The following is a 72089-nucleotide window of genomic DNA, read 5'->3' on the forward strand; positions in this document are numbered from 1 at the left end:
TGAGAACTAATTTATGATTTTTCAAATTATTATGTAATTAATTAACTAAATAATTGAAGTTTAAAAATATATTTAAATTAATTGGTCATTCTGAATCCGTTGAATATAGAAAAATTAAATATATTTTCTCATAGATTCTTTTACGGTAAAGTTTTCATAATTTTAATGGAATTAGAATTGGGTTGAGAAAAGTATTTAATTGGGAAAGCAGATAATATTTAATTTGGATGTATAAATTGTGTAAGGTAAGTATTTCCTCTTAATAATGTAATGTGTAGTGATTGGTTGAGTGGTGTTAAACTAGTATTATCAGCGTGAGTAAGGCCAGTTCATATTTCAATGTAAACACCCTCCTTGTTGTACGAGCCTAGTACCATCTATATGTGAACTGCTATATGTGACGGATGAGAAGGGGATATGTTTGTGATGCCTTCGGTAGGGCAAGTATATTACAAACCAGATTGATAGATCATGAGAAAACATGCTCAATAGAACATAACTGATATGATGGGTTAATGAGGTTTATGTATATGAATAAGTTTGGTTGATATGACTCTGATTTTGAATTCTAGGTCTAAGGCTGGCACAAGGATGGGTTGTGTACAAATTGTACTTGTTGTAAAAGTAATGGTTAAGTTGGAGAATAGTGGCTAACAGTGTGTCAAGTTAAATTGGCATGTTGAGTCTATCTGAGTTAAGTGAATGACATTGGACGTATTGTGTATAGAACTACTGAACCTCTCTGAAAGGTTGAATATCATCATGAGTATTAATGCTTGTCTACCAGGGTATCTCTTTATATTGTTTGTGTTTTCGTTATTTATGGAACTCACTAAGTTCATATGGACTTACTCTGTTATCCTTTTCCTTCTCAAGCGTGTTGAATTAAGAAAGAAATTCTATTGAAGGGGACTACACTAGAGTTGTTGATAATGAGCCACTTGTCTATTTTTTGTATCATGCATGATCTTTGTGTAACATCTCGAGATTGGGCCTGGAATTTTTGGCCCTGCAAAGTGAGGGTTCATTGGTGCTTCAATAATTTAGGGGTTCACCAAGATTTAGGTGAGTTGGGGTTCACAAAAAAAGAGTATCAGGAAGAAGTTTGCCAAGAGTTTCGGTAAAGCAACATATGCCAAAAAATGTGGTAAGGGGTTGTTTGACAAACTGGCATTCGCTAAGTAAGTTGTGAAATAGGGTTTAGCAAGTCTGTTTGGTGAATTAGTGTTCGCCAGTTAAATTGCGAACTGGGTGTTTGCCAGTCAAAGATAGAGTCAGAATCAAATTAGGAAATAAAGATATAGTATATTTAGGAATACTTTATGTGCAAGTAATGTCTTTTCTAAGTCAAGTAGGATATCCTAAGATTTCTAGGACACTAAGGTCTATAAATACAACCCTTATTTCATGAGGAGTCTTTCACTGAAATTTTTTTGTCAAGTCTTTATTCTGAGTCAAGTTTGTAGCACCCAGGGTAAGCCTCTATCCTATTAAGGCTAATTTCCCATGTTCGCTTGCATGTGTGAATTATGTAAGTTTTGTTTATTTAAGTAGTTTGTATGTTTATGTATATGCGAACCAGCCAGACTATCTACCAATAAGGATAAAGGCAAAGTCAAGCTTGTTTAATTATTAGTTTTCTGTGAGTGAAGTGGGTCGTCATAAGTATGTTCACTATTATGATTTTCAGTATGAACATTTAAGGTTCGTATCTTGTATGTGAACATGATGGTTTTCAAGAACTTTGTTTTTAAACTAAGTTTCAAAAGTAAGTTTTCGATAAAACTCAGCTTTCAAGTTTTAGGACTATTTTCAAATCATGTTTTTAAGATGTGTTTTAAAGACTTGTTTTATGCGAGCTCTTAAGCAAGCCTATGTTTTTAAAAACATTTTTAGGAACAATTTTATGAATTGTGTTTTTATGATTTTTTGTGTGAGCTCTTTACAAGTGTTTTCAAGCAAGCTCCCTATGCGAGCTCTATGTGGTAAGATTTTGTGCAATCTCCCTTGCGAGCCTAACTCCCTATGTGAGCTCTCTATGATATGTCTTTGTGCGTGCTCTTTTGCGAGCCATGTTGGATATGCTGGTATACCAAATGATTATGAGTAATCACCTTTTTGTTTCTATGATTTGGGCATTGAGGCGCTGGGACATGTGGAGAGATAAGTGAATGTCGAGCTGTGCTCCATTCACTAGGACATGCTGGTGTACAAGAGAGTGTATTACTTCGCTCTGCACTTATGGGACATGTTATAAGGACTCTTTGAGATCCACATATCCAACGAGACAAATTTCTGATAAGTGTGGGCGAGAACATATTCATGTTCGTCTACCATTTTGATAAGTATGGGTGAGAGCGTATCTTATGTTCATCAGCCCTTCTGATAAGACAAGTTTGTGAACGTGTTTCACATTACATAAGATTTATTTTTTGAACAAGCACAAGCTAAGTTTTTAAGATTTATTTTCAGTAACACATGTGAAAATGTTTTACAAACTTATGTTTTTTTACAAGATCTGTGAACTGGGTCTCGCAACCACACCCGCAAACCTAGCACGCGAAATGATTTTTAAGACTTAAGTTTTTTTTTTCTGATTTAAGCTTTGTTTACAAGCATACCTTGTTGATTCCTAATTATTAATTGAGTTCGCAATGAACTCAGCCACTCCTTTCTTACTTCACAAGTAAGTAGGTCGCGGATAGCAGTGGGGAGGTATATGACTTGGCAAGGTTCACTCCTGACTAGATATAGGCGACCTTGGGAAAATAGGTGATGGGGTTTATTTTATGAGGGTTTTAGACTTATTATGCTTTGATTATGTTATTAAAATAGTTACTTTAAATTTTTAATTATATTATTTTGCGAACCATAACTTAAAATATTTTTTTATCTTTTGTTATGATTAAAATTGATATTTTTCATGCACGAGCGTTACATTGATTTACTATTAAAATATGTGAGTCAGATTTATTGCTAGGTACTATTTTCGGTGACCCCTGTATGTTTGTGATTCTGAAAATGACATACGTACCCTTGTTAGCGATAATCTTATTACTTTGCGATCCTAGGTGAATTGTGCAAACCCATATATGAATGTGAACCCATGTATGCATGCGAACCCTATTAAAGTACAAAAACTCATGCATGTATTATACCTCTTGTTGCATAATATGTTTGTTTGTGAAACTATACTGCATGTTACGAACTTAGGTACTATGCGAACTAATAATATTTGCAAACCTGTGCTTTATTTTACTATGCCAACTCTCATGTTATCTTGATAGGCGAACCCCTGTCATTTTATGTGTGCATATCTAAAGTTGTGTTTGCGAAATCTTAAAGACTTTTTTTTCTATCAATGAATATAAAAAAATTATGGTGTACATACTCACAAAATCAACATTCATTTCATAATTTACTTAACATAAAAATACTTAAAATAAATAAAAGATCATACTTGAATTTGAACTAACATACCATAAAAAATTGATATTGAACATCTTTTCTATTTATCAGCCTTCCTACATGAATTAATCTTCTACAAAAATTGAGGCAAAAATTGAAAAAATTTAAGGCACCCTCAAAACTTAAGCGAAACAATGTTATTGTTCAAAACATTCATTAGAGAAGAAATAAGAGAAACACTTGAAAAGTAATTGCAACTAGAATTTATTTTGCCAAAATTAAAATAACAATAAAAATAATTTTTTTTCTAAAAATAAAAAGAAAGAAAACTAACTAAAAAGAAAGGTATTTAAATAAAAAAAACCCTCATGTATTTATTAACCCATCATTGTCTGTGTTTGTCTCCTCCTCCGTGTTAATATCTTGCCTAGTGAGTTGGGTTCCATGGCTTGAATATTGAATCTAGAAACTCAGGAAGAGCATCAAAAGATTTTAATAAGCTCTGAAAAGTAATTTAACTTGACTTATCTCGAACTTTGGCATACTTCTAATATACTTGTTGCTGCTTATTCATATGATGTAATAAATCCATAATTTTTACCTATGTTATCAAATTGGCAAGAGGCTGAGTAGACATAAATGTAGGTTCGAGATCATAAGGTGGGTTTGTGCTGCTTGAATCGGCTTTTGGTTCCATCTCATCCTCATCAATTTGAATTATCTGTATTTTTTTTGGTGAAGTCGCCTAATGCCCTAGAGATATCATAGGTAGTGATCATACCTTTGTTGTAAGGATCTTCAATGTTTCGCATCGGTATGTTTATTCGGTGACACATCAGGATGATGAGTGATGAAAAATAGCAATAACCTGTCTTTCCTACTGCACACTCTCGAATTTTGTTAAGTATTATTCTCCCCATACTAATTGACTTTCTAGTCAATATACAATTAGGGGAATCATTTGAATTATCGACACATTGCAATAGAAAAAGGCAGGAATAATACTTGTTCGAATGAAGTAAAACCATACATTTGCCTTTCGGGTTAGATATTCCTTACGGTAATAACGAGTACCTTATCTCGAAATTGTCTATTTGGCTCCATGAATCATGACAATTTTCAGAATATCTTGAATCATCTTTTCATTGGCTTTGGCTACCATGGCAGAATAGCCATCATTATAAATATTAGGTAAATCGAATATGGCATTGATTAATTTTGATGATAGAGATAATTCCTTTCTTCACACTTGGAGCATTGTCAGTGTTGGCGAATTCAAGTGAGCATAAAATTCTTTAACGGTGTCTTCATCAGGAGAAAACTGGATATCGCACAAAAACTTTCATCTTTGTTTCTCAATTATTTCTCCAATGAGTGTTGGTACATCATACTAATTATCAAGTTGAAAACCCTTTTTTAGAAACATGGGTTTTTTTCTTGAATATTCTGATGTATCTTGCTTTTATTCTTGAGGTTCGAAACCAAGGCTGAAATTCATCATCTTGAATCTTTGAGACAAAAACCACTTAGTAGAAAAAAATAAATCCCAAAAATACCTCAAAGATGGGCTAGGAGTGGCAAGTAGCGATTGCTAAAGGTTGAGGGGTCAGTCACAAATCGCCAATGGGATTTGCCGAAGAACACTGCTACTATTGCGTGGTGCAGAAGTGCTACTGGGCACAAGGTTCTGTTGCACACGGGGTACGACTGAAGCTATTGGGTAGCAGATCATTCAATTGCCAAGGGATCGACAAGGCGCGAGTGGTGTAATGATGCACAGGGCAGCGAGGATTGATGGCCAACAATGGCCTAGACGGTGGCAGTAGTGAGGATGGTGCCAACTGAAAAAATAAACAAGAGAAAAAAAAACAGGGAAGAGAGAAAATAATAATAATAAGTTAACCCTCATTTAATTTAGATTAAAAATTAAACCAAATTTTTAGAGTTTTATTAGTATTATTATTTCATTTTATTTATTTACAAGTTTTATTTATTTATATGCTAATTGTTTACAACCTATTAAAATAAAATCAAAATCAAAATCAAAATCAAAATCAAAATCAAAATCAAAATCAAAATCAAAATCAAAATCAAAATTAAAATAAGGATGAAAAATAAAAAATAACAAAAAAATAAAATTAATTTGTTTACAAAGATAACAATCTTCCAATAGAAAAAAAATTTCATGGATTGGTTAAAATGAGGGAGGTGTTTTTCCGCTCAACTTTATTGTTTCGGTAATGTTTTGATCGTTGACCATTAACCTTAAATGTACCTTATTTATTATCTTGGAGTTCAACTACTCCGTATGGGAAAATTTGATTAATTGTAAAGGGTCCTAACCATCAGGATTTTAGTTTACCTGGGAATAACTTCAATCTCGAATTGAACAGAAGGACCTGTTGGCCAACTTCGAACACACAGTGATGGATTTGCTTATCATGCCATCTTTTTTTTTCTTTAAAAATTTTGGCATTCTCGTAAGAGAAAAATCTTATCTCTTCCAACTTATTGAGTTGTAACATCCGTTTGTCTCGGGCAAATTACAAGTCTAGATTGAGCAGTTTAAGAGCCCAATAGGCCTTATATTCAAGTTTCAAGGGTAAATGACAAGCTTTTTCATACACTAATTTGTAAGGAGACATCCCTAAAAGAGTCTTAAATACAGTACGATAGTCCCTTGGCCATTCGTCCGGGGATGGTAAGTTGTCGCAACTTTATGTTTTACATTATATTTATCCAACAATCACTTTAGCCATTTATTCACGAAATGGGAACCTTCATCGTTAATTATAGCTCTGAGAGTCTCAAATCTTGTGAATATATGTTTTTGAAAGAAACGCATCACCACCTTGGCATCATTATTCAAATATGCCTCGACTTCCACCCATTTGGAAACATAATCAATAGCTACCAAGATGTACCTATTAACATAATAAGGAAAAGGACCTAGACAGTCAATACCCCAAACATCAAATAACTCTACCTCGAGAATGTTAGTAAGTGGCATCCATTTCTTCTAGGCAAATTTTTAACTCTTTAGCACCAATCACAATTCTTCACTTAGGCATATGCATCTTTAAACAGTTTTGGCCAAAAGAAACTGGCTTGCAATACTTTGGCTGTAGTTTGTGACCCTCCAAAATGTCCCCTACTCGGGGATGAATGGCAATGGTACAAAATATCAACTACTTTGCTCTCGATTACACACCTTCAAATCATCTAGTCTGTACATTTTTTAAACAAATAGGGTTCCTCCCAAAAATAATATCTAACATCATGAAGAAATTTTCTCCTTTGTTCATATGTCAATTCGAGTGACATTAAACCACTGGCTAAAAAATTAGCATAATTAGCAAACTGCAGAGTATTATGGAAATGGCTTACCTCAAATATGTGTTCATCTGGAAAGTATTCGTTAATAGGAACTCAGGAATGGGTATCGTCTTATTGTTCCAATCTGGATAGATGGTCTGCCACTTGATTCTCTGCTTCTTTTTCTATCCTGTATAACCAAATCAAACTCTTGGAGTAATAAAACCCAACGAATCAATCGTGGTTTTATATCTCTCTTGTGTCGCACATCAAATCAAATGGTGAACTCTAATCTGGGGTAATGATGATTGGTGCTAAGATTAATATTTTCTTTAACTCCTCAAAAGTTGTTAAACAATCATCGTTAAAAATAATTATTAAATCTTTCTCCAACAGTTTACAAAGTGGTTTGGAGATTTTGAAGAAATCTTTAATGAATCTCTTCTAAAACACAGCATGTCCTAGAAAACTTCCAAAGCCTTTTACAGACATTGGAGGTGGGAGTTTCTTGATAACATTTATCTTTGCCGTATTAACTTCTATTCCTTATATCATGATTCTGTGTCCCAAAACAATACCTTCTCTCACCATGAAATGACATTTCTCCCAATTGAGAACGAGGCTCATCTCTTCGCATCATTTGAGAACTTTGGCCAAATTATCTAAACAATTGTTATAAGAGTCTCCAAACACAAAAAAAATCATTCATAAACACTTTCCAGAATTTTTCAACCATGTTAGTGAATATAGAAATCATACACCGCTGAAAACTAGTAGGTGCATTACACAAACCAAAAGGCATATGCTTGAAAGCAAACGTACCGTATGGATATGTAAAAGTTATCTTATGCTGATCTTCTGAAGCTACAAGGATCCGATTGTATAGGTAATCAATACAAATTCTCCAACCTATAACCATACTGGTTGGAATCAACTCATTATTTTCATTTTTTACAACTGTGATGGCACCATTCTTTGGCACACATTGGACTAGACTCACCCAAGAGCTATTTGAGATGGGGTAAATGATTCCCGCATCTAACCACTTGATGATATCATTTTTTAACTACCTCTTTCATGATTAGGTTTAAAATTCTTTGGCCATCCATAAGATTTTGTGTATGCAAAAAGATGGGCTTATACCTCAAATTTCAGCTATCGTCTAACCGATTGCTTTTTTGAATTTCTTTAAGACATTAATCAGCTTCCCTTCTTGATTCTCGGTAAATGCAACTGAAATAATCATAAGTAGAGCAGAAGAGTTACCCAGAAAAAAATATTTAAAATACAAAGGAAGTAACTTTAATTCTAGCTTGGGTGGTTCTTCAGTTGAAGCTTTCAACTGCTTATACTCACGGGATTCCAACTCCAAAGAGTCGAGATAGGGTTGCAAAATGAATCCCTTCAATTCGGCTTCTAATTCAGTTCAATTTTCATCTTCATCATTGTAATTTAGCATCTCCGATGCTAAGAGTAATTTTAAAAAATCATCCGTAGGAACTGATGATTATGTCTCATCCATACCAGAACATTCTTCTCCTACATCGGGGTATCTCATAGCTTTGAAAACATTAAAGTTTACCTTATTGTCTTGGACTCACATAGTGAGTTCTCTCTTCTGAACATCAATTAATGATCTTCCGGTTGCTAAGAAAGGTCTTCCCAAAATGACAGGGACTTCTTTATCTGTTTCAAAATCTAAAATAAGAAAATTAGTAGGGAAAATAAATTTATCAACAGGTACCAGAATAAGTTTTATCTTTCCTTTAGGACATGTTATCGATCAGTCTTCTAGTTGTAATGTCACTATTGTTGGTCTAACTTCACCAATTCTCAATTGTCTAAACACAGGCATGGGCATCAAATTTATGCTCACCCCCAAATCACATAGAGCCATACCACAATATTAATTACCGATGTTACATGGTATGGTAAAACTTCTCGGATCTTTCATCTTTAGTGGTAACTTATTTTGCAGGAATGCACTGCACTCCTTAGTTAAAGCCACTGTCTCAAACTCTCCCAACCGTCTCTTTTTACAGATGATATCTTTTATGAATTTCACATAATTCAGCATATGTTCCAGAGCCTCTACCAACAGAATGTTGATATGTAACTATTTATGTACATCTAAGAATTTTTGAAATTGTACCACTTGATGTTTCTTCTGGAATGTCTGAGGGTAAGGAGGTGGTGGAATTTTTACCTTAACTGGACAACTTTTCGGAGGTAGTGTTGGTTCTGCATCTACCGTAGATGTTGATTTTTTAGGACTACTCTACTATGGTTGATAGGGGGTTGCGCGCGGACTAAGATCAAGTTGTCAAGTCATGGGAAAATTCTTACGAGGCTTTAGACGATCGGATCTGAAAACAAAACAGAAAACTAAGATTAGATTCAATTAGATCTGAATAGATAGTATCCAAAACAATAAAGAAAGCCAAGAAACAACGCCCTTAAGAATAGCAAATCTTGGATGTCAAGAACACGGATTGGTAATCGAATTAAACCCCAATCTGCTGAATCTGAAAAGAACAATCACAAACAGTAAGTTAATTTTAAAAGTCCAGCAAATTGATGGAATAAAAGATAGGGTATGGAGGGCAAGAACAAAAGAAATATTTAAGAATCGAAAACGGTTCTTGGAGCCCAAGGAGATGTCGATTTGCCCAAATTGAAACAGCAAATTAATTTTCCCCAAAATTCCAGCAACCGAATTCAACCAGATTTGAAAAGGAGAAATCGGCAAGAACAATGGAATTTAGGGATCTTGAACGATCTTTGCTGCCAAGAACAAAGGGGGCCGATCCGATTTTGAATGATGAAGAGATCTTGGAGTTTTGGAAAGGCTGAAACGCAACAAGAACAGTAAACAAGTTAGTTAATAAAAATCGACACAAGCAGAATTTAAAAGATAGGATGAACAGCAAGAAATAAAGATAAAGTCCTAAGAAGCCTTGAAATCCCGAAATATTTCACAACTCCCTTCAAATGGCTCTAATATCCCCTCCAATGAAGATCAATGGCAAGAAGATGGCTGAAGATGGCTCCCACAATCAAAAATATTGTTAAAATAACTTCTAAAGAAAACTCAAGAGAAAATTCTTGGAGAACTCAAAGAGAATTTTCACTCAAAACAAATTTGAAATTTTCAAAGTGTTTCTAATGTATGTAACAAGGGTGGCCGACCATGCCATAAATAGGCCTTATAACTATTTCCTGATCTCATTAGGAAAACTTAAAAAAAACCTAATTAACAAATTTAAGAGGGAAATTCGGCCAAGGCAATATAATGGGCTGCTTGGGCCAAATTTTTACATATAATACTCCTAAAGTCTAAAAATTAAATTAAACAATTAAAATTTTTACAAATTGGGCCACTTTAACAATTTGACCTGATTTTCAACTAAGTATGGTTTGGCTTCTTGGTTGGGCTTGGAATCCTCTTCTTGGGCCTTGCCTTCAAGAACTTGGGCTTGTAGTCCATCTCCTACCGAAATTGGCTCGTTGATGCTCATAACGGAGATCCAATGCGCTTTGGCTGTAGGATTCGGTTTCTTGGACCAAGATTTCCAAGATTTGAAATCTTGATTTTCTTGATTCTTGAAATCGCTCCAAATAGAAAAATTGGGCCAAGATTCAGTTTCTTGATTTTCTTGAAAACAAGAAAGTGAATCTTAATTTTATCTTTCTTTCGTGTACGCATCTAAGGCCTTTGTGACTCGTATCAATGGTTGTGCCTTAGTGGGGTCATAGGAACAAGATTCTTCTCTGTGGAAGATTCAACTTCTTTTTGATTTTGGACAACAACAAGCTCATATTTGGATTCAACAACTGTTGGTTCCAACACCTTTCCACTCTTCAAAGTAACAGTTTAACACTATTCTTTACTTGTGCTTCAGGATTCTTCGTATCACTTTGCAAAGCACCCTAAAGTTTGTTTCTTAGCTCATTAGCTAACTGTCCCATATGGTTCTCCAGATTCCTTAGAGGAGCATCGTTTTTAGCCATATATGCTTCTAGAAGGTTTTTCAAGCTATTTGAAAATTCAGTTGGTTGAGGTTTTTTCATCTGTGAATAACTTGACAAATGATTTGAACAATGATGCACATAGGAATTACTTGGACCAATCCCTTGATTACTCTAGGAGAAATTGGGATGATTTTTCCATGAATGATTATAGTGATTTGATTGTGGACTTGGGCCATTCCTATTTTGATGTTGGTTTCCCATATAATAAATAGATTCTAGGTTTGATTGGTATTCTTCAAATGTGTGACCATCACCACAGTAAATACACGCAGTGTTCTTGAACTGACTTGGTTGTTGACCTTTCATGTTAATGTTGCAACCACTCACAAAAATATTCTTAAGCATGGAAGTCGTAGTTGATACCTAAGCCGCTAAAGATGTAAGAGTGTCGACTTCATGAACTCCTACTACTCTTATTTCTATAGCTACACGATGGGTCGGCCATTGGTATTTATTACTTGAAATTCTTTCAAGGATCTTATATGCTTCATTGTATGACTTTGAAAGAAAGTTCCGTTAGCTAAAACATCTACCACCATTCTTGTGTGAGCATTGAGACCATTACGGAAGGTTTTCAGTTGAATGCAATAAGGAATACCATGATGAGGGCATTTTTGTAATAACTCTTTAAACCATTCCCATGCCTCATACAAGGACTCATCATCAGATTGCTAAAACGTAGTAATTTCATATCTAAGCTTAGCATTCTTACTTTGTGGAAAATACTTCATTAGAAAATGTTCTGTCAGTTCTTGCCATGTGGAAACAAAATCGAGCGGTAAGGAATGCAACCATGCTTGTGCATGATCTCGCAACGAATATGGGAAAAGCTTCAATCTTAAGGCATCTTCAGATACTCCTTGTAACTTGAAAGAGTCATTTACTTCCACAAATAAGCGGAGATACAAATAAGGGTCTTCAATAGGCATCCCACTGAACTGTTCCACTGTTTGCAACTTCTAGAATATCACCGGCTTTAACTTAAACTGAAGGACATCAATCTCAGGTCTTACAATCCCTAGATTGAGTTCACTAAATAAAGGCACAGTATACTACCTAATCAATCGATCTCTGCCATCAGCAACAAGGATCGGATCCTGATTATTACAAGTTGTGTCTTTTCTTGGGTTTTGATTCATTTCTTCAACTTGTCTTTGGGCTAACCATTCCCTTCTTCTTTGCCTAAAAGTACGTTCACTTTCTGGGTCAATTGGCAATAAATTGATAATTCGGTCTATGTTCACAAACCTAGAAAAATCACGAAAATAACAAAGTTAAAATTGAAAAAACAAAAATGCAATTAATCCAAATTGAAAAAGAATTATCTTCACAAATAGCAATAAAATATAGTCCCCGACAATGGTGCCAAAAACTTTTGTTGCATGACTACGTGCAAGCGTATACGGTCGTACAAGTAATAAGTATTAAGTAAATAGTATTGTCTCCATAGGGACTGTTGTGTGAATTATTTGTAAAGTCAATTTTCATCAATTTTGTTAAACAAAATAAAAAGAAGATATAATTGTTGAAAATCAATTTTTTAGTTAAGGATGTAATCAGTTATCAAATACAAAAAAAAAAAAAAAAAAAAAAAAAAAAAAAAAGATAATAAAACAATGTAATAAAATCAAGAATTTTTTGGCATTCATAGAAAGAATATCACGAAAGGATCGTGGCAATATGAAAATTAATTTAACCCATTTTAATTAAGGCACAAGCTTCTCTCAAAGTCCTATTATGTCCCTAAGTTAATTAGCATATGTCTATGTCAAAACTAACCTAGAAATCACCCTCTCGGGCATTTACATAGTTTATGCATACAACAAACATCTTTCGATATCGACATGATATGTACCATTTAGGTCTTTTGTCAATTTACCATTACCTCTTTTCAGATTAAATAGTTAATTCATTAACCTACAAATGTTTGCAATACATTTACAAGGATAATCATGAATTAAACCTAAATGAATGAAATAATCATTTGCACAAAATATTTAGAAAACAAAAACCAATTAATTCAAACCAAGATTCATATCCATTTTGAATAAACAATATTAAGTCATGTCATATTAAATTGAAAACATGAAGATGAGATGCAATTTTGTCTCTTGACATAGAACACAATAATTAACAGTAAAGAGAAAGGAAGGAAAGAGTAGCTGAGTGGGGTTATCCACGACCATTTTGCAATAAGAAGAGGAAATAGTTTACTGCAAGGGGTTATCTGCGGCTGCTCCTTGCAGCTTCACATAGTGGCTCTCTTCCTCATCTTTATGATAAAATCATCTAGATGTCTTCAAGTCATCCTCCTAGCTGCCCTCATTTTGGCAAGTGATTGCCTTATGTTTCAAAATTCAAGTGTTTAGCAAGCCACGAGAAAGGCAATAATACTTAATAATAATTTTCTCTGAAAACTTAATATGAGAAACTTGTGTGTCAAAATTGGTGTGTCTCTTGAATGAGAATAAAGTCCCGATTTATAGTTGATGAAGTCTCTTGTATGGTGGAAGAGTGATTGCTTCCTTGCTAATTTTAGCAAGGAAGTTACCTTGTTTCCCTTTCCCCTTAATGTCGTTCTTGATTTGAGGAAAAATGGGTCTTTCCTTACTATTTTTAGCAAAGAAGGTAGCTTGTTCCCTCTATATGTGGTCGGCCAATAAGTGGTTAAAAGGTTATGGTTTTTTAATGCTATTTTTAGCAACAAGGTGGACGGCTAAGGCTTGTTTCAATCAGAAAAATGTGCTGATTTTTATTCAGTGAATATTGAGGTAAAATCCGTTAGATTTAGGAGTTGCATGGGTGGTTAGGGACTGCTAAATTTAGCAATGGTTGTTGCCATTTATTTCTTGGTAGAATGGGCAAATGGAATAGTTTTGGGATTCCAATTTGAACAATATTGGGCCTCCTCGACATTAACTCTAGATTAATACTATTTTAAAGTCTATGTGCCTGTACTATCAATCTTTCAACCTGTACCTATCTACCAAATACGATCAAAATTCTATCACCCTTTCTCTTAGCCCAATTATTCTTAAAAAATAATAAAATAACATGCATTTTAACATAAAATTCACTAAATTAACACATTCCCATAGAAATAGTAAAATATAACAAAATAAAGTGAAAAACCACATAAAGTGTTACTTATATAGTCAAAATCTGCATGAATTGTACATAAAAGATTGCTGAAATATCTATATATTTTAGAGTTTATAGTTAGTGTTTTTTCCCAAATCCCTCTTTGATTGTTTGTGATGTTCTATTGTGATTCTTTTTCTTGTAATTATCTTCGACTGTTTGTGGGTTTATTCTTTACTATTTGTGATTTTTTTAAAATTACCTTGATATGATTAGGGAAACTAAAAATTGTATGTACTTAGATGGTTGTAAATGTTTGTTAAGTGAGATTACATTTGTGTTATTTATTGACATATTTGATTGGCAATGAGTAAATAATCATGAAAAGTGCATGTTATTTATTGAAAAATTAACATGTGATAGACATTTTATTGATAATTTGCATGTATTGAGACTATTTGTTGTTCTTTTATGAGAGGATGAACATTTTTATTTGTCTTTTCTGATAAAAATAGTCTGAAATGGACTTATTTGTACATTTGCTCCACCCAAATAGCAAGCAACTGCTTCTTCACCCAAACAACAACCATCTACTGTAGCTGTTCCAACTGAACCTCCAAATTCGAAACTTGCTCTAACTAGATGGAGACCTAATCCTCCAAGTGCTACTAGACCACCTAAACTTACATGTGAGTATTTACTCTAATGGCATTCTTAATTTTCATTTTACCGTTAATTTATTATTTGGATTGCCATCGTATCTGATCTGCTAACATGATTGTGATTGGTTGTTATAATCATTTTGTTTATTCTCTTTTCTCTTATAGTTTGAAAGGGTTGCACCAAGTGTAAATGAACTTCTATCAAGGCAGCCTCTATAATAGCATCATGATTTGCAACAACCACTAGTAGGAATGAAGGTTAAACACACAACAAGAAAGAACACTCACTCTCAAGTTAATACAGTCAAATGGATGATGATTACAACTCATTCAAGTCAACAAAACACAGTGGCTCGTCTACACAAGAACCGATCCCTTCCAAGAGACCTAAAAAGCATTAAAGTCGAGAAAATATTTGAAAATATTGGGTTCTCCTCTTTCTAGACACTTGATTGTGGTCACTTGGTTGAAATTTGGTTATTTGTGATTAAATTTTTTGTGGTTTAATCACCCGTAGGGTTTAAGATATATTTAATGTAAAATGGTAGGATGTACAAACTTTTGATCTATTATGTAACTTCTACCATTTTTATTTTGGATATTTTAAATGTTACTTATTGAATTATAGTACATATGAATGACATGAAAGAATATTTGCTTCTCAATTATTCATTTCCATTTTCTTTCTTCATTACCACTGACATACTAATTTTTTCTTCATAATCATATTAATCCATTTATTCTTGAGCACCATATTAAGTCATCTTCAAGTTTTAATTCTAAATGAATGCAAAAAATGTCAAATAATCAAAATTTTCCATTTAAATATTTTTCCATGCTATTTTTTCATTCATTCTAAATTCAAAATCTAAGAACTTGAATCTTTGCAAAAATTGATTCTACATTAAAATAAGTTCATAAATTAAAAAAATTCATACTTCAACCTTACTTAACCAAAATTACCCATTAACATTTAAACTTTTTTTTACCCTAAACCAAGAAAAAAAACCAAATAAATATGGAGACCCAACTCAAATTCTACAAAATTATCCACATTATCTTAATCATTTCATCACCCAAAAGCAAAAAAGCAGTACCACCGTCAAAATACCCATATACAATGCTCATTCATTCTTTTTCTCTCCATATATCTTATCTTAATAAACTAACAAGAAGAGCTCTTGAACGTGGACACAATGGAGGATCAAACCATTTAAAATTTTCTTACAAGAACGCTTAAATAGATGCCTGTAGTTTTCACAATCGAAAAACCTTCTCCCCAAGTCTCCATTTGACCACGAAATCCATAAGGAAACTCACAAGCCATAATAGCACACTGGGATTGCATAGGGTAACTCCATACTTGGGCATCGAAGCTTCAATTTCATTCCCTGTTCTCTTTCTCTAATGGTAAAAAATGAAACTTATGAAAAAAAATAATTTTGGGGTTAGGGCCTTACACACGTTAAAAATAGGGGTAAATAAGGGAAAATACCAATAAAAGCCCATCTTTTTTAAAATTACTAAAATGGGCTCGGTAAAAAATTAATTACCGGAATGGCCCAATTCCTCGAAATCGCGTCCACGTCAGCGCGTTGTCAGGTGACTAGGCAGGAAAACACTTCCTCATGGAAGCGCTTTGCCCGCACGTGAACAGTAGAAATGACTACTTTTTTGACCGTTGGTGACCACCCCCAATGGTAAAAAAAAACTATAAAACCCCCATTTCATTTTTTTCACACCTAAATCCTTTCTCTCAATTTCTCTCCAATATTCTCTCAAATTCCTCTCAAATTCCTCTCAAATTCCTCTTAAAAAAGCTTTAATTTTTTAATGATTTTAAAAAAAGCTTTAATTTTATTTTTTTGAATTTTTTTAAATCATAAAAATTTGATCGTGTTAGCAAGGGCTGGAGAATTAATTCGTCCGATAACAAGCACATATCCGTCGAACAAATGAAAATGGTAAGTTTTAAATTTAATTTTTAAATATTATTTAAGATTTTTTTGATTTATACAATTTTAAATAATTTTTATTTTATTATTTCTTATAAAAGTTTATAGATCAGATTTTGCAATGCTATATCTGTAATATGCATGGTCCTTCATCACCGTTGGTAGATAATTACCTGCGGGAAGCGGGTTTTTGGCACGTGGCGACGGTAGGCCGGGGGTGCAAGTTGGACCTGAAGCTCATCAGTGCGTTGATTAATAGGTGGAGACTCGAGATGCATACATTCCATCTTCCATGTGGAGAGTGTACTATGAGACGCACACATTCCATCTTCCATGTGGAGAGTGTACTATCACTTTGGAAGACGTAAATTTGCAATTGGGATTGTCGGTGGACGGGTACGCAATCACTGGGTCTGTTCAATCTGGTGATTGGAGAGCGGTATGTTACGAGCTTTTGGGCACTATTCCAGATAATATTAACGGAGGTTGGATCGAGATGGGCTGGTTACGAGACACATTTCCAGAGCCGGATGATGATTCTATCGAACTAGAAAGAATTCGATATGCTCGGACATACATTCTTCAGATAATTGGAGGTTATCTGATGCCGGACTTGTCACGGAACCTTGTACATCTAAGATGGCTGCTAAAAACTCGTTGATTTTAGAGTAGCTGGTGAATTTAGTTGGGGGTCTGCCGTGTTGGCAACATTGTACCGGGAGATGTGCGGGGCGACGCGACCAAATAAAGTGAAAATCAGAGGTTGCCTATCACTACTGCAGTCATGGGCACGGTTTCGCTTCCATTTTTACGTCCTCGAGTGGACCACCCCTATACATTCCCACTCATAACGAGGTAAATTTTATATTAGATTTTACAATTATTACATAGATTTAAAATATAATCGTATGCTAAAAAAATATTTAATTAGGTGGAACCATTCGACAAGTTATGTTCGATTACCTACCTCTCTTGAAGATATTTGGCTTCTATTAGACCAACGGTTGGAAGCACAAGTAAGTATTAAATAAAATAGATATTTTTATCATGAGATAGTCGATTGGTATTTAGTATTTAGTATTATGTATATAACTAATATTTCCATCATGTTCATATAGTTTCAATGGACACCATACGAGGATTCGGCAATTTGGGCAGTAATTTTGGATGAGTGCTTCCAAAATCCAAACGCTTGGCATGTGAAAGTCCCATTGGTCAACTTTACGATCGTGATATAACATATGGATTTCGATTTCGACAACCGATTCCTGTGGCACCTAAGTGTTAGATGGTCATCACAAAATTGACCTACAGTAATCGCATATGGATTGGCCGAGATTTTGGTCACACTACATCTAAATATGGGAAGATCGATATGATTATATACCTTCTCGGGAACTGATTATCGTTCCAATGTTAGCGTGCGTGCCAGAATACATGCCATGATTTAGGATCCATAGCAAGTCGTATTTACTGTCGACAGAGGAGAGGCAGCAGCAATTATATGTCCAAAGAGAATGACATGGCCCTTTAAATCCAAGAAGAAGGGACAACGACGTAGGCCCATCAACAACGCTCACACAATCACCAGGCCCAACAACACCACCGACACAGTCACCCGGCCCAACACTTCAACCGACGATACCTACGACATAGCCTTTCAGATGATGCTAGGTGCGTATCCTAGCCCTTTTATGTATCATAACCCTTATGTGTTTCCTTTTTCTAGTCCTATGGCAGGTTGAAGTCCATGGCCCGGTTCATCTCCATTTTCGATTACGCAAAGTGGACCGCTGATGTATAGGCCACCATTGCACGAGGGATCGCAGGAGGGGCCGTCGGGAAGCTCTTCTTTTTACCAATCACCATCACAGTATGGGTTTCAAACAGCTTCGCCGTTGGTGATGCAAACACCTCCACAGTCACTATTCTATCAAGGTGGCTCATCGTCCCAACACCGACAACCAGATCCCCTACTAGAGGAACCAGAATCCCCGCTGGAGTAACCACAACCCCCCCGGAAGTTGGACAAAGGAGGAATCTAGTGTGTAACCGTCGACAGCCGCCATGTGGCACTGAATCTGGTGGGCACGGAGATTGATTTTTATTTTAATATATTTGTACAAACATTTTGAATATTTTGATATTATTTGATGTAATAAAATAGAAATTCTTATATATTATTTAATGTAATAAAATAGAAAATTACTTTTATATTTTTAATATAATAGAAATTCTTTTAAATAAGGCAATATTTTGAATATTTCTATATTATTTCATTTAATAAAATAAAATGTTGTTCTGAATAAAGTAATTGTAATTTACTTTAATATTTTTAATAAAATATATTTTCTTTTAAATAAGTCAATATTCTGAATATTTCTATATTATTTGATTTTAAAAAATATAAATAATACAAAGCTTTTTACAATAACATTCAAATATTGTGATTTCGGCATGATTGGCTTGTATGGCCTGAGTTCCTACACCATCCGCACAACTTCTGTTGACTGGCTGTTTCTTGGATATCCATATTATTACGTATTCTAGTCGAGCAAGGTCGATCTTTTGGTTTGCGACACAATTCTCTACCCGATAATAGCTTAAAGCGAGCAAGCGATACAAACGGCAGCTTACGTTTATTTGGGACCGGTGGGAATACGTGTCTTCAGACGTTGTACATGTTTTCTAATTTGTACACTTCGTTGACATAGCTCATCAGATCCAAACGGGGATTCTGGCAAGCTGCAATTACATGAGCGCATGGATAACGAAGTGCGTCAAACATCCTACAGTTGAAGTCCTATTTCGCAAGTGTACATGATATTACCCGCTGATAACACCTTGGTGCGGTCTGTCAAACTTTGTCACGCGAAACCATAAGTTGTCTCAATCATGACACACTGTGTGCTTGGTGTTCGCTCGTGCCTGCACCATACATGGCCTCCCTGCATCTGGCCTGTATAACTCGCTGCTTGCTTTGGAAATAGCGCCGCTAAACGAAAATATGTCTTTCGCACAACCGATATTATCGGTAGATGGCGCATTCCTTTTAGAACAGAATTTATGCATTCAGCCAGGTTTGAGGTTATATGACCATATCGTAGGCCGCCGTTGTATGCTTGTGCCCACTGTTCGAAAGGTATGTTACAAATGTAGTCTGCTCCTTCGCCGTTAATTGAACGTAAAACTACCAACATCTCATGAAAATGATCTTTATTTATTTCATACCCTGCCAATATAAGTTCATAGCGAATATTAAATACCACTCTTTCATTTTGAATAAATTCAAAATGACAAACGAAATTATATTAATAGAGACTAAATACCCATGTTGGTCACTTGTCGTCGTTCACTCTTAGATGGATATTACCTGTAGTAGTTGGATGCAACGTGCCTTAGGCAATACCGATGGTGTGTGCGCTGCCATAAGCTTTCCTGTCGATCAATTGCAGTTAGTATTTCGGTGCCCCGATTTGAAATAACACAGATATCAGGTTGGGGGCACACATGCCTCATTAACTTAAATAGAAAGAAATCCCAGTCATCAGTTGACTCCCCCGGTGTTATTGCAAATGCAATTGGAAGAATTCTCCCACTGCCATCCTGTGCCACTACTAGCAATAGCCGATGGGTATATCTACCAAACATAAAGGTACCGTCAATTTGTACCAATGGCTTGCAGTATGGAAATACGTCTCGGTATTGCTTAAAGGTCCAAAACAGGCGTTTGAACACTTGACATCCACGTAGCAATCGGCCGTTGTAGTATGCATGTTCCGTTTCAAGGTCTGTTATGCAACCTAGGACGTATCTCTCTAACACTTGACACCACTGCCATATTTCATTATATGAAGTGTCCCACCCACTATGCAACTTCTCCAATGCCTTCTACTTAGTTATCCAAGCCTTGCAGTAAGAGGGCGCGTACCCCATTCGGCTACGAATATTGGCAATTAAGACCGGTACTGAAGTCTTGGAATTTGCCTTCACTGTGAGTAGTATCAAGCTAGCTAACATAGCTGAATCCATCTTGGGATGATCTTGTGAAATACCTATCAACGGAGTACGTTAAATAATACAACATTATATAATAACAGTATTATTCAGAAACCTTAAATACTATACCTGCACCATATGTATGTGAACCTTTGTACTTTTTTATCTCCCACAACCCTGTTCTTTTCCTCAACGAGGCGTAGATTTTTCATGAACATGTACCGTCTTGCACTACACACTTCGCCTTAAACTTATCAGCTTTGAATTTAACCACGTGGTAGTTAACGCTGTTATTGATGCTATGTTGTTTCAATGCACCAATAAAACTATCCTTGTTGGAAAACTCATTACCAACTTCAAATTCACCCAAATTCAGTAGCGAACTTGTATGATCACGCTACCTGTGTGGTAGATTTGGAAACTCCAACGCATCATCTACAGACAGATCGACATTATGCATGTGGGTTGGAGGTGAGTATGCCCTGAATCGTGGATCTTCTTCTTCATCTGAACCCTCTTCAACATCTTCAGGTTCGGTTGGAATAGGCTCCGGTTCAGAAAATAATACAAATTCAACACAATCGGGCTCGGGCTCTTGAGGTGGATCCACATCGGAGTCATCTTCTAACCCACCATCATCTGCAACGTACGAGGTCCCCTTACCGGTGGACGTCGTAGGGAGTACATCATCCCTTCTTCTGGGTGTTTCGTAAAGTCTCCAATTGGATGTAGATTGCCAACCACTAGAAGTTGATGCCATTCCCCAGTACGTATTTCCAGCATCAAACATCGACTCACCGAGGTGCATGTCCCATCCACTGACAGAGTGTCGTGCAGGGGTTGTATATTCCATACCGCTACCAAACATGGGCTATTCCATGTTTTGTAACCCACTAACCGAGTGTTGGGCAGGGGTCATGTATACCTCTCGAATAGCAGTCGCAAGTGCATCATTTGGCGATGTAAATTGTACATATAACTCAATATAGGGTGCTCCACTGGCGAGATGAATCTACACCATTGCCTCCAAGCTACGAGCACCTTTTATGTCGAACGAGTCATATGTCACCGGATCAACAGAAGAACAAAATCGATACGTATTCTTTTACCTTTTACGCCTAATTCTTTTACGAAGTTCTGTCAAATCTATGTTCTGGTTAAAAACCAGTCGCACTGTATTCTCCGATAAAAAAACAACATCGTTCTCGGTGTGACGAACCTCACCATCATAGTAAATAACAATACTAATACGTTCACTCATCTTCAATTTCTATCCTTCTTAGCCTTTCTAAATTTTTTTGCTGTAACTTATGCAATCTGAGAAAAAATTTTGCCTCATTTATAGCCTCAGGCCAAACAGGAGCTACTGTAGCAAAAGTGCGTCCACGTGGGAGCTTCTTTTAGTACTTTTGCTGACAATGCATCCTACTTAAAGCGTTTTTGACACTATTTGCTTAGAAACGTCTTCTCGAAATTATTTTTTCAAGACCTACTGTAGCAAAAGAGTGTCCACGTGGGAGTTTTTTTTAAATTAACAAATAATTTAATTAAGTAACCCTAAACCCCAAACCCTAATTTATTTGAGTTTTCTTTAAAAACGTTAAACACTAAACCCTAATCTAATTTTTTTAAAATTTATAATTAATTTACTCAAGTAACCCTAAACCCTAAACCCTAATTTATTTAATTTTTCCTTAAAAACCCTTAACACTAAACCCTAATCTAATTTTGTTAAATTTATAATTAAATTACTCAAGTAACCCTAAACCCTAATTTATTTGATTTTTCCTTAAAAACCCTTAACACTAAACCTTAATTTGATTTTTAAAATTTTTTAATTAATTTACTCAAGTAAGCTTAAACCCTAATTTAATTTATTTTTTCTTTAAAAATTATAAACACGAAACCCTAATCTAATTTTAAAAAATTTTAATTAATTTAATTAAGAAACTCTAAACCCTAATTCCTTATTTATTTAATTTTTTCTTTAAAACCATAAACCTAAAAACCCCAAAACCCTAACCTTAAACCCTAAACAAAAAATCTTAAACTCTAATCGCAGGAGACACGAGCTAAATGCTTCTTTAAAGAAGAGTTTTCCTGCTTCGTCACCTGACAACGCGTTGACGTGGACGCATTTTTATAGAAATAGGCCCATTCCGATAATTAATTTTTTACCTGGTCCATTTCAATAATTAAAAAAAAACTTTTATTTGTATATTGCCCGGTAAATAACAGAATAAAATGGATTTAAAATACTTACCTTATTACATGCAAAATACTGATCAATAATGGTTGATTAAAAGAATTACCTCTCATATTGAGATAACGGATGGGTAGGCAATAATTAAAATGAATTTTTTTTTATTTAAGTGATAAAAATGAAGGTTTCAAAAAATTGGATGAGACAGTTTACCTAATATTTTTTATACCATATTTATATTTAAATTTTTTATTATGTAATTAATTTTTTTTGTAAAATTGTGTGCTCCGCCTTTTACAACCGTTTTGGTCTCTCTCTCTCTATAGTGTAGAAAAGATGTCAAGTATTTATATTTGAAACGTACGCAGGGAGGCCTGCTCTGCTGCCTTGCCTCGCCTCGCCTTTTTACGTTTGCTCTCTCTCCCTCACGTTTTCAATCATCGTGGGTGGGTTCTTTCTTGCTTTTAATTTATTCTAAAGTTTCTTTGCATTACATATTTGCATGTATTACAAATGTGATGTTTAGATCCTTTTGCTGATGCTAAGTTCATCCCTCTTTCCCTTGCCTTTTTCCGTTATTTTGTTTTTACTTGGCCTTCTTCAAAGTCTCATTAATGTTCTTTTGTTTTTATTTTCTGGTAAATTTCTTTTTATTCCATTTCCTTTGGTGCCTCTGCCATGAAAGTCCTGGTTTTCGTTTTGTGCTTTTCTTTGATTTCTCATTTGAGAATAGGGTCACATTTCTTTGGTGGGATTCTTTTTCTTTTCCTAGGTGCTTTCAGATTCTAGCTTTATTTCCTTAACTGGGTCTGTCTCTGATTAATCAAAGTAAAATTAAATGTTTAATTGTCTAATTGTATTATTTTTTTTTGTATTAAATAATTTTGCATTCTACTGCTTGACCAAACGTGCTCTGACAGAAAATTGCAAATGAGTTTTTTATTTTTATTTTTATTATTTTCATCTCTTTAATTTTTATTTTATTTTCTTATTTACTTGCTATTTGTTTTTTTTTTGGATATTGAATTTCAAGTTCTCTTCTGTCTGTGATTATAGAAATTTGAAATGCAATATGAAAATGATCCTGGCTTCTTCTTTTTTTTTTCCCTTTTTATCCATTTAAATTTATTATAATTTTCGAATTCAACCTTTTGTGGTGTCCTTTCTATTTTCTGAATTCAATGGATGGTCCATATATAATTGATTTTTGTTTCTTTATTTTACCAATTTTCTGTATATGTTATGATTCTCTCATGTTTTCAGAAATGTTGTAATCGTTGTTAACCTTTTTCTGTTTTTGTTTTTAGAGCAGATTTGCCACGAAGCCATTTCCAAGGAAGGCTCTTTGATTGATCCTTGAAATTGAAACATAAATTGTGATCATATCACAAGAAGTTTTCTCCAAATGCTAAATTTTGCAAGAGGGAGAAGCCAGCCAAGGTCTACTAGATCCATGCCGTTGTCCGGTAACATTTTCTCTCAACTTCATTTTCCAAGTTCTAATCCATTTCTGGTTCATTGTCTTATATAATCTCGATGCGGTTTCATTTCTTATTACTCATGATGAACTTAATCCTCCCATTTTCATTTAAAAAGTTTGAACTTTACCCATTCATCTGAAATTTGGATAATCAACCATCTTCTGCTGAGAATTTTGTTGAAAATACTTGTTTACTTTTTAAAATTGTAGTAACTATTTGTTGCCGAGTGTGGAAAACAAATTATATATTCAAATTTTTCTCAAGTTATTTATGATATATGACTTGCTTACATTTTAATGCAGAGCAGAGCTGATGATGATATAAAATTGGAAAAAGAAAATTGTTCTGTAAATTTAATTTTGTTGTTTGTGTTTTATTGCAGGAATGGAATATCCTGATCCCAAGAGGAAGAGCAATTTTGTAGGAAAAATCCTTATGGCTGCAACCCTTACAGCCTTATGCATTATCATGCTCAAGCAATCCCCAAACTTCAATACTCGAAGTCGGGTATGTACTCAATTCCTTCTCTGGTTTTCTCTTCCCTCTCCATAATGCTATACCGAAGTTAAAATGCAATATTTGTTCTCTCTATCACAAGCAAAAATGGGGCATAGTGATTCTATAATACCAGGTTCAATCTATCAAAAGATTGTGCCGCATTTTTCCAGTGCTGATATCTTGGTTACTTTGACAATTGAAGAACAACTGACATTGTCAATAAATTGTTGACTTTTTTTCTTTATTTGATTTTCTTTAAATTGTTAAGTTAGTTCTGATACGTGGTTATATTCTGGGGCTTCACCAGCAATTATAGCTGGACCCTTTGCTATTGTCCGTAAGATTCATCCTTGCATGTTGTCGTTGCCTGCTGCTGGCTTAGTTTCATCAAACTGTTCACTTGATGGTGGATTTGTCCCTTGCCCTTCGAATGTGGTTAACATCTTCCCTTCTAGTTGAGGAAAAAACATAATTGATGCTACTTTATATGAACACTTGGAATCAGTCCGGTTGTTTTGTAGTTATATAGTGTTTCAACTTCTGAAATCTCTTACCATTCTTGACTTTTGTCATTCCAGTTCTCCGAACATGAAGAAGGTGTAATACATGTTCTCGTAACTGGTGGTGCTGGCTATATTGGTTCGCATGCTGCTTTACGACTTCTGAAGGAGTCATACCGTGTAACTATTGTGGTATAATTTAGGATTCCTTATATTTCAGTTGTTGTGCATAGTGATTAGTCCTGGTTTTAAGGAAGAAGTTTCCTCTCTTGCAGGACAATCTTTCACGTGGAAACATGGGTGCTGTCAAGGTTCTACAAAAATTATTTCCGGAGCCTGGACAGCTTCAATTCGTTTATGCTGACTTGGGGGATTTAAAAGCAGTATCCTTTTCTTGAAATTTGATATGATTATTATTTTTCAAAATTATCAATTTAATGCATTTAAATGTGGATTTGGTGTACTGTGTTTCCTTGATTTTATAGGTAAACAAAATATTTTCAGAAAATGCATTTGACGCTGTAATGCACTTTGCAGCTGTTGCATATGTTGGGGAAAGCACACTTGATCCTCTCAAGTAAGTTTCCTTAGCTTCGTCATAATTTATAATTGGCTGCGTTAATATAGATCAGATGAGCTGTGAGGTAGATTGCTCCTTTTGCTATATTTCCATTGATATTTTGACAAGGGCTTATTTAGTTCATGAACTCAACTGTGCTATAGTACCATGAAATGAGTAGAAAGAGTGTATTGTTTCATTGGTCCTGCTAATGGCAACTCTGCCTATTTAATTGTACCCTTGTTTATAAATTACATGGCAGGATACCAGTTTCTAAGGTCCATTCTATTTCACAAATAATTTAAGCTTTGTTACCTGACCTTACCATGATTTATGAGAGCACTAGAACTGAAGCTAATAAATTTCCATCACTCAAAGAGCAGTTCAGAGAAGAGCTATTCTAGGTCACTACATTTCGAAAGAAAAACTTAAGTTGGATTCCTTTTGTTTATGTGGATCTATAGATGAATTTTTTCTACTAAGTATGCTTGATACATTGTGTCTTCCACGTATAAAGCCTTAGACTTGTCTAGGGTCCTTTCTTATGCTTGATCTAACAGTTTGAGATGAAAAAGGGATTGTCCTGGGGTTTGATTGTTGTTTTATTTCTGAGTGCTTCTGTCTAATCAACTGTACTATATAGCCACAACCATTGGTGCTGCTATTCACTAAATTACTGGCAGTCTGGCACTGCCACTAATACCATTACCATTCAAATGTCCTCATTGTAACACTCCTTACCCGAGTGAACACGAGCAACGAATGTTACATTTAACACTGAACATACATTTACGATTTCAAGCACTTTTAAATTGAATTTTTAATAATGATTTCAAGACCTTATTACATTTTAGGAACATAATTAGACTATTAATAAAGATTGATTGCATATAAAATTTGTCTTGGTTATTTAATTCGAATAAAAATTTTCAGCTGCAGGTCTGTATGTCTCGAGACCAAGGCCTACATTTCTTGAGACATTGCCATGGCATTGTAGAAGTTCAGCTTTGATGTTGCCCTGTCTCGAGACAAGTGAGTGCATGTCTCCAGACAAAGGGGCTTATGTCTCAAGACAAAGTCCTTTATGTCTCGAGACATGACTCAGTTATTGTAGACTTTTAGCTTTGAAGTTTATATGTCTCGAGACACAATTCACATGTCTTGAGACCTGGGATAGGGGACTTAAAAATTCTGTTTTCAAACACATCCAAACCATACCAAAATCATTCATAATCATTCCAAGCACAAACCATAACTCATATACCAAATAATACCTTATATTTACTCACCAAAACACGTCAAAATCAAGTGTGGGAATCAATTAGTTCCTTATTATTTACATAAACATTCACCTAGGTACATGCCATATACTGAAAACAAAAATAGTGGGGATAGCATACTTTTCTACAAGCTCTTGGGGTTTGATGAGATGTGAAGAGACTGATGCTCGATAATTCCTCATTTCACATCTTTACCTATGTGTTAAAAATAACGTGGTAAGCTTGTGAAAGCTTAGTGAGTACAACTAGAATTAAACTTACCTTTAATTAAATAAATGAAATATAGTTCAATAGCATTATAGCAAATAAGTATAGAACAATTTAGTATTAGTATCCCCATACTATAACTCAATCATTATAATTTCTTTAATTATCATTCCATCACTAACACATAATCTTGTTATATTATTCTTAGCTTTATTTTTGTCTCTTTTATCATTCAACGGTGGCCCAATGTAGACTTTACAGAACACTTAGGACATATGGAAATAGTATAGGGATGCACCGAAGTGCAATAACAGAACAGAGTAGCACCAGAGTGCCATGTCAGAACAGAATAGCACTCAAGTGCTTAATCAGAACAGAGCGACACTGAAGTGCCATGTCAGAACTGAGAGAGTGCTAAGTATTTCCTAATGGCATGCCATCTATATCCCACTAGTTCTCATCTTGTCTACTTGGGCAATTATATCAGAATCAACTTCATTTTCACATTTCAGAACAGAATTTGCACATTTTGAATTTATTTCACTCATATATTTTCGTTAACTATGTTATTAAAAATCATTGTTTTTTACATTTAAAATCAACTTCTCAGTCTTTGATTGAGAAGTTTTCATATGATTTAAATTAATCTCGAAATTATCTTCTTTATGGTATATATATTCCCATGAATTTTAGGTATTATCACAACATTACTTCAAACACCTTGGTGATCTTAGAGTCAATGGCTGCACATGATGTTAGGACTTTGATATATTCTAGTACATGTGCCACATATGGAGAGCCTGAAAAGATGCCAATCACTGAAGAAACCCCACAGGCAAGTTGCAAACTTGGTTTTATGCTTAACCATTTTGCTATTTTTTTGTTTGGGGCCAAAGATTAAGTGATCAACATTTATCAACTTATTGGTTAATATAGAGTTATATTACAAGGCAACTGACCTTTGTTTTGGAACCAACTCAGGTTCCAATCAATCCATATGGAAAAGCTAAGAAGATGGCAGAGGATATTATCCTGGATTACTCTAAGAACTCAGACATGGCAGTAATGATCCTAAGGTTTTTTTATTTATTTTAGTTTACTTTAGAAGCTTTTAGGTTACTCTATGTTGTTTTCTCATTGTGCATAATTTTAGTAACTTACCAAAATCCCAGAAGTCTTCCAGGCCTTAAACCAAAACTAAGTATGTTAGATCTTTATACTTTCCCATTGGAGGACGTTAATTGATAAGTTCTCATTGTTCTTCCAGCCAACTGCTGCATAGATAAGACATATACATGGAAGGTCTACCTATTCCTGTTTTTATTGTATTTTGTAGTTCTAGATTACAAGGAAACCTTAGAAGGTGGCTGAGTTCAGATTATTGTAATTATGAAGTTAGTATTGATGAACTTTGTAGACCTAGAAGGACTTCTAGTATCATATTCAATGTGTAGAGTTCTGACCACAACTACTGATAGTCCAACAATATGCTCTTCTTTTTATTTATCCTTTTTACAGATTAAAAACTTGCAGCAGTTATGATTAAAATATTTTTGGTAAATTTTAGATACTTCAATGTGATTGGATCAGATCCTGAAGGAAGATTAGGTGAGGCTCCCAGACCTGAGTTGCGTGAGCATGGACGAATTTCAGGTGCTTGTTTTGATGCAGCACGTGGTGTTATTCCTGGTCTAAAGGTGTGTGATTCCTTTAATCCCTTCACTTTGATTCTTTAATGATTGCTTCGTACTTCCAGCTTCACCTGGGGTCAAGAAGTAAACAACTAGTCATATACAGGCAACCTAGATAATAGTTTGACATATTTTAGGAAGATTGTGAACACCAAAAATGGTGCAGATCCAATTCAATGTTCTGATTTTAATTTTTAAAACTTGGAGAGTAGCAGCAGCGAGCTTTCTTGAAGGCCTGTGCAATATATTGTTGATGTAAAATTGCATAATTTTGAGAATGCTATTCTCTTCCTACATACGAGGAAGTGCAAATAAGTCTACTGAAGTGATGATCTAACATGAAAGCAATCAAATTGTTGATTCTGTGTGTGAAAACAAAAAAAAGTTCATTATCAAAATTATATATAAGTGACTCTGCGGTTTGACAACCACTAGAAAAATTTCTGTGAACATATAATGCCTACATTTTCATCTTTTCCTTGAAACAAGTTTGTTGTAGATGATTTTGCATAGCCAGATGCATTATGTATTTAATTTTATTTTCTTTTATGCTGACATCCTCTTTGCAAGCATCTGCCTAATACTTTAGTTAGATCTTGGAGCTCATGGACGATTTGAAAGATCTGGGTGAAGAATTCAGTCATTTCACATGTTTAACAATGGTCCCTTTCTCAAGTGAAAAAGTACATGTAGTGTATAAGATAAATTAACTCTGTGTTATTTATTACAACTGTACTTTGTATGTGCTTATTGCGTGTTTGTTTATTCTTGTAACTTTACAAGTTATCACACCTGTCATCCAACATGTCCATGGTTTTGCCTTTATGTTTCAAATGATTTCAGTGAACAAAGGGCCACGATGGGGCTTTGTGGTAATTTTATTTTGGTTATTGGGATTTTCATGCAGGTCAAGGGAACAGACTACAAAACACATGATGGGACTTGCATACGTGATTATATTGATGTTACTGACCTGGTTGATGCTCATGTGAAAGCTCTTAAAAAGGCAAAGCCCGGTGAAGTGGGAATCTACAATGTTGGCACTGGAAGAGGTAGATCAGTGAAGGAGTTTGTGGAAGCATGTAAGAAAGCCACTGGGGTGGAGATCAAAGTTGACTATCTGGCCCGCCGACCTGGAGATTATGCTGAAGTGTTTAGTGATCCAACTAAGATCAGGCATGAGCTGAATTGGACAGCTCAGTTTACTGATCTCCAGGAAAGTTTACAGATTGCGTGGCAATGGCAAAAGGCACATCGTGATGGATACGCAGCAGCCTCTTAGGTGATGGTTTCCTCTCTATAGTCTACTCACAGCCATTTTAGCAATTGGCATATTGAAGACTACCCCTAGGTGGCCCCAATTTTCAGTTGTTTATGGAGGGGTGGGAAAATGGAGATGAAAATTCACTTGTTCAGTACTTGGCTAGTTATATATATATATAGAGAGAGAGAGAGAGAGAGAGTGAGAGAGAGTGAGTGAGCAGCTAATTCATTATATACGTGTATTTGAAGAGATAAATGATAGTTTAGTCAATAATAAGATGATGAAGACCCAGCTCAGGCTCAGTTTTATTGATTTTTTTTTTCTTTTGCCCATATTTTCTTCCATGCTTCGTTATCATGACCAATCCAATACAATGATTCAATAATTCTCGCTGCTTGTGTGCCTGCCAAAAAGATAACCCCTGTGAGGTGAAATTAACAAGTTATGTTTCAATTCTTTCAAAAGAAAAATAAAGAAGAAAAGTACGAGGCTTCTTTTAGACTGACGGTGAGACTTTATTGGTAAGATTAAAAACAATGATAAATGTGTGTTTAGATATAAACATAGTGATGCAGTGAGGGAAAAATAAAAAATAATTTTTAAAGATATTAGATTGAAATAAGTGTATATAAAAAAATATTAAAACCATTGATACGGGGTTGCGCGCGGACCAAGATCGAGTTGCCAAGTCACGAGAAACTCCTACGAAAACCCTAAACAATTAGATCTGAAACGAAACAGAAAATTAAAAGATTGGATTTTTGAATTTTCAGATCTGAAATAAAATCTCCAAATCAGCAAAGAATCAAATTGAGAATAGAAATAAGTGTTAGGGTTCTTGAAACCCTCAAGGAGATTGTGATTCTGCCCAATTGAACACCAAGATAGTTTTCCCTAAATTTCGACAATCTAATTTCACCCAAAAAGAGTATGGAAAAACCTTAGAAATTGGGGATTTTTGGGCTGATTCCTTAAGATAGAAAAAGGCTGAAAACACAATAAGAACAGAAAATAGATTAGATAATGATTCAGCACAAGTAGAAATAAAGAAAGAATTGACAGTAAGAAATTAAAAGATAAGTCCTAAGAAGCCTTGAAATCTCGAAAGATCTCACAACTCCCTTCAAACGGCTCTAATCTCCCCTCCAAAGAATATCAATGGTAAGAAGAAGGTTGAAGATGGCTCCCACAATCACAAGATTGTTAAAACAACTTCTAAAGAAAACTCAAGAGAAAATCCTTGAAGAACTCAAAGAGAATTTTCACTCAAATCAAATCTGAAATTTTCAATGTAATTGTAATGTAATGTAGGGTGGCTGGCCAAGCCATATAAATAGGCCTTTCAAATGTTTTCCTAATTTAATTAGAACACTAAAACTAAAACTAAAAAAAACTCCTAATTATTTTAATATGGAAATTCGGCCAAGGGTCTTTTATTTGGGACTCTTGGACTGAATATAAAAATTTAAACTAAGTAAAATAAATAAATAAATAAATAAAAATAAAACTTTACAACTTGGGCCACTTTGACAATTTGGCCTGATTTTCAACTGAGTATGGATGGATTTCTTGATTGGGCTGGGAATTTACTTATTGGGCATCGCCTTCAAGAATTTAGGCTTTTGTGACTCGTATCAACCATACTTATATTAAATAATAAAATATAAAATAAAATAATGTTAATGTCAATGTTAAATGAATCTTAAAAAATATTAGAGTTATATTTATATTAAATTATTAAAATAAATTTTATATTGATTAATATATATAATCACTATATATTTATACGAATTAAATCTTAACAAAACAACATTCAATTATTTATATTTTTCATATTTTTATAGTATTTTAATTTATTCAATATTTTAAAGTATAAAATTTAATTCACTCAAAATATTACCATATTATTTTATATTAAATTTCAATTAATTATTAATTTTTTTGAAATAAAAGACTGAGATTTTATTGAAGATAGAATAAAACAAAACAAACAACCGGACCCAATCAAAGGCCCAAACCAAAATGAATTCGCAAAGATCGGCCTAAATAAAACAGAAATAAAGAAACTTCCTAAAAAACTTTCCAGGTACTTACTAACCAGAATTGAAAACAGCAAACACAAAATTAAAAAGAAAATAATATAAAATCAACCCCAGTCAAATCAAAAAAAGGCTGGATGCCATAAAGTTTGTTGACTAGTCATTTCCAATGCTCCAGAACGTTCTGTCGATAACTTTCCCCGAGATCTTTATACTTTCTTTTGATATCTGCTTTAATTGCTTTTCTGCACATCTCTCCTTTAATCTGGCTCCCTAAGCCAAGTTCCTACCGAGACAAAAGCATGGCCTTCCAGTTCTTCTCCTCTCAGATAAGTATCTTCTTCTTTCTCGAGCGCATTCTTTGCTAACTCTATGAGCATATGAGTTCTAAGATCTGTGAATATATTAAAAAATAAGTTCTTGAAAATCAGCTTTCTTTTTCTGAATATCTCTGATAATGGCTCCGATTATTGACTTGTCTGTTGAAGTTGCTTGACATTTTTTTATTACTGTTTTTGAATCCCCCATAAGTTTGACTGATTGGATTCTAAGTGAACTCCCTAATTTTGTACCTTCTAAGCATGCATATGCCTCTGCTGCGAAAGGTGATGGGACATTTCCATGTATAACCGTCTTTAACACCATTAAGTTTCCCTTCAGATCCCACCCTACTAAACCTGACGCTGATCTGAAGGTTCTGTTGTCAAACGCTGCATCAAAATAGATTCTCGTTCTCGATATGATCTCCTGTGTTTTATTACTTCTGCTTATGCTTTCATTCTTTTTTAAGCTTTTTAAACCTTCATATTCTGCCATATGTCTTTGAATATTTTGTGCTAAATCCCTTCCTGTAGTGTTTTTCCTCTCGTGTACCAGTTGATTTCTGGAGAACCATAACAGCCATAGAGCGTAACAGAAGAGTAGACATTGGCCATTGTTGCTTCTCTTGAAAACCCAGGTTAGCCACTCCCATATATTTTGACTCATGTTATTCATAGCCCATGAGAGATTTAACTGTTGCCAAACTTCAGTTGTCATAAGGCATTCACGGAAGACGTGGGCACTTTCTTCAATCGCCAAATAGCATCGGGCACATCTATCATTGGAAATGACCCTCCTATACCTAAGATTAGCAAAATTTGGTATAAAGTCCCAGGATATCTGCCAGACTGTAAATGCAATTTTTGAGGGCAACTGTAGGCTCCAAAGTTTCTTGTAAAGTTCTTTTAATTCGGTCTGTATTAAATAGTCATTAGGTACCCGATTAACATCTTCTAATAGTTTATAGGCATTGCGGACCGAAAACTCACCAGATAGTTCTCCTTTCCACACCTGAATATCCTCATGCTCAATCTCTGCTAGGGGGATCTGTAGAATTTTCCTAGCAATTTCCTCTTGAAAGGTACTATTAATCAAGTTCGTTCTCCATTTCCTACTTGATAAATCAATAAGATCCGAAACTAACTGTAATTCACCTCTGTTTGTTCCATTTTGTGCGTCGATTTTATCGATCCCCTGAATCCAGTTATCTTCTCATATGGAGATGCTATCCCCTCTACCCACCCTCCAGCTCATCCCTTTTTGGAGAAGACCTTTTGCTGCCTAGATACTCTTCCAGGTAAAAGAAGGTAAATTTCCCAACTCTACAAATAAGAAACTAGAATATGAGAAATATTTTGCTTTAAGAACTTTGGCTAATAATGAATCTGGAAAATTAATGAGACACCAAACTTGTTTTGCTAATAACGCAATATTGAATTGACCAAGATCTCGAAAACCTAAACCACCATATTCTTTTAAAGAACAAAGATTTTCCCACGTGCACCAATGAATTCCTTTTTTACCCTTTCCTTTCTGCCACCAGAATTCACCTACAATGCTCTCCAATTCTTTACGTAAAGCTCTGGGTAGTAAGAAACATGCCATCGAATAGGTTGGAATAGCCTGAAGTATGGCCCTTATAAAAATTTCTTTGCCTCCTTGAGATAAGAACTTGATACTCCAATTATCGATATACTTCTTGAAATAGTCCTTCAGATTCTGAAAAAGCTTCCTTTTTCCTTCGACCCATCGTATTAGGCAACCCCAAGTATCGCTCTAGATCATTCGACCTACGAACCCCCAACAAATTGACAACCTGACTTATGTCCTCCAGCGTGTTTTTGTTAAAAAATACTGTTGATTTTTCAAAGTTTACACATTGCCCGGAGCAAGTTTTATATTTTTCTAAAATTTCCTTGAAGATGTTAGCACCCTTCCTTGTTGCCCCCCAAATAATATGCAATCATCAGCAAATAAAAGATGGGAAACCTGTGGTCTATTTTTGCTAATCTTGACCCCTTTCGAAATGCCTCTTTTCATTGCCGATCTTAATAGGCTCAATAGACCCTCACCGCATAAAAGAAATAAGAACGGGTTTAGTAGATCGCCTTGTCTCAAACCTTTTGTTGGCGAAAAATTATCCCTTATGTGCCCATTAATGATTACTGAATAGGAAACGGTGGATGCACATTTCATAATGGCCTTCACCCAGTTAAGGTCAAACCCTATCTTTAACATAATTTCTTCAATAAAACTCCATTCAACCCTATCGTAAGCTTTGCTCATATTTAGTTTAACGGCTATAAAACCTTTTTTTCCCAGTTTCTTCAGTTTTAACTTGTGCAGGACTTCATATGCTAGTAACACGTCTGATATTAATTGACCTAGTACAAAAACACTTTAGGCTTCAGCAATACATTTCCCAATAACATTCCGAAGCCTATTAGCTATTACCTTTGCTATAATTTTATAAAGTACATTGCATAGACTAATCGGCTTAAACTGCGACATATTTAAAGGGCTATTGACTTTGGGTATAAGCACTATATTTGTAGAATTAATTTGACTAACCTCCATATCACCATTCAACATTCGGTGGAAATAAGAAATGACATCCTCTCCCACAATCTACAACATTTCTGATAAAAAGCTGCTGGAAAGCCATCTTCCCTTGGTACCTTTGTTGGACCCATGTCAAAGACAACTTCTGTAATTTCATCCTTAGAATATGAAGCTGTAAGTTTTTGATTGTCTTCCTCGTGAATACACCGCTCAACCTCTGATAGTATATGATCATAATTCCCCTTTCTTCCTGCTAAAAATAGGTTTTGAAAATAAGCCCGCGCCGAAACTTCAATATCCTGCATAAACACCAACTCTCCCCCTTTTTCGTTTTCCAACTTATGAATAAAATTCTTCTTCCGCTGTGAAGCTTGGCTATGAAAGAATTTTGTATTTTTATCTTCAAACTTCAACCAATTTGTTCTGGCCCTTTGTTCCCAATAGCATTCGTCTTTTTCAATCTCAAAATTCAAACTTATTTTTGTATCGATCAATTCAACTAAAGTTTTATCATCCCTTTCAGCTTTAACCAACTCCCCAAGCTTTTCTGTAAGAACCCGTTTAGTTTTTTTCCTGTTAATTTGAATTTTCCTAGCCCATTCCTTCAAACCTTCTTTTAAATTCTCCAGTCTCTGTAGCAATTCCCCTGAAGATTTCTCCCACAAACACTTAACCACATTTATAAAGGTTTCCTCCATTAACCACCAAGCTTCAAATCTAAAATTGCTGTTCCATACTTGATCTTCATATTTCCTAGTATCTATGAGAAGAGGGCAATGATCTGAAAACGTATGAGTAAGATGTTAGACTTTCGCCTTTGGAAACAGCACAATCCACTCTGTGTTAGCAACTCCTCTGTCAAGTCGTTCTTGAATATTTGTCTCCGGTAAATTACCTCTCCTAAGTGAACCAGCTACCTTCAAATCCCACATCATATAGTTGACAATCTTCTAGCGTTTTCCAAAATAATTCCATCCTTCTTTCATTTCTAGGTAACCCTCTTTTTTTCTCAAATCCATACATGATTTCGTTGAAATCTCCACGCACCAACCAAGGAATTACCTCCCCTACAGCTAATCTCTTCAAAACTTCCCATGTATTGTTCCTATCCTGTACATATGGGGAACCATAAAAACCTGTGAATCTCCATTTTACTCTTTTTTCTTTATCTTCAACTAACATGTCAATATGTCTTTTAGAAAAACTTCAGAGTATTATATCCATGTCAGTTCTCCATGCTAAGCACAATCTCCTCTTGTGCCTTCAGGCTTTACTTCAATCCCGTTTAAGAAACCATATCTTCTACGAACTATTTTAATCTATTTTTTTACTAAGTTTTGTCTCTATGAAGTAGACTATTTGGGGGATTATTTATCTTTAGTAAATACTGAAGTCTTCTAATCGTCCGTTGTCTCCCCAAACCACAGACGTTTCAACTTAAAATTTTTAATTCTCTCGGCCGGCTAACCTCTTCGCAGCCGTCGATGATAAAAAATTAGAATCTTCCATCTCCCCCTATTTCACTTTTTCCCCTCCTCCCCTATTAATGTTTCATCTTCCAAATCATACTCCATAGCTACTTTTCCTTGAAAGGACTCTAATTTATCCTTCTGTTGATCAGCAGATGATCCTCCCCCTTCTAAACTAAACCCTAATATTGAGTTAATGAAATTCTTCTTACTCCTTTTCAAATCCCCATCCCTTGAACTAAGCCCCATCGTTCTGTTCCCCATCCAACTTCCTTCTCTTTTACTTTAACCCTTTTCTCGTAGCCAAATACTATTCATTGCTAGAGCTCTACGAGATGGAGCTCGCAAAGATAAATCCCAACCCATTTCAATAATATCCATCCCCATCATCATTCTTGCCTTACAATAAGAATCATTGTGCCCCAAACGATTACAGAAAAAACAAAACAGTGATAAGCGCTCATATTTAAACTTAACATACGAACATATCCCACAGCTCATAACCTGTTTCTTTCTTCTCAATGGTTTCCTAACATCAATATGCACCCTAATCCTCATGTAGTTACTATTTTCCTTTCCTAGATTTGAACCATCATACTCTAAGAAAACTGCAATAAAATTACCCAATTGCATCACTAAACTCTCAGAGAATAAACCAACTGGAACATCATGGATTTGTACCCAAAAGGGAACAAAAACTAAAGGTATTTTCAATTGATTTTCACCCCTTTTCAATTTACACAATTAGTAGATGATTATTAAAAGTCCACAGAATGCCCTTTAAGACTCTCTTCATATCCATATAATGATAAAACTTGAAGAGGTACCTTTATTCCCCCAGATCACGGATTTGCACCCCACAAACAGGATGCCATAAATTTGCCAGAGTGCTCTTCATGGCCGAAAAATGTATTATACTTGCTGTTAAGAAGCAACCCACAAGCTGATAATCTACTACTTCTCTTTGCATAGTTGGATCTGCCTGGACTAACAAGATTTCTTCTTCTTCATTGAGCGATAGATTTGCATATTCAGTCTCCATGCTTGCAGAACTTAAAAATCGAAGGAACTCTCTCGCCTTCTAGATGACAGAAAGGGAATATCCTACAGACGACGAACACCAAGACTTGAAAATAATAAAAAAAATAGAACGAAAAACAAAAAATCTAAAAACCATGCCAGAGGCGACAGACAAAGCGTGCTAGGGTAGCAGACTCTCTAATTAATTATTAATTTATTTATATAGTTATATATATATATATATTATTTTATGATTCTATTAATGTCCTTATTGATATTATTTTTATATAATTAATGATCTAAATTTATATGTATATCTCTTACTAAGAACATTAAAAAATGCTGGTATTGGAAAAGAAAAGCATGTGAGTAAAGACAAAAGATAAAAATGTAATTTAAGTTGTAAACGTAACTTTGCTTTTTTTTCTATTGGCCCTTAAAAGGTCATTAAGAATAGTAAAGTGTAGTGCGATGAAAATTTTTAAAGGCCCTAAATATTCTTCAATTGTTCCCTTCAAGGCCACCAAAGACTATTTTTATCTATCTTTATATTTTGTATAATTATTAGTAATTAATAGATCGCAATATGTCTCAATTCTGGCAAAATAAAGTCTATAGGCCATTTTTTAATTTGGGTTTTACGTCGATTTTAAATTTAATTAGGGATATAGGTTGGTTTGTTAGAAAACGTGTTCAGTTAGATGCGTTTTTCAATTCTCTTAGGGTTAGTTTTTATTAAGGTTTAAGGTTTTGGGTATTTTGAAAGTGTTTAGGGTTTTTGACTGAAACGGCAAAAAATCATAGGTAATTTTTAAGAAGTCGGGGATGTGATAATGCACCTCAGCACATACATTTCATATGTCATAGCAAAATAAGACCATGACCCTAGAAACCCATTGTGGGGAAATTCAATTTTAGGTAATAATGCTTAATACAATCAAGGGATGAATTCAACGTGAAAGTCCCAACTGGTGATCGTGATGCGGTCACGGGTTCGAGTATAATCAGGGGACCAGATGACAGTCGTTATGCGGTCAAGAGTTCAAGTTTTTTGGATACTTGCAAATAATGCCCTATATATACCATACATAAGATTGAGGCCGTAATCATACGAAAAAACTCTAGGGACTTCCTATGTAATCAACATAATATTTTCTCTATTTTCAAGCAGTCGATATCTCTAACCTTTCATTATTGTTTGAAGGCCAACACCTAGGTGGATGAAAGAGGGCTTTCAGGAGGAGAGCGGATGTTCTGGCATAGTAGAGGTCAAACTCGAGTCGGCGCGACAATGGTTATAGTTATTAATGGGTTGTTTAATAACAAAAATTATCGTTGCTCTGAAAGGAGCATCACCTTTACTGTACCATAATAGCCATTCCTCACCTGAGAGTCCTCTTGCATCAACGACGGTGCCAGCCTTCGAACAAGAATGAAGGTTAAAGGTACCAATTGCTTGGAAATGGAGAAAATAATTACACTGATTATAGCTAGAAGCCCTAGAGTTTTTCTGTATGAATATGCCCTCAAACTTCTGTATGGTATTTATAGGGCATCATTTTTAGGTATTCGAAAAGGTTGAGCTTGTGGCCGCATAATGACTATCAATTGGCTCCCCCGTTATACCCCGATCTATTACCACATAATAACCATCGATTGAGACCTCCACATCTACTTCTACCATTGACCGTACAAGGTAAAATACCCCAGAATCGACTTTCCTAGGATAGGCTTTAGAGAAATTGATCCCCATCTCGACATGATATATGAAATGTGCGCGGCTCAGGGCGATATCGCATCACCGATGAGTCAAGAATACCTCGAATGTAAATGAAATATCCTTCGTGACTGGAATTTGTGACTGGAATTTTTAAGACTGGGAAATGGTTTATAGTGGAGAAATAGAAAGAATTGGAGAGAAATTATATGAGTGTGAGATAATGAAGTTGGGTACATGAGAGCCATTTTGTAGGCTCATGGAAGGGTCTATTTGCAAAGGTAAACCTTTAAAGCGCACTGGAACATATTCTAAATGTGTTGAAGTGTTTAAATCATCTGAAATACTCGAAGTGTCAGACTTTCCAGCCTAGGGAATTGTAAATTCGTTAGAGAAATCTTGCCCAGCTAAGGGGGCTTTCCTGCCAACAGAGAAAGTACCTTTTCGTATGATGGTTGTGCACATTATTAAGCGTAGGATCTCGATAAAATTATATGAGTTCTGAATGCATGATTAAAATTATTTGCACTATACATTATACAATGAATGCGTGCATTTGTAAAAATAATACATAGCATGTATACTCTTTCTTCCTACACAATTCTCTTATAAAAGGGGCGTAATTTTCATAACATAGACACATTAAGTTAGTATCAAACTAGACACACATCAAGTTAGTATCAAACTAGACACACATCAAGTTAGTATCAAACTACTCTACTTATTTTTTTACATTTATTTATCCAAACCGTGACTTATATCAAAATGAGTCAATGAGAGTCAACAAGTGAAATCTGTTATATACTACGATGGTCAAATTTGTAATACAAATTTTGGGGTGGAGTTTGTGAGTGAAGTCTGTGGAATTAACGTTCAATAGTACCATTGAAATGTGTGAGCTAGAGACTAGAATCAAGAGGAAAGTCAGCAGATCGAGCTGGGGAAGAATTCGATGTGATTAGCGAGACGCATCTTGATACGGTCATATCATCGCACATCTCAAGCGGAAATGTTGTTATTGAGTTATATGCCGAGTGCGTTGATGCTGATGGATCTGGCCCATCTTTGACCTCAGGTGTGGCGAATATGGGTACATAGATAGTAATAATGCTATTTTAAGGACATACAATTTATTTAGTTTTCGATAACAAGGTAAATAAAAAAAAATTCATATTCAAAATAATATGTCAATAAAAAAATTTGACATTTGTTATTTAATGATGAAACATAAATAGTAATAATAAGAAGTGGTTTGTTTGAATGAATAACCTCGGTTTTTTTATTTATGACATGTCTATATTAAAATAATTAAAATAAAAAATACAATCAATGGTGTCGTCGGGGAGAATGTGTACCATAAGGCGGTGCATGGCAGTTGCGTAAAGGATTTTTGCATGCAATCGGTCGTACCACCGGAGGTGTCGACCTGTAGACTTCCTCGTTGTCATCATTTTTTGAGTACATAGCTAGGACGAATTCTTAGGCGATGGTATCTTTAGGATCGACACCATCATTATCTTTCTCTGCGGTCGATTACTGTGTCGTCCTCGCTTGCCATCGTGTATATGCCACTTCCTCGTCCACCGGTTGTGACGATGAACCATTCTTGTAAAATAGTGATGCACGCGGTGTTTGGGTCACTATAGGTGTGAAACTGATGCGAACCCTACCGCATCATGTTACGACACAACTTGATGCTACCGAGATTGATCCAAACTCGAGGGGCCCAAGTGCAAAATGAAGTTTTTAATTATGTCATAGTTTGCACATCATTAATATGTGTTCTGCATTTAATAAAGTCATGGATTATGTAACTTTCATGTTAGTTAAGTTTGCATCATTAAAATAAGTGAAGTTAGTTTAATTATGTAACTTTCATGTTAGTTAAATTTGCATTTCAAAACCATGCATTTAAGCATCTTAGTTTAATAAATGAGTTGCTGGACATTTATTCATCTCATCTTAGTTTAATTAATAAGTGTTTTTGTTGAACTTTATTTAATAAGTGTTGTTCTTAATTAATCTAGTTCCTAGGATTACTTATTGATGCATGAGTTAAGTTGATTTAATTATGCTTCTTTAATTAAATTAGTTGCTGGAATAATTATTGCATATGTTTTTAATTCATTTATATAAGTAATAATGTGTGTTATGTTTAATAAGTGTTTTCATGTGTTTAATTAACTCATTTTAATGTGTTTATTGCAGGTGACTTTTTAGCTCATAACTCAAGAACTAAAGGCTGTTATAAATTGAATTAAGTGACTGTTCAAGTTCTTTTCAGTTATAAATTAAAGGGGCTGTTATAAAGAAGGCTTAAACATCATTAAAGGAGTTTTTAAGAGCATTTTTATGCCCTTTAAAATTCAGCAGCAACCTTTCTTCACCATTTCTCTTTGTTCTTACGGAATTGATTTGACTTATCAAGCTTAGCTTGTGGCGTCTATCCATTTCTTGTTTTCTAACTTATCACTTTCATATTGTGGCGTTCATCATATACCAAGGTTCCTATCATCTTGATAGTGGGTCGAGGTCTTTTCTTTGTTGTTTTCGTATACCGTCATTCACCTAAGAGCTACTTTGAGACTCGGGTTAACAAAATTTTCCATTCGTTGTTAAACCTATTTCCCTTTTAAACTTTTATTTGTAGCCTTTCTTCTATTTTGTAGAAATGATCTTAGCCTTACTCAAATTCACGATCGGGAAACAAACGACTCGAATCAATCACGAAACGAGATCGTATCAGAAACCATAAGGTGCCCCAAATCCTAGGTACGTTGGAAAGGTAGTGGGTATTGACAAGACCATTGACTGCTACATGTACGCTTGCATCAGTGGCGGTGGGTACACTTAAATCTGTGTTAGGGTGTAGTATGTGGGGGACGTCGGTGGAGTGAAATATGTAGCTGGAAACACAAAAATTTACACATTTTTACATACCCTTTTTAGCTTAAAATCATACAGTTTCGATAAAATTCTTGTCGAAAAAATAATAAATTTTTACAAAATAATTAAAGTGCACTTAAAGTATGAACATGTTTAATTTTAGTTAATTTTATAATTAATTTTGAATAATTTTGGTTATTTTCGACAGATTTGCACAAAGGGTGAAAAATGGCTCGGCAGACACTACTAGAAGCACAAAACCAAGAAGCAATTTGAAGTATCGAGGAGAACTAAATTTTAGCCTAAGATGGTCCAAAATTATATGTATTAATTCATAATATAATTAATTTTTATTTATATCCAATTTAATTTGGGTTAATAAATTATTATTAATTAATTATGAAAAATTGGTCCAGTTGAACTGAACCGAGTGAATCGAACCGACCAAGAAATAGACAGCCTAAAAATCATCCCAAGAACTGACTCAAATCAGCTTATTAGCTGATTATTTAAGATTGCAAAGAGGCACTTGAAGACTTGTTCAAGTTGCATTCAAACCCCTCCATAATTGGTGGCTTTATAGATTTGCCCCAAGCTTAAATTAGCAAAGTTGAAACTATCAACCTTGTCACATGTGTGGCCGGCCAAGGGAGGGCTCTTTGGCTGATAATTTTAGCTATTTTTAGCAGCCCTCCTCAGCTATAAAAACTCCTTTAGGCTGGTCATTTTAGAAACACACCTCAATGATTCACATCTTTCCTCTATTCTCTCCACTTTCTCTCTTCTTTTCCATTCCAAAATTCCCTTTCTCTCTTGCCGATTTCTCCTCTTGGGAAAGGGGCATTCATCAGCTATTTGGAGCAGCAATTAAGTTTTCATAGTAGCTTTGGTTGACGAGAGCAATGAAAAAGGAATAACGAAGCAACTAGTTAAGCCACGGAAAAACACCGGATTTGATTCTAGTTCCCTATCTCTTTAATTTTTGTTGTTGTTATGCTGAACATATCTATGAATATTTATGTTGTTGGAATGATTAATTTAATCAATTTATCTTGAATTTTATTAGTGTTAGGTTGATTGCATTTCTTTTGTTAAAATTATTGAAATTGTATTTATATTGTTATAGGCCTCAGTAAGATGCTTGATTAAGTAAAATCATGACTAAGTTATTCTTGCATTACAATTGTTAGGTAACTAATGAATTAATTATTTTAACGGATTGACATTGTAATTAATAGACACAGTACTTAATCAGTGCATGTTTAATCATCTAAGGTAGTTGAAGGTTAGATTAGCAACGGTATCTGACGATACATTTGCCTTGCATAACTTGCAATATTATTGTGATTAAACTGTTTCAAGGTAATGATACTTTGTTACCTCGCATAGTCTTTTATATGCTTATTAAATTGAGTTAATTGTTTGAATTGACAGAGGGATATGTACAAGAGATTATTTTGATTTAGTAAGCATGTATGTGCAATAACATATTTGCCTATTAAGATTTGTTTAACTGGTTGAATTGACATAGGGATATAGTCAAGAGATAAATGGATTTTGGTAAGTATGTTCATAAGTTAGCAAATTACCGAGTTGCCGTGAACTTATTCATAACAATATAAATATGAGTTTAATAATTCTAAGTTAAGAAATGTAATTAATCTAACACAATTATGCCATCTTGATTAAAATCGTATTTTGAAATAGTGCATTTTGCATTTTGGTTTATTTTTCTGTTCAAATTTTAACTTAGTTAATTTTTCTGTGATTATTTCAGGTGTTTATGAGTATTGACCGAATCGTCGATTTACTCCCTACAGACCATAAGATTGAATGAACTTTTCGACAGTGAATAAGACAAGCAAGTCAGAGAAGGACTGAAGAGATGAACTTCGAAAATCTGAATCAAAGAAATGGAGCAAACCTTGCCTAAAATCCTTTCCTTATTGCTGATGATAGGGATAGAACTTTGAGACAGTATGCCATGCCAGTATTTCATGATCTTAATTCGGGTATTAGGAGACCCGAAATTGAGGCACAACAGTTTGAGTTGAAGCCTGTCATGTTCTAGATGCTTCAGATAGTGGGCCAATTCAGTGGAATGCCTACCGAAGATCCTCACCTACACTTAAGACTGTTTATGGAGGTGAGCGATTCTTTCAAGTTAGCCGGAGTACTCGAAGATGCATTACGATTGAAGTTGTTCCCATATTCACTAAGGGACAGAGCTCGAGCTTGGTTTAACTCATTACCACTAAACTCAATTTCAACATGGCAAGAGTTAGCAGAAAAATTTCTTATGAAGTATTTCTTGCCTAGCAAGAATGCTAAGTTGAGGAGCGAGATCACTGCTTTCCAACAAATGGATGATGAGTCATTGTATGAGGCATGGGAAAGGTACAAAGAATTATTACGGAAGTGCCCTCATCATGGAATCCCACATTGCATACAACTTGAGACATTTTATAATGGTCTCAATGCTTACACGAGGATGGTAGTAGATGCTTCTGCTAATGGTGCTCTCCTTTCTAAGTCTATAATGAGGCTTATGAAATCATTGAGAGGATTGCCAGCAACAATTATCAATGACCAACCAATCGAGTAGCATCAGGAAGACGAGTCGTTGGAATACATGAAGTAGATGCTCTTACTTCACTCGTATCTCAAGTATCATCAATATCCTCAATGTTAAAAAATCTTACTACTAATGGGTGTAATAGTTTCGCAGCACAGCCACTGAATCAATTTGAAAATGTAGCCTGTGTTTATTGTGGGGAAAGATATTTGTTCGAAGAATGTCCATTGAACTCAAAATCTGTGTATTACATGGGTAACTAGAACCAAAATCGAGGAAGGCAATGGCTACGATCCAATTTCTATATCCCATCATGGTGAAACCTCCCGAATTTTTCCTGGAGTAACCAAGGGGCAGGAACCAGTAGGAATTATGTCCAACCTAGATCGACCCAGCCATCAAGTTTTTCCCAACATGCTCAGAAACCAACCCAAGCTGAACCATCCAATAGCCTAGACAATCTATTGAAGGCATACATGGCGAAAAATGATGCCTCTCTAAGGAATTTGGAGAATCAAGTGGGCTAGCTTACAACTGAACTCAGAAATCGACCATAAGGTGCTTTAACTAGTGATACAGAGAATTCGAGGAATCTAGGGAAGGAGCATTATAAAGTGTTAACATTGAGGAGCGGAAAGACTTTAGAGTCCAATTTCGTCGAAGTTGAGAATGAGCCAGCTGACACTCAAGACTCAGAGGAAGTTCAACCGAGTGTTGAAATTCCAGTTTCACCGAAAATTGAATCTGTAAAATCTGACAAGGTAACTTCTGAACCAGCTAATTCTGATCAACTAATAACTCCATTAGATGCAGAATTGCCACAGAAAACGAATCAACCAGTTCCAGTAGAGAAACCTTTACCACCCTACCCTCAAAGACTTTAGAAGCACAAGTAGGAAATTCAATTCAAAAAGTTCCTAGACGTTCTCAAGCAACTTCATATCAACATCCCGTTGGTTGAAGCACTTGAACAAATGCCGAATTACGTCAAATTCATGAAGGATATCCTGTCTAAAAAATGAAGGCATGGAGATTTTGAGACGATAGCCTTAACGAAGGAATGCAGTGCATATCTTCAACACAAACTACCCCCAAAATTGAAGGATCTTAGATGTTTTACCATAGCTTGCAATATTGGAGAAACATATTGTGGTAAGGCACTATGTGACTTGGGTGATAGTATCAACTTGATGCCCATGTCAATATTTAGGAAGTTGGGGATAGGTGAAGTTAGACCTACTATGGTTACACTTCAATTAGAAGATCGATCCTTAGCACATCCAGAAGGAAAAATTGAGGACATATTGGTACGTGTAGACAAATTTATCTTTCCCGCTGACATTGTGATTCTAGACTTTGAAGCAGATAAAGAAGTGTCAATCATCCTAGGAAGACCATTCTTAGCAACCGGAAGGACCCTTATTGATGTGCAGAAGGGCGAGCTTACTATGTGTGTTTAGGATAATCAGGTAACATTTAACGTTTTTAAGCCCATGCGATTTTCTGACACAATTGATGATTGTTCTACAGTGTCCGATTTAGAGGATTTAATCATGGAGAAGGAACTCAATTATGTTGAGGACCCATTGGAACAAATTTTGACATTAGATCCTCCAAATGATGAAGAGGAAAATGAATACTTGGCTTTGTTAGAAGCTAATCAAAGGGGATTTAATCCGCAATCTCGCTTTGAATATTTGAAGTTAGAGAAAAGGGATTATGCCTAACCAAAAGCGTCAATCGAGGAGCCACCTAAATTAGAACTGAAGGTACTTCCCTCACATTTGAAATATGTTTATTTAGGTAACTTTTCTACTCTGCCTGTGATTGTTTCAGCAAAATAAACTACTGAGCAAGAAGAGAAACTCATCTTGGTGTTGAAACAATTCAAGAAGGCTATCAGATGGACCATAGCCGATATTCGTGGAATTAGTCCATCTGTATGCATGCATAAGATTATCTTAGAGGATGGCGAAAAAGGGACGATTGATAGACAACGAAGACTAAACCCCATCATAAAGGATGTAGTCAAGAAAGAAATCATCAAGTGGTTAGATGCAGGTATAATTTACCGCATCTCAGATAGTTCATGCGTAAGTCCAGTCCAGTGCGTGCCAAAGAAAGGAGGTATCACAGTAATTGAAAATGAGAATAAGAAGTTGATACCAACTAGAACAGTTACGGGATGGAGAATTTGCATCTATTACCGGAAGTTGAACAAGGAAACTAGGAAAGATCACTTTCCTTTGTAGTTTTTGGACCATATGCTGGATAAACTTGCAGGGCAAGAATATTACTGTTTTTCCGATAGATACTCGGGGTAAAATCAGAATATAGTAGCACCAGAAGATCAGCACAAGACAACATTCACCTGCTCGTATGTTACATTTGTATTTAGGCGTATGCCATTTGGTTTATGTAATGCACCTGCTACATTTCAAAGATGTATGATGTCTATTTTTATTGACTTGGTTGAGAAATATTTGGAAGTTTTTATGGATGATTTTTCAGTATTGGGAGATACATATGATGATTGCATAGCCAATCTAGCCAAGGTACTAAGGCGATGCAAAGAAACAAACCTTGTACTTAATTGGGAAAAGTGCCATTTCATGGTATAAGAAGGTGTTATTCTAGGGCATCGGATAACAAGACATGGAATTGAGGTAGATAAAGCGAAGGTAGATGTTATTGAGAAACTCCCACCTCTAATATTTGTAAAGGGTGTTAGGAGCTTTTTGGGCCAGGCCAGTTTCTATCAAAGATTCATCAAGGACTTCTCCAAAGTTGCTAAACCCTTATGCAAATTATTGGAGAAGGACACGGCATTTAAATTTGATAAGGAGTGCTTAAGAGCTTTCAACAATTTGAAGAGTCGGTTCGTCTCGGCACCTATAATAGTCACACTAGACTGGGATTTGCCATTTGAATTTATGTGTGACGCAAGTGGCTTTGCGATTGCAACTGTCATGGGTCAACGAAGGAACAAATTTTTTCATCCCATATACTATGCGAGTCAGACTCTGACAGGAGCTTAACTAAATTACAGGGTAACAGAAAAAGAGTTACTTGCTATTGTGTTTGCTTTTGACAAGTTTCGATCTTATCTTGTAGGTACAAAAGTGACTGTTTATATGGACAACTCGGTAATTAAGTATTTACTTGCCAAGAAAGACGCTAAGCCGAGACTGATCCGATGGGTACTACTACTTGAAGAGTTCGATCTAGAAATTCACGATCGAAAGGGAGTGGAAAACCAAGTAGTAGACCACTTGTCCAGATTGGAGCCGCAAGAAGGGAACTCTCCTCTTATACCAATTCGAGAGACGTTTCCAGATGAACACATATTGAAGGTAAATCATGTCCATAATACCCCTTGGTTTGTTGATATTGCTAACTTATTAGCTTGTGGTTTGATGTTGATTGATAAGACATATCAATAAAAGAAAAGGTTTCTTCACGATGTGAAGTACTATTTCTGGGAAGAACCGTATTTGTTTAAAAATTGTGCAGATCAAATGATCAGGAGATGCGTGGTAGAAGATGAAGTACATAAGATTTTATACCATTGCCACTCAGCTCCGAGTGGGGGACACTTCAGAGGTAGATATACTGCAGCCAAGGTATTGCAAGCCAGATTCTTTTGGCCAACACTATTCAAAGATGCATATGCTTATGTAAAGAGTTGTGATCGATGTCAAAGGGTCGAAAATGTCACCAACGGAAATGAGATGCCTCGATCAAACATCATTAGGGTAGAATTATTCGATGTTTGGGGTATTGACTTTCTCGGTCCTTTCCCTCCATCTTTTGGTCACAAGTACATATTAGTAGTAGTAGACTATGTGTCTAAGTGGGTTCAGGCAGAGGCATATCCAACAAACAATGCTAAGGTTGTAATAAAGTTTTTGCAGAAACATGTGTTCACAAGGTTTGGAACCCCAAAAGTCATCATCAGTGATGAAGGGTCCCATTTTATGAACAAGTGGTTGAAATGGTTATTAGATAAACATGGAGTGAAACACAAGGTCACTACAGCTTACCATTTGTAGACGAATGGGCAAGCTGAACTGGCAAACAAGGAGATCAAAGGCATACTTGAGAAGGTAGTTTGCCCAAACCGACGAGATTGGTCTAAAAGACTAGATGATGCTTTATGGGCTTATAGGACAGCATACAAGACACCTTTAGGGATGTCACCCTATAGGTTAGTCTTTGAGAAAGCCTACCATCTACCCTTGGAGTTAGAACACAAAGCTTACTGGGCTCTCCAACGACTCAACTTGGATATTAAAAGTGCCAAAGAGAAACAAATGCTTCAACTTAAAGAGTTAGAAGAATTCTGAATGTCTTCATACGAGAATTTGAAGCAGGTCAGCAAGTCTTGTTATTCAATTCAAGATTAAGGTTCTTTCCAGGTAAGTTAAAATCACATTGGTCCGGTCCATTTATGATTCATTGAGTCTATCCATACGGAGTTGTTGAACTTCAAGGTAAGGGAGGTAATTTTCGAGTTAATGCTCAACGTTTGAAACATTACTGGGGAGATAAAATTGAACAGAATCAAATCTCGTTCATTTTATCAGATATTTAATTTTTCTTATTCTTCTGTTTGAATAAATGATTTAGGGTATATTTTTGGGATTAGTATGTTTAGATAAATTCTATCTAGGAGATTGGAACTTAAGTGGGACCACTTGTGACCTCTCCAATCTTTCTTGGGAATTAATTTTAAAATAATTTCCCAAGAAATTATTCCCTAAATGAGAAAATAAATTTTTAGTTTTTCAAATAAAAGGGTCAATTTTGATCCAAGTTTTATGTTGCAACTCAATTTTTAATTTTTATTAAGTCTAGGAACTTAATTGAATTAGTTTTAAAAAATTTGGTTGCTCTTTTTGTAAATATTAAAAATTAGATGCCTCTTTTTGTAAATATTTTCAAAAGGCATCTAGAATAAATGTTTTTAGTTAAAAAAAAGAAAGAAAAGATGATAATTATTAATATATAATTATATCCAATATAATATATATTAATTATTATCAGCATTATTTAGAGTTAGGATTTGTTTTAATTTAATCATATTTTATTCGATAAGTTTTTATATTAATAAATTAATAGCAAATAATAATTTAATATGCATTATATTTGTAACTCCCCAAACCCGACCTAAACATTAGGGCCGAATCTGGTGATGTCACATTGTAACACCCTTTACTCGTATTCTACGCTGGAATAGGGTACGAGGTATTACCAAAATCAATACACTTATAAACATATTAAACCGAGTTATAAAATTTCATCCAAATTAAAAACTTTCAAATTATTATCTTCGAGTCGCTAATTAGAGTTTACGAGTCCAATTACATACCCATTCATATGCTCAATATATCCGTTAAATCAATCCAATATTGAAGAATCCACTTTAAGTCAGGATCAATATTAATCACAATCATAAATATTTTCATGTTATTTTCATATATCACTAACTGAACTTCGAATGTCAATTTACGAATATGTAATTCACTAACACATTCTGGTATACACAATGTTTAATTGATGAAATCATTTAATTGAGCTAAATTTCATATTCACTCCAAATTTTCTTCTATATCCATAAATGCTTTCACTTACCATTTACCTAACCAATTTCTCGAACCAAGCTATATCACACAACAATAATACATCACCACCTGTGCTTCATGAATTCAATGTTCGAATCTTATCACCATCAAATCCATGTCATTCGAATACTTAAAATTTATTCAAGCATATATTATTACGTTTCATATACCAAGCATATGTCAAAATTACGAATACGCAATCAATTCATTTGTCATTTATTTGACTAGCAAATTAATCTCAAAATTCATAACATTCCATTACTTAAGATATGCCATAAAACACTCCTTTAACATAAACTAGCACCATGACCGAATTTTCAGTATGCTATTTATTCCCCTTTTTCCGAATCATATAGCAAAATATTACAAATATGTATATATTTGAATACTATAATTATGCATCAACTTACCAACAAGAGTTAATTCATGAGCCACTCATGACATCATTTCATGCCAAATATACAACACGCATATGCTATGAAACTTTTTTTTCTCTCATGAGCTTACCATGACCAGTAATGCACCAATATAAGCATCACTCCTATTTCAACATTTATCAATTATAATAAGACATTTAACCAATTATACACAATTAATTCATATACTTTATTGTCCTCCTCCTCCTCTCCATCCCACATCCTTTATGTATATAACATGCTTAAATAGCATTATACATAATTTCACTATTCACTTTATTTAAATTCAAAGTTGTCTAGTTGAGTTACAGTCACTAAATTATTTTTATCCGGAGATACAGAGCTCAAAATTAAGTTTTGTTAATTTTTCCCAAAACTAAACTCACATATCTTCTTACCATAAATTTTTTAGAATTTTCACAAACTTTCAGTTAATTCTTTCTTTAAATAACATACCTGAATAAACCATTTAATCGAATTTAACTTCTTTTGTGACAGTAGCTTTACATAATCTGAGTAGTTTTCAGAACTATCCAATATATCTCTCTCTTTTTATATTGTCTTCATTTGCTAATTCATTCACTTGTCCGACCACATTATTAATCTTCCGTGCACAAATTTCTATAACACTGCACTCATAAGATTATTCAACCAAAATCTTACAAATTTCATTGGAACATTTTACTAATATGGGGGTGAGTGTAGTAAAGCCTCAAATTTATCTTACACATAAATGCGCATAACACATATTATCACAAATAGCCAATTCATTACTAATTTCAAATTCTCAAAGCATTTAATAAACAATTGCTTTTAATCACTTTTGTTCTCAACACATAATTCATATTCCAACTCAAATCACTAATTCACAATCGAAATTTCTATATAGAATCATAATCCAAATATCATAACTCATGTGCTCATATAATTATAACATTTATCAATAACAAAATGTTATACTCTTTGATCCATGCCTTTATGAGTTTCAACTCATAATCAATACATTTTCACTCAAACATTTAAGTGTTTACTTCTATACTGTTAGAATTAATTCAGTTGAAAAACATATCTGTCTTATCAAGATAATTTTCGTCATAAAACAATACTGATGAGGGGGTGATGATGAGGACATAAAGCTTTTAACTTACTCTCATAGATACACACACATATATATGACTTTGCATTCATCATCAATGTAATACCATCATAACCACATAGTTCATTCCAAACAAATTAACACATCTATTTATTATGAATATTTTCTATCACCCACAATTTCACACAATGAATTTACTTACTTGAGCTCAATATTAATATCTATTTAAATTCCGATACTTAGCTTCTATTTTACTTACCGACATTTATTCAATTAGAGAACGTCTTACAGAATTGAGTACTTCGTTTTCTCTATGCCATAGTCCAACTATGATCTTACACATATTTACATATTGATGCCATAGCCCAGCTATGGTCTTACATAGTAGCACATATCACACCGATGCCATATCCCAGATATGGTCTTATACGGAAATAACATATCACATGTTGCCATGGTCCAACCATGGTCTTTTTCGTTAATTCATCACATATCACTGAACGAAAGTACTCATTCTTGAGTTCTACTCAATTTAATCTTCCAATTCAATTTTCATACTATTATAATATTCATGGTTTAATAGTAAAGACATAAAACAAAATATCTTATTATCTTTAACTTAACAATTAAACATAAGATTCTACCATATGCATGTACTGATTTCACTTATTCTAATAGATATACATAAACACACATTCCATCTATTTAAGTAAATTCGCTTACCATATTCACTTAATCAAATATGTTGAGCACATAGCATCATATAATCACCAACATACTTGGATGAGCTTATCACAATATAAGCTTTTTTTTTAACTTATGATCATCTCTTTTCATACTTTCTAAAATATAGATTTTTTTTTCATTCCAACTATCTATCTTCATACTCATAAGTGCATCGAATTTATTCTCTTAGCTGAGGACATGCCTAGTTACAAATAACTCAAATCACATCTCGATAATTCAATTCACTTTAATAAAACAACTATATTGATTTCAACTATCAAACACTAACATATCAAGATACTATTTTCTTCATGCTGAGGATACAGCTCAAACACACAATCTTTCAACATTCTTTTAGCATACAAACCAAAGATCCTTTAACCGTATTAGTTTAAGGAAACATATATTTTGATTGAACACATTAACTTTAATCAAATTTACCTGAGGAAAAATTCAATCATATAATTTTAAGTTTATGCTTTCATTATTTATACCTTTCTAAATTTCGTTTCTTCATAAACACATTTCAATTACCTCAATATAAATTTTCAGCATTATTGAAAGCAGCTCGGTTAGAAGTCATCTCTGTCTTAACAGAACAATTTCCTTAGAGCCAGAAGGTATTACACTATCACGAGTAATAATATGACATATATAGCTAAACTCACATACACTATGTTAGTCTGAGAACCGACTAAACTATAGCTCTGATACCACTAAATGTAACACCCCAAATCCAGCCTAAACATTAGGGCCGAATCTGGTGATGTCACATTGTAACACCCCTTACCCGTATTCTATGATGGAATAAGGTACGAGGCATTACCAGAATAAATAGACTTATAAACATATTAAACCGAGTTATAAAATTTCATCCAAATTAAAAACTTTCAAATTATTATCTTTGAGTCGCTAATTAGGGTTTACGAGGCCCAATACATACCCATTCATATGCTCAATATATCCGTTAAATCAATCCAATATTGAAGAATCCACTTTAAGTCAGAATCAATATTAATCACAATCATAAATCTTTTCATATTATTTTCATATATCACTAACTGAACTGCGAATGTCAATTTACGAATATAGAATTCACTAACACATTCTGGTATACACAATGTTTAATTGATGAAATCATTTAATTGAGCTAAATTTCATATTCACTCCAAATTTTCTTCTATATCCATAAATGCTTTCACTTACCATTTACCTAACCAATTTCTCGAACCAAGTTATCACACAACAATAATACATCACCACCTGTGCTTCATGATTCAATGTTCGAATCTTATCACCATCAAATCCATGTCATTCGAATACTTAAATTTATTCAAGCATATATTATTACGTTTCATATACCAAGCATATGTCAAAATTACGAATACGCAATCAATTCATTTGTCATTTATTTGACTAGCAAATTAATCTCAAAATTCATAACATTCCATTACTTAAGATATGCCATAAAACACTCTTTTAACATAAACTAGCACCATGATCGAATTTTCAGTATGCTATTTATTCCCCTTTTTCCGAATCATATAGTAAAATATTACAAATATGTATATATTTGAATACTATAATTATGCATCAACTTACCAACAAGAGTTAATTCATGAGCCACTCATGACATCATTTCATGCCAAATATACCACACGCATATGCTATGAAACTTTATTTTCTCTCATGAGCTTACCATGACCAATAATGCACCAATATAAGCATCACTCCTATTTCAACATTTATCGATTATAATCAGACATTTAACCAATTATACACAATTCATTCATATAATTTATTGTCCTCCTCCTCCTCTCCATCCCACATCCTTTATGTATATAACATGCTTAAATAGCATTATACATAATTTCACTATTCACTTATATTTAAATTCAAAGCTGTCTAGTCGAGTTACAGTCACTAAATTATTTTTATCCAGAGATACAGAGCTCAAAATTAAGTTCTGTTAATTCTACCCAAAATTAGACTCACATATATTCTTACCATACAATTTTCAGATTTTTTTGCTTAGCAAATTAGTACAATTATTCTTTAAATTCACCCCTGTTTCACTGCTAAACATCTCTGACCTCTCTTCACTAAAAATGAAATATCTCATGGTACAGAATTAAGATGATATTTCCGTTTATTTCCTTTTGAAAATAGACTCATTAAGGATCCTAAGAATATAAATTAGAACTCATAATTATTTTTTTACAATTTTTAATTATTTTCCAAATTCAGAATAGGGGATTCTGAAATCAATCCGACCCTGCCTGACTAAACTTCAAATATCTCACAATATATAACTCTTTTTATTGACCTGTTTCTTTTACGTAAAAATAGACTCATTAAGATTTAATTTCATATCTTATTAACTCTATAATTAAATTTTCACTATTTTTGGTGATTTTTCAAAATCACACTATTGTTACTGTCCAAAACTATTTTGTTGCTAATTTTACTTTTTCATAATTTCACTTTTTCACTTTCAATCATTATTCAATTCAATTCCACACATATATTCATCATTCAAACACACTTAATCGTTACATGATATCATGTATTTTCACTTAGTCAATTTCTCGATGAGCACTTCGGAATAATAACAAATACACGGTGGATTCAGGACACAGGAACCACCCTTTGTAATCAATGATATCCGGTGGGATAAACACATAGCAGCCACCTTATAATTAATGATACCGATTCACATAATAGCCTGCACATAGTACTACACATGTGACCATCACTGTCCGATACATGTAGTAGCCTGCACATAGTACTACACATGTGATCGAAGCTATCCGGTACGCATAGTAGCCTGCACATTGTACTACACATGCGACCTATCATTCTGGTACACATAGTAGCCTACACATAGTACTACACATGTGACCATCACTTTCAGTTTATCTTTCACATAGTGGCCTACACACAGTCCATGCCACACATGTGATCATTTCTATCACTTCATTCGTATCCTTTTTTATTCTGAATGTTTAATCGGGAAATTTCTCACTTTTTCTCATTTTTTTCTTTTTCACTAATCAAAGTCAATTCCTTGTCTTTCTTGACTTATAATAACACATTTAACTTATTTAATACTCACATTATTCAATCCAGTCCAAAAATCACATCTTGGAAAAATTACAATTTTGCCCCTAAAGTTTCACAAAATTATGATTTTTCCCCTAGGCTTGGAAATTAAACTTTACTCCCTTTTCTTACGTTTTATGACATTCTGAACATTTTTCCCTTCTATGACAACATCAAATTCTCACTCTAACACTTATGAACATTAGGTATTTTTACCGATTATGTCAATTTACTCGTTTTCACTTAAAATCGGCTAGCAAAAGTTATTTAACATAATTTCAAGCTTCATATTCTACCATAAAACATCAAAATAAAACATTTCACCTATGGGTATTTTTCTATATACGAACCCTAGGTTAAATTATTGGTAGAATAAGCTAAATCAAGTTAACCGGACTCTAAAAATGTAAACAACATTAAAAATGGGGCTTGGAATCACTTACTATGGAGCTTGGAAGCTTGAAAACCCTAAATATGGCTTCCCCCTTGCTGATTTCGTTCACCATGGATAAGATGGACAAATTTTTGGCTATTTTGGCCTTTTTAATTCTTTTAATTACTAAATGACCAAAATGCCCCCAACTTAAAAATTTCCTATTTCACTTATCTCTTGTCCATTCTTGTCCAACAAGTTAACCAATGGTCTAATTACAATTTAAGGTCCTCCAATTTAAAATTTCATAACAATTGGACACTTCCAACATGTAGAACTCAACTTTTGTACTTTTTACAATTTAGTCCTTTTGGCTAAATTGAGTGCCAAAAATTGAAATTTTTGAACGAAATTTTCACGAAATCATTCTGTGAAATTTTAGACCATCAAAATATAATAAAAAATAAAATTTTCCTCGTCGAATTTGTGGTCCCGAAACCACTGTTTCGACTAGGCCTAAAATCGGGCTATTACAATATTAATTATTAATTTTTATTTACTTTGAGTAGAATTAGAACTTAGAATTTTTAAGAATTCTACTCTAGCTCCTACTTCTTTCACTATAAATTCCACCCATCTATTCTTATTTTTTTTTCATTCATACACCATTGCCTCCAAAAACACTAAAACCCTTAAGTGCCAAAACCTCCTAATAATTCCCTAGCCACAACATCGCCCAGCTGATTAGTCAGCAGCACCCCACGCGCGCCCACACTAGGCCTACTCAACAATCTGCACGCTGCTCACATCTATCCCCTGCTTCTCACTGCTGCCTTGCATACCCGAGCGGCACACCACCCTTTCACCCATCCTTAGCCAAAAAGCCCTCAACCTATTTTAATTTGCCATCTTTTGATTCAAAATTATTTTTCTTAAGAGCTTTTAATTTTTACAGAAAAGGTGGTAAGACAAAATTTTCACCTAAATTTTAATTTAATTATCTAATTTTTTTAATTTACAGAATTATTAATATTTTATATTAATTAAAATTTTGAGAAAATAATTGTTACCATCTTATGATCAGGTTAATCATGCCTCGCAAGAGAACTCATGCATCTGCCCAAATTGATGAATCACAAAACAAGTTCCACTGTGAAGAAGCCAAAGCAAGATACGAGAGTATCTTCAAGAATAAACAGATGCATCCAGAGAAAGGTTTCACATTGAAAGAAAGCAACTATATTGGTTTTATGGCAGATATTCGTCAGGTTGCTGAAACTCTCAATTGGGAGTTGTTTTGTGAGAAGAGACTTAGTGTGGATGAGGAGTTAGTGCGCGAATTCTATGCGAATTTAACCTCAATCGAGTTGACGGAAGTTCCACTTCACGGAATCAAGGTACTAATAACTTCAAACACTATTAATGAGTTCTTTGAATTGCCTGATTTCGAAAACAACGAATATTCCTCCTTGATGAGTAATATAGAGTTTGAAAATTTGCAAGAAATTCTCGAGGAACTTACAGTTCCAGGTTCTAAGTGGACTGTGTCAAAGTAAGGAACCCACACTTGTCAAAGAGAATATTTGACACCACTCGCAAAGGTATGGTTCTACTTCATCCGACTCAGCCTTATGCCTAGCTCACATGGGACTACAATCTCATTAGAGCGAATGGTCTTATTATACTTGATTTTAACTGGGAAGACCATTGATGTGGGAAAAATCATGCTGAGGGAAATTTAAAATTGTGCTGTTAGATGTTCACGTTCTGGCCTGGCTTACTTTCCCTTTACATAACAATTCTGTGCTTGAAAGCTAAAATTCTTGCAAACGTAAAGAAGACAGGCTGTAGCTAGGGCACAATCATAGATTGAGACCTCTATTAAATAGCTGGAGACTCTGTTCTATAGCAATGACTTGAAGAAAGTAAGGATCTCAAAAAAGAAAAAGAAGAAGATCCTACAGAGATCGAGCCAGTGCAATCGGCTGAAGTCACTGATAAGGTGGAACCAATGGAACCAGAAGCTAAACCTGATAACGAGACTTCAATGTTCAGAGCTCAAACTCCTCGCCCAGATCTTCGAGATGAGTTGTCAAAGTTGATGGAAATAATGCAACATATGCAGTGGCAATAACAAGCTTACTAGAAATACTAAAAAATAAGGGATGACTCGATGAGAAGTTCTCTTACGAAAATTTACAATGACCCATTTATTTTTGTGCATGAGTTTCCAGATTACATATTTGAACCATAGATTCTGTTATCGAAAAAGGAGCGAAGCGATTCATGCAAAGTCAATAATGATAGAGCAAGAGATGAGTCGAATTTGGAAGGATTTGCAAATAAATAAAGGGGGATCTTGACTTTATTTTATTTATGTTCTTAGGTTATTATAGGATAAAGTTAATTAGGAATTTTTGCATAATAAATCAAGAGATTGAAATCATTAATAAAATTGAACAAGTCGCGAAGTATAAAGTGTGGCAATAGATATATACATGTCTAGGATTGGATTTAGAAAGAGCTTGGTACTTAAGCAGTCAAATTGACTCACCCCCTCTTTTCTAGAATCTTACCTGGTGTATAGTATCTATTCACTTTAAACAATGAGGATATTGTTCATTTTAAGTAGGGGGACCGAAAAATTGAAATTATTTCCACTCAGAATAAATAGTTCTTTTAATTATGATTAGGGTATATTTTGTTCAATAATTTGAAATTTTGTTAAGTATGCTAAACTTCAGTATAAATAAAGTTCTATTATTTCAATAAATTTTTATGTTAGCTAAATAATGATATAAATTTATTTTGAATAAAGCATGCAAATCGTACCATAAAATTTTTAGTTCCTTAAGAAAGGTAGGCATGCATGAAAGTTTAAGTCTCTAGAATTGACTTGTAGTTTCTTGAGGCGAAATCCTAGGAAGCATGGCATGTTGAAAAAGATTTAGGCAACTCTTGTTTGGACCGTTTGAGCCTTTCAAGCCAACCTTGATGAAATTTTATCCTTTGAAACCCAACTTTAAGACTATATGGCCTAATTTTATTTGAACACTTGCAATATTTAGACATCACTTCTCTCTTAATTACCTTTAAATTGTCCCAAACACTAAACTCAATACTATTCAGAATATTCTTTGAAAATAAGTTTGGGGGAGTTGAAAGAAGTATCAAATGCTCTAAAAATTGTAGTACATACAATAAAATGCTAAAAAAAAAAGCACAAGTACTTGAGTGAAAATAAATGTACAAAGGAGCATGTGAAAGCAAAGTAAGTTGGTGTATTGAGGGAAATTATTCCAAAGGTCCGATTGAAGCTGAGTCTTGGGTTTAAAAGCCTAAATTTATCTATCTTTTACCTACCTCTAGCCTAGCTACGTTACAACCTTTTTAAAGACCTACTGATTTAAGTTTTATGTACTACCTACATTAGTGGAGAGAAATTGCTATGTTCAACATATGAAGGCATAAGTTAAACTTAATGATTGCAGCTTAATCTTGAATAAGGAAATAAAATCAAATTGGTAAGGATTAACATGTCTTTGTTAAGGAAGCATTTAGTCTAATTTTGCTATCCTAATAGTTGTTGAGATTAATTTGAATGATATGTATACTTAAGTAGCATAACTATCAAATTTCTTATTTTTGAGCATAAGTATATTAAATTCATAATTCTGGGAAGAATGTTATTCTGAAGGAATTTCTCAAAGGTGTTTTCTGAGTAATTCTTTTTAATTTGTGCATTACTCGGGACGAGCAATGAATTAAGTTTGGGGGTGTGGAAACATGAAAATTTACACATTTTTACATACCCCTTTTAACTTAAAATCATATAGTTTCGATAAAATTATTGTCGAAAAAATTAATTTTTACAAAATAATTAAAGTGCACTTAAAATATGAACATATTGAATTTTATTTAATTTTATAATTAATTTTGATGAATTTTGGTTATTTTCGACAGGTTTGCACAAAGGACGAAAAATGGCTCGGCAGACACTGCTAGAAGCACAAAATCGAGAAGCAATTTGAAGTATTGAAGCGAACTAAATTTCAGCCTAAGATGGTCCAAAATTATATGTATTAATTCATAATATAATTAATTTTAATTTATGTCTAATTTAATTTGGGTTAATAAATTATTATTAATTAATTATGAAAAAGTGGTCGAGTTGAACTGAACCGAGTGAACCGAACCGACCAAGAAATGGACAGCCCAAAAATCGTCCCAAGAGTTGACCCAAATAAGCTTATTAGCTAATTATTTAAGCTTGCAAAGAGGCCCTTGAAGATTTGTTCAAGTTGCATTCAAACCCCTCCATAATTGGTGGCTTTATAGATTTTCCCCAAGCCTAAATTAGTAAAGTTGAAACATAAATGGATTTTGGTAGGTAAGTATGTTCTTAAGTTAGCAAATTACCGAGTTGGAATGAACTTATTTGTAACAATATAAACATGAGTTTAATAATTCTAAGTTAAGCAATGTAATTAATCTAACACAATTATGTCATCTTGATTAAAATCGTATTTTGAAATCGTGCATTAGAGATTTCTTTATTTATTTAGTTTACTTAGTTTAACATCTTAGTTTTTAATCACCCTCTTCAAACAAAGTATTTTTCTTCACCAAAGTGTTTTAAATAGCATTCATAAATAATTGTTTTCATAGTCCCTGCGGGTACGATAATTCGACATTTACTTGCCACTTTATTACTTGTTGTGATTATCTACACTTGCACATTTTCGTCGTTCCAGTACCTGCGAGAAAAAAGGAACCGACCATGTGCGGTGGTGGTCCGTAGTGTGATGGTGCTTGTGAATAAAACACATGGTTTGTTAATTGAATAAGAATGCCTAGAGGGAAGTGACTCAGATATTACGTAGGCATAGGTGACACATCTTTTGCCGGAGCGGATGATGAACCCGTCATGTGACCGCATCCCCTCTTAGTTTCTTATGGCGATTGGCGTGACCTCTTCACTCGAATTTGTCGACTCCTCTTCTCCGGTGATAGCAGATGCGCCTTACCAACAACTCTGAACCATGCCAAGTAATCATCAATTGTCGTCGTTTCTGCTGAGAAATTTTTTTCACAAACGGGTATGGATATCATCATCGTATGATCCCACGGCTTGATGTACGCCCCGTGTTGAAGCAACTAGTCGATGTCGTCCTTCCCCCGCATGTCCACCTTGTGCAGCTCCTTTAGGTCTTGCGGTGGTGGTGAAATTTATTTCCTCTACCCGAACTGCCTTAACACTCGATCCGTTTCGTGCATTTCCACTATCACGTCCACTATCAACGTTACCTTCGCGTCCCACATCTGTCGATTTCCCAACACTTCCGACAAAATGCAGGATATGACATCGGTGTCGGTGTATGACATCCATTCAAACTGATAAGAAAAATTGTAAATATCGTTATTTATGAATTTTTTAATAAATCATTACGTAATTAAAATAGGTTCGAAAGAATAGGTAACTAACCTCAACTTTCAACCATTGATCTAACAATAGCTTAATATCTTCTAGAACCTTGGGCAGTCCTACGTAGCTCGACCCATGGTTCCACCTATACAAGCAATATGTTAGTCGAAACGTATAATAATAAAAATTATTGTACAAACTTTGTATTTGTTAATAAATGATGTTTACTTTATCACTAACGGGAACATATATGGGTCGGTCACTTTAGGACGTAGAAACAGTAGTCGCCACTAGGCCCAGGACTGCAGCAGGAACAGACAACCACTGATTGATGTTGACCTCAGTTGCGTGGCCCGACACATCCCTCGGTATAACGTGGACAATACGACAGATCCCCAACTTAGTTTCTCGTAGTCATTGAAGTCCACTAGATGTAGTAGCCACCTTACGTGCACCAAAATTTGAGATTTTTCGGGCATTAAAATTCCATTGATTAACCTCATGATGTATGCTCGGGCATATTGTTGTATCACCTTTCCTATTCGGTCTTTAGGGTCTTTAGGGAGCTCATTGAAATTATCCTTCAACCAATTCATTGATATCTGACAACCTTCGAACTTGTCTAGGACCTTCCCAACAGCGACTGACAGTGGGTCACTTTGTTCGGAACTATCCCAGATCCTGTGATGACTAGCGCATCCACTGGCAAACTGATTTGTAGCACTATGTCTTCAAGTGTGATTGTACATTTTCCGTATGGAAGATGGAAACTGTGTGTTTTGGGCCTCCATCTTTTCACCAATGCGCTAATTAGCTACAAATCGAGTTTGTAGCCCTCGGACATTAGAGACGGATGTAAGAGTCCAGTAGTTTGCAACTGGCCATGAATTTCAGGAATCACAGGCTTTCCCATATTATGGATGAAGCCCTCCAGAACATGATCATCCACCTATTTACACAAAAAAAAAATTAATTACAATAAAAAGAATTAAATTTAACATTATTGAAATTAATGAAATTTAAATTTTGGTCTTACCATTACTAATTGTGTAACACTCCTAACCTATATCCGTCGCCAGAATAGGGTTACGGAGCATTATTGTAAACACATAACTCAAATAATTCATTTCCAACGTTTCATAATCATTGTAAAATCCAATCAAACACATGCATAATGTTCCTAATTTGAGCCCTCGAGGCCCTAGAAACACTTTAGAAATGATTCAGGACTAAATCGAAAATATTTAAAACTTCATGCAAAAAGATGGAAAAATTCACACTGTAGGTGTCACACAGCCGTGTGACTCACACGGCTGAGACACATGCCCGTTTCTCAGGCCGTGTGGACACTTAAAGTAGGGACACACAGCCGTGTCCCAGGCCATGTAACTCTCTGACTTAGGTCACACAGCCAAGCCATACGCCTTTATGCCAGGCCGTGTACTTGCTTGACTTGTAACCCTTTGAAACCTACAAGGGACACACGGCCATGTCGCATGACTGTGTGTCACAAACAGCTGAGACATATGCCCTTGTCTTAGGCTGTGTGGACAAGAAATAGGTTAAATTCAAGGCATTTCTTTCACCCAATTCAAGCACCCACTTACAAACCATTTGTACCTATATTCAAACATTCAAAATGTACCTAATAGTTGCATATTAGAGCTAGATCATTATGGTATTTGTTCATACAACCAACGTATACATACCAAATTAATGTCCAAATGGTCATAATTTAACCAAACATGCCATAAATGATCATTTTGCAACCATGCCAACACTCACCACTTTGGCCACAAATCATACATCAATTTGATCTAATAAAAACCAACCATTAGCCATCAAAGTGCCAAAAGCATACCAACCATCAAAACATCAAAATAACATAGGTTCCACAAATTCAAAGCAACACTTCGTGCCAATATTATTAAGTAAACATTAGACATAAGTACACCTATACATGCCATTATAACCACGACCAAAGCATCAAAATTTGCCAAATAAAATCGATGAATGGTGTGATGGATCTCCGACTAGCTTCCAAATTGATCGAGCTTCTGATAATCTGGAAAGTAAAGGAAAATAACTACGTAAGCAATGATTGCTTAGTAAGCTCGTATAAACTTTAAGCATAATATTCCATTTTGATAATGAAATTTATAGGTTAAATATAAACCTATATCAACGCCTCAAGACTTATCAAACCATAATCATCAACTCACAAATGAATAAGTTCATTAATGTTGCATATTTATTGCCCATTCATAACATGATAGGATATTATGAGACATAATATATAATTGCCAACCTTTTTATAAGATTATATATCTTTCTATTTACTTACTTTCCATTTCATCCCTAATGCTTATTATAAGCCTAAACAACATTATTAATTCCTGATTCAGTGTATTTATCCATGACATAGGTAGATTCATCCATAGTATAAACAATTTGCTCACATACAATTACATCATTTATCACATTAAACCTTTTATAACATTATAACACATCCTAATTAAGTACTTACCGTTTCATTCCCTTTTCTTACCTGTTTCATATGCATAGTACAAGCATAATCATAAACATCAATCATATCCACAAGCTTAGCATAAGCCTAAGCACATCAACAACACATGTTAGTTCATTTAAACATGATTCATATGAATTTGACATAGATAACCATTATACTTGAGCATGATTCAATTGGATTTATCATCCATCTCAACATAACATATTTTTCATGTAGCTCACCATTTCAAAGTCTTTCATACATACATGTCTTAGTTCATCTTGAACACTTACCATTTTATTTGCATAACACTAACATTAACCATAGCTGCAAGCTAGTGACTAAACACATAACTTAGCAATATCATTGTATGGTAAGATATAGGACATAAACATAACATCACTTAAATCATACTTTTCATAATCATGAATGTTCATACTTTGATCATCGATACATCATACCTTTCGATAATTATCGTAGTGAAATCAATCAGAGCCCTTACCATTCATCCCTTTTTAATGCCTGTTGAACCACTTAGAATACTATCAGATACGCGAGAAAGCTCACACAAAGTGTGCTAAACATATAGTCGTAGCTCATACGAGCTGTAAATGGCCCTGCTCACACAAGCTGTCTGTTGAAACGTAGCTACACAGTGTTGCTCACACAAGTTGTCGAGTATTCACAACAAATGCTAGAACTCAGCAATTGGTAGGACATTCAGGACCAACATCCGAAACATGGTAACTTGGGTCTGCTCGCACATGTTGTCGGTCAAAATGTAGCTACACGGTGCTGCTCCACAAGCTGTCGAGTATCTGCAACAAATACCGAAACTCAGCCACCTGTAGGACATTCAAGACCAGCACCCAAAACATGGTAACCCTAATGACATGTCATTTGTATTCTACATATTCCTAAGGTTCAAACGGGGCTCGATATTCGTCATACGTCGTTGAATTTCCATCGCTTCTTTACAAGATAGATTGCATAATAACATATATATATTGATTCAATCACAATAGAATCGCATACTAATATTTAGTTTAATCAAAATTATATAGAATTTAGTTCATACAAACTTGGCTAAATTGCAGAAATGACAAAGTATAGAGGCATTTTGGTAATTTTCCATTCTCCTCGATTTTCCACTCGATCTTGAACTAAATTAATAATTTTATTCAATATATTAATTTAGACAGTAAAACAATATATTTTATGCAATTTAGTCATTTTTAAAATTTTTATAAAATTACCCCTAACATTTTATTTTTATTCATTTTTGTCCCTGAGCATAAAACATGCAAATTAACCATTTTTAATGGCAATTAACATCAGCCAAATATTCATGACACACAAAACAGCCCACATTTGTAATAATTTCAGGTCAAATCCTTGTATTTTTACTATTTCAACAATTTAGTCCCTAATCGGTAAATTCATCAAAAATCACTTAACAAAATACTTTTAAATACCAGCTAACACTTCAAATCCATCTTTTAACATCTAAAATCACAAGTTTCATCAATGGAAACATCCAATATCTTTAACAGTTTCAAAATCGAAGACACGGGCTAGCTGAACCTAGTTGTAACGATATAAAAAACATACAAATTATTAAAAATGGGGCTAAAATGAACTCACATGCATCGTCCAAAGCAAGGCCGAAGCTTGAAGCTTCTCCATTTTTTTCCATGGCCATTCGGTGTGTTAAAGAAGAAGATGGCTTTTCTTTTAATTTATTAACCATTTTATTCTTTATTTTACCATTATCATATAATATTAACATTATAATATATAAATCACATATAAAATTAAAAGAGCATAAAGCTTTAACTGTCCACCAACCTAAGAATGGGTAATTTACACATTAAGACCCTCGAATTATAATTCTTTAATCAATTAACACATTTAAACTAATAGCAATTGACTTTTTTAACGTTTACGATTTAGTCATTTTTGCTTAGTTAACTATCGAAACATTCAAATTTCTTAACAAAACTTTAATACTACCTTAATGACACCCTGTAAGTATTTATAAAAATATTTATGGCTCATTTTATAAAATCGAGGTCCCGATACCTCATTTTCTAAAACCACTTAACCTTAGGGTCTTACCACTTGAACTTAATAAATCACTTATATAACATAAATTATCAAATCAAAAACCTTTTAAAATCACATTTGATTTGTAAATATTAAATAATAACATTTATGAACTTACTCATCAGATTTGGTGGCCCTGAAACCACTATTCCTGACACCACTGAAAAATGGGCTGTTACAAATTGGGTGCCATAAATATGCTTGTCGTCGAAACGGATTAGGGAGGCAACCATTTGTGAGAAATTGATTTAAAATAATAAAAATAAGATAATTTTAAAAAATATTTTTAAAGAAAAATATCGAAAATTATTAAAAACGAGAGACTTGAGAGACTTGAGAGGGTTTGAGAGAACTGAGAGAGTTGAGAGAAGGATATGAATGAAAAAAATGAAATTTAAGGGGTATTTATAGGATAAAAAAAGTTACTGTTGTTAGGGTTTTAATTTTTTTATCGTTGGCGGCAAGGTTCAACAAGCCGTTGGGATTTGACCATTAGCTGGAAAGGCGTCTAGCTGGATGCGCTTTCCACAAAACCGGCCTATATCCCTAATTAAATTTAAAACCGGTGTAAAACCCAAATTAAAAAAAAAACGACCTATAGACCTTATTTTACCCTCAATTATATATATATGTTTTAAATATTAATTTAAAAATATTAATTAAGGATTAAAAAATCTCATCACTTATATATCAAATAATAATCTATATAAATTACCATTTCTTCCCCATTTTAAACTTTCTATTTTATTGTATCTTTTTAAAAAAGTCTCTTAATATTGTGTTTTTGAACAATTTTTTATTATCATTTAGAAACTTGAATTTGAGAAATTTTAAATTTTTTTTAAGTGTTTAATGAAAATTTGAATTTGGGTTTAAGATACATTTCAAAAGAGATAAAATTTATATATTGAATTGATTTAAAAACTTCAAATTTACAAAATTTAAATTTTATCAAAAGAATTTTTTTTAGTAAACACATTTGCTTATTGTTTTGCTAAAATGTATATACTAAGGTATGACACACCCACGAATGTAGGTAAAAAATAGATGTAGATAACAAATTACGTTAATATAGAGGCTTGAGTTCAAATCATATTTTGCGTATATTTTTTATTTCATATATAGCCATTCATGTTCATAATAAAATTTTAGTTTTAGGATTCTGATTGATTTTCCCCTTAGTAATCTTAGTATGACAAAATCTAGATACTTGAAATGATGGAAATGTGCAAGTGTATACAATCGTAACAAGTAATAAAGTGACAAGTAAATGTCGAGTTATCTTACCCATAAGGACTGTGAAAGAAAATACTTATGAAATACAACTTTAAATAATTTGGTTAAGAAAAAATATGTTGATTTGAAGAAGTGTTTATAAAAACTAAAAATTAACTAAGAAAAAGAAAAAGTAGAAATTCTATTGTGTGATTTCTAAAAACTAGTTTAATCAATATGACATATATGTGTTAGATCAATTACATTCCTTAACTTAGAATTACTAAACCCATGTTCATGTAGTTACAAATAATTTCACGGCAAGTTGGTATTTTGTTAACTAATGCACATACATACTTACTAAATCAATTAATCTCTTGAACATATTACAATGTCAATTCGAACAATTAATCAGTTTTCATAAGCAACTATAAGATTAAGTGAAGTAACAACATATTCCTACATTGAAACAATTTAATCACAATAATCTTGCAAGATATGCAAGGCTAATGTATTGTTTAATATTGTCGCTAATTTAACCTTCAGCTACCTTAGAAGATTAAACATGGACCAATTAAATACCATGTCAATTAATTACAATTTTAAAATGATTAATAATTAATTCATTCGTCACCTTACAATTGTAATGCAAGTATAACCTAAGCGTGATTTTATTTAATCGAACAATCTACCAAGGCCTAATAACTACACAAACATGATTTTAGTAATTTAAGTGAACATAATGCAATCAATCTAACACGAATTAAATTTAAGCCATTTTAATTAAATCAAGAATAACAACACAACAAATATTTATGTTCATAATCACAACATAAACGAGAAAAATAAAAGAGAATGGAACTAAGAAGCAAATCCAGGTGTTTCTTCGAAGCCAGACTAGTGTGCTCCTCTTCTTCTCTGGTCGTTCTATCGATTCAAGGCCTTCATGAAAGCTTGAATGTCAATTCAAGAGTTGAAATTGGCAAGGGAAAAGGATAAAGGAAATAGGGAAAAAATGAAGGAAATGGAAGAGAGAAATGAAGAGATGTGTGTGAAATGAGTTGTGTGAAATGAGGAAGGGAAGAGGGGTATTTATAGGTAGGATTGGCTGCTAAAAATAACAAATAATTATCAGCCACTCCCTCTCCCTTGGCCGACCATGAATTGAGCAAGTTTGAATGGAATTTAGGAGAAGTTCAAGGGCTATTTTGCAAGTGTGAAAATAAACTAAAATCAACTGATTGGGTCAGCTATATGGACGGTTTGGGCTGCCCCATTATTGTTGGATTAGTCCTTTTTTATCTAGCACAATTGAGCCATTTTTCCTTATTCAGGCTTATAATTAATTTTTAACCCAATTAGGTTTTGATCAAAATTAATTATAAAATATGCATAATAATAATTATTGGATTGCTGATTCATTTGATGCAGAAAATTGCCTAATGGTTCAAGCATTTCGAGGTGATTGCTGAGCCAATTTTTCACCTTTGTGCAAAACTGTCGAAAATAAACCAAATTTTTGAAAATTTGTTATAAAAATAATTAAAATTAAATATGTTAATAATTTAAGTGAAAATTAATTATTTTATAATTAAAGTATGAATTTCGAAAAAATTACTATGAAACTGCATGAATTAGAGCTCAAAAGGTGTTGAAAAATTTTATATATTTTTGTGTTTCCAATACTTGACATTCCAATTGCTTGAAACATTGCGCTAGAATTGCATCCATTCTAACACCCAAGAAATGAATCCGTAATGCACAAAAGTGGGATGCCAAAAGACATCTTCTAACCACAATCTTCTAACACACATACACCCGCTAAGTAATCACTATGACATGCCAATTGTATCCTCACCAATCATTAAGTTTTCTAAGGCATATCATAGTATAATCACTTTACACTTATAACATGGTTTTCATATTTCCATAGGCAATTCATAATATAAAAGGCAGTTTTTCCAAATTAGAACATTGAAGCTTTTTGAGCATCCATCCATTATCTCATATTTTTATTTCCACATACACGTAGCACTTTCTTATGTCTTTCATAAATTTCACTATTATTAATGTAACCATTAATTTTACACATACATGTAAAATTTATTTATTATAAAGTTCTCCTTTTCACAAAATCCCATTTCGTTATGGAACAATAACTTTTAACTCAATACTTCATCAATTAATTACATTTTTTATCACATGACATAAATTCACAAGGCATATTTTCCAACCATTTTCAATTAACTAAGCCAAGTTTCATAAATCCCATTAAGTTTTCTCAATTGACATAACTTAGTAAACCTTGGTATTTCACAATTATTACTCAAACCTTCAATTCTGGGCAGATGATACTTATTCTTTATAGTTACCTTGTTCAACTGATGGTAATCTATACATAGGCTCATTGTTCTATCTTTCTTCTTCACAAATAAAATTGGCACACCCAAAGGTGACACACTTGGTCTTATAAAACCATTATCCAACATATCTTGCAACTGTGCTTTCAAATCTTTTAATTCTAAAGGTGTCGGTGCCATTCTGTAAGGAGTACAAAAGATAGGTGTTGTACTAGGTTCGACCTCAATTGAAAACTCTACATCTCTCTCAAGTGGCATCCTTGGAAGCTCTCTTGAAAACACATCTGGAAATTACCTTGCCACTGGAACTTCACTAACTTCCTTTCTTGACTCAGATAAATCCATTATGTATGCCAAATAAACATTTGCACCCTTAACTAAAAACTTTCTAGTGGATACAACATAAATTATTTTGTTTGCCGGGCATCAATACTTCTTTACCCTTAGCAGTTATCAGAAGTACACCTTTAGCACGAAAATCAACCATAGCATTATGTCGAGTCAACCAATCCAATCCCAAAATAGCATCAAATCATGGAAACTCAGTAATAAGTCAGCCAAAAATGTGTGCCCACCAAACACCAACGAGCAATTCCTTATCATCTTATTCACTGTAGTACTCTAACCCAGTGGATTAGTTACTAACACATTCATTTCATAATATACCACTTCAAGACTTAGACCCTCTTCAACCTTAGTAGAAGTACATGAATGAGTGGATCTTGAATCTATCAAAGCATAAATACTATTTTTGGGAAAAGAAAATTTACCCGTTATAACTTCTGGCAAATCAACACCCTCCTCTACTTTCATTACATATGCTTGGGCTTACACTCCATGATGGCTTACTAAAATTTTTGCTTGGTGTTCCCTATATTGAACCAGACTTTGCTGCCATTACAGATCTGGTCTCTTGCTGAAACTTCTAAGGTCTTTAGACAAACTATTACGTGCTTGCTTCTATCTTGGAAGGACAATCTTTGACCATATGATCCTTGGACCCACATCCAAAACATGCCCCTGAACATCTCCAGCATTATCCACTATGGTTTTTGCCACAATGTTCACACTTAACATTTCTTACCACTCTAGACCAACCAAAACTTGCCATTGAAATGATTGGTCTATTAATCCTTCATGCCTGAAACTTGTAGATCGTGAATCTCTTCTTAAAATTGAAAAAGTTTGATCTCTGGGCTTCTTAAAACTTGTTGGAGGTGGAGAACTAATTATTCCCTTCTTCATCTTTTCTCTTTCAAAATTTTTGCTTCTATCTCTAATAATAGTTTCCATCTTATGAGCCTTGGCTGTCATGGCTACTAAACTTTTACATTAAGAAGCTGTTATTAACGCATGAATTTCATATCTTAGCCTTTACTAAACTTATCACGCATGTTTTTAGCATAATGGCTAAGTATGACAAATTCTCGCTCATATTCCATCATAAGCATTCTTCCTTGTCCGAGATACATAAATTCTTTCTTCATTTGCTCAACATACATCTGGTTTACGTTTCTCTAAAATATTCCAAAAAGAAATCTCAGTCAATTATCTCTTCAGCAGTCACACTAATCAATGTTTCCCACTACTGGTAAGTTTCTCCTTCTAACAAATATATGACACATAAGAGACTATCTTTTGGTGTATACTTCAATTCTTTTATCACTCTGTATACATGAGAAACCACCGCTCAGCTACAGTGGGATCATCACTTTTGTCCCCAAAAAATCCTTTGTAACTAGCTCTAGACGTACCAACTTCTAGAGTAGAAATCCTGCACAAAAGATGTGAATAAGCAATATTCACAAGTATATGGGTCAGGTTGTAATATATTTAGAATGGAGTAGGTAAGTACTTCGAGGATCATACCCAAGGGGGGAGAGCACTAAATTAATTCTAATTTAAACATAAATAAATCTAATTAATACATTAATTAAATTATAGTACAAAAGATTAAAAGAAGGGGTTTAATAAAATATACTAAGAACATAAAAGAAAATTAAATAAATGAAAAGCAAGAAATTAAAAAAGGAAATATGTATCAAATCTGGGCATGGGTGATTAGCTTGCTTCGGTAATCTTAATAAACTATTGTCTTGGGTTTTCTTGTTCAATCAACTAGTTAATACCCTAATAGGATCTTCCGATACGTCTATTGAAATACTGAGTAAGTAAGAACTACTTATCTTTCAACCTCACAGTCTAGACTGATTTAGGGTTAAGGTGTTCACAGATAGGCCATACCAATTTTGAGTTAATTCCCACCTTGATGACTTCCTAGGATTTTAGGCCTAGGGTTTAGGGTCTTCCTCTTCTGAATAATTGATCTATGAAGAAATCCCTACAAAATAGTTACTTATTCATACGTCCACTCGCTAATTCCCCACAAGAGGATTAGTTCCTCATGGATCTA

At 34.2% G+C, this 72089-nt stretch overlaps 1 protein-coding gene and 2 non-coding genes across 14 annotated transcripts; 2 read left to right on the top strand and 1 right to left on the bottom strand.

Moving 5' to 3' along the window:
* Positions 1 to 11349: 11349 nt before the first annotated feature.
* On the top strand, positions 11350 to 11456 carry LOC121218850 (small nucleolar RNA R71). Its single transcript, XR_005915326.1, has one exon. It is a non-coding gene; the product is annotated as a small nucleolar RNA R71 (small nucleolar RNA).
* Positions 11457 to 22924: 11468 nt separating this feature from the next.
* Positions 22925 to 30447, top strand: LOC107902048 (UDP-arabinose 4-epimerase 1-like). 12 transcript variants are annotated; one of them, XM_016828296.2, is made up of 10 exons: positions 22925 to 23101; positions 23963 to 24121; positions 24519 to 24643; positions 25213 to 25326; positions 25410 to 25517; positions 25620 to 25711; positions 27874 to 28015; positions 28162 to 28256; positions 28748 to 28877; positions 29779 to 30447. In XM_016828296.2, the coding sequence occupies exons 2-10, from the start codon at positions 24061 to 24063 to the stop codon at positions 30151 to 30153; spliced, it is 1242 nt and encodes a 413-aa protein (XP_016683785.1). In that variant the 5' UTR covers positions 22925 to 23101; positions 23963 to 24060; the 3' UTR covers positions 30154 to 30447. The 12 variants fall into 12 exon arrangements, with proteins under 12 accessions (XP_016683785.1, XP_016683789.1, XP_016683787.1 ...); XM_016828300.2 differs by having other exon boundaries at positions 24561 to 24643; XM_016828298.2 differs by having other exon boundaries at positions 22925 to 23097.
* A 14031-nt stretch (positions 30448 to 44478) lies between these two features.
* Positions 44479 to 44585, bottom strand: LOC121218790 (small nucleolar RNA R71). Its single transcript, XR_005915267.1, has one exon. It is a non-coding gene; the product is annotated as a small nucleolar RNA R71 (small nucleolar RNA).
* Between the last annotated feature and the right edge of the window lie 27504 nt (positions 44586 to 72089).

The sequence above is a fragment of the Gossypium hirsutum genome, chromosome D06, assembly GCF_007990345.1.
Source record: "Gossypium hirsutum isolate 1008001.06 chromosome D06, Gossypium_hirsutum_v2.1, whole genome shotgun sequence".
Taxonomy (NCBI): Eukaryota; Viridiplantae; Streptophyta; class Magnoliopsida; order Malvales; family Malvaceae; genus Gossypium; species Gossypium hirsutum.

What these genes read in the sequence shown, in the direction of transcription:
- LOC107902048 (XM_016828296.2), top strand. Translation starts at nt 24,061, where the DNA reads ATGCTAAATTTTGCAAGAGGGAGAAGCCAGCCAAGGTCTACTAGATCC. An exon ending in ACTTCAATACTCGAAGTCGG is followed by an intron (nt 24,644 to 25,212) that starts GTATGTACTCAA and finishes TTGTCATTCCAG; the next exon opens with TTCTCCGAACATGAAGAAGG. An exon ending in ATGGCAGTAATGATCCTAAG is followed by an intron (nt 28,257 to 28,747) that starts GTTTTTTTATTT and finishes GGTAAATTTTAG; the next exon opens with ATACTTCAATGTGATTGGAT.